This window comes from Hippopotamus amphibius, chromosome 13 (genome assembly GCF_030028045.1).
Source record: "Hippopotamus amphibius kiboko isolate mHipAmp2 chromosome 13, mHipAmp2.hap2, whole genome shotgun sequence".
Classification (NCBI taxonomy): Eukaryota; Metazoa; Chordata; class Mammalia; order Artiodactyla; family Hippopotamidae; genus Hippopotamus; species Hippopotamus amphibius.
The window spans coordinates 15,414,668-15,486,756 of NC_080198.1; positions in this window are offsets into that span (position 1 = coordinate 15,414,668).

Below are 72,089 nucleotides of genomic sequence, written 5' to 3' on the forward strand. Positions count from 1 at the left end.
GTCATCTCATTTTTTTAAAAGGTAAAGCTTCATTCAGATTATTCATTTATTCAACAAGCATTTACTGAGTGTCCAGCATGAAACTGAGGGCTCAAAAATGAATAAAAGTTGTCTCCTCTCAAGGTGCTGCATTCCTGAATCAATTTATTTTTAGCCTACTCTGCATTTTGATAAAATGGGATTCCTATACCATTATTTAAATGCATTTAAATTCTAAAACAAGTGCAACAATGTTACTAAAAAGAGATAGCATTATTTTTGAATTACACACATGCTTCTCAACATGAGAAAATTGAGCTCTGTGCTCGACCTCACCCCATCACAGCCTTTCTTAACATTTCTTGATATGGGACTGGGAATCCCATACATTTTTCAGATGTTATAAACTAAAAAGTTCAAAAGCCTCTAATAAAGTAAAATAATAACCTCTTAGGAACAGAAAACATAGATAAGAAGGATTGATTTTTTCAGTTTCTTTTCTTTTTTGTGTAAACATCTATATGAGAAGATGGATGTTAGGTGAAACTGTTATGGTAATCATTTTATAATCTATGTAAATCAAACCATTATGCTGTATGCCTTAAACCTACACAGTGACACGGGTTAATATTTTCACAATTAAAACTGGGAGAAAAAAGGATTGCTTTTAATTTGGCATTTACTATCAAAGATATTTTCAATAAGTTACACAAAACATGTAAAAATATATTCCATTACAAAAAACGCATCTTAACAGTGAATGGGAACTCATCCAAATTTTTATTTCATCTTTAACAGAAACTACACAAGGAGTAGATGACATTTTATGCCAAATAATTTATGCTAGAGTCTCATTTTTAACATATTATAAAAATAAATCTTTAGTATGTTTTGCCAAAATATTGCAAACTTAAAACCTTAACTTTTTTTCTGTATTCACCTAAATCAATGGACTTTTTATCACCTTTTCCCTTCTTCCTCTTCTCTCTTCTTTAGAACTTATTTAAAGACCATCAATGTTTAGTATCTGTAAGTCTTGCAAAGGTATTTAGACAAAAGCAATAAAGTTTTGACTTGAAATAATAACAAATAAGTTTGGGGGGTGTGTGTGTATTTCCCTCTGGATGTTCCCCTAAATAAAAGTACAGATACTATTGATAACGGGAGTGGACAGGGTTGTATTTGAGAATAAGAACCTCTTGGGGCCTCTGAGACCAAAACAGTATCATCTGAGTTTACAAGAAAAATACGGAATCTAATATTTATTAAACACGTCATATATGTCAATCATTTTATTAATTTTACCCTAAGTCCCATGTGCCCTTATTCTTTATAAGTTATCCCCTAGTGTGAGAAGATGCATATCTTCTTTGCTCCTTGTTGGTTTAAGGCAAAGGCAACTCATCAGCTAGTTTCTCTTGACAACCCACTGATGAGTAGTGGCTGCCTAGGACACAATGATGAAAAGGATTCTGAGGTTGAGGCTGGCTTCTACAGGAGCAAGTTGACTGGTGATGTCTTGCAGGAGCAGGCGACCTGAGTACATGCTTATTGTTTCTGACTTAGATACTGCAAACGAAGCAGGGTATATGCTTCTCATGTTTAATCCATAATGTAAGTCCAATTAGCAGAATATACCTCACAAACTTTGCAAACAATATAAGAACATCTTTACAAACATACAATTTGGTGTTTCTTTGTCTCCATGTGCCTACTCTTATCCATGTATTTAATAGTTTATTACAGCTTTCTCTATGCTATGTTTTAAAAATTGACATATAGAGTAATAAATAGAAAAAGGCAAAACTAAAATATTATTGAATAAGAAATGACAGATTTAAAATTAAAAATCAGTATTTAATCAACTTAATATATTAGTGACAGGTGAGGGTGAGTTTACTATTTCTGTATGCTTTTAGTATGAATAAAAAGAGGCTCATTTATCATAGGTCACAACAATCTCTAATCTGTTCCAGCTTTCATAGCCCCATTAACATAAGCACTTGTGAAACACCAGGTAATTTCTTGCAATGATGGTTAACTGAATCATATAGATATGAGAACTTACCAGGAGTTCACAACCTAAAAATCCAAGCTTAAGTTGGAAGCTATAAACAGCCAAAGAACAACAGGTCTTTAACATAAAACTGTTACTTCCATTGCCTCTCATGTTGAAAGAACTGAAAATTAAATTCAAACATCTTCCCATGGCCTTCCAGGTCCTACACGATCCAGTCTTGCCCACCTCCCACCACTTTCCTCATTTCTACTTTGCTCCTGAAGCTCTGAAGTTATCTCCAGTCTCCTGAGTCAGTGAAGCCTGCTGCAGCCTCAAGGCCTGTGCACTTCCTATTTCCCTTGTCTAAATGGCTCTTCCCCAAATTTTCATAAAATTGGCATATCTTGTCATCTAGGTCTCAGCTCAAATGACACATCCTCAAAAAGATCTGACCTGACCTTCCCTCATCTCTGATCACTTTTAATCTCATTATCTTGTTAACCTCTATCACTATTTTAAAATATCTTAGTCTTTCAAATATTTATGATTACTGTCTTCTTCCATCAGAAAGTAAGTTTCAGGCAGGCACGACTTATGTCAATACTGTTTAGTCCTACATCACCAGAGGTGAGACCAGTGCCTAGTCCAGGGGCTAGGAAAATACTTACTAAAAAACTGAGATAGTAAATAAAAGAAGGAACAACTGATTATGAATGCTTTTCCCATTTTATTCTAATGCCAGATTGTCATCTATTGTGAGAAAGTAATATATTAGACACCATTCCCAAGTCAAAAGTAACACCAAACTGTATAGGGCTGATTCTTTAATCATTTTATGGTGAATTTTCTTGTTCAGCCTCTCAGCTCTGTATCATTGACAGCTCTTGTTGGAAGGCAATTCTTAGACTGCTATTCCTCTTGACTTGGTTTGTGCTAACTTCCAGAAGTTTTCTTTTGTAATGCTGTATTACAATAAGCTCAATTAGTGAACAACAGTGTACACAACTATTAGAATGAAGACTTGTATAGTAATTGCTGATAGTTTCTTTACAATGATAACAGTTAAGACTGCTGTAATAAGATATGATGTTAATTCAGAAAGGGCACATTTTTATATGTAGTTTTTCCTTATTCTGTCAGCACTGGGGGTGTGCCCAACTATGTATAATAGCATTTTATATCAACTCTACCATGTGTTAATATGAAAGAAGTGACTAGAGTGCCTGCAAAATAAACATTAGCTTAATAAACAATCCAACTCTAAGAGTTTCAAATATACTACAGTTTCAAATTTATGTATAATAGACAGTATGATTTTCACAATTTTAGACCTTGAAGATATTTGGAAATGTATAATTATCATAAAGCAATCTGTTATTTATTGAGTATCTTTTAAATGTTAGGATTATCCATACTTGTATAAAAGACTCTGCCCTCTAAGAGTGTGTTAGGTAAGATTAGGTTGCATTTAAGGGACCAAAACCTCAGAATAACTGAGATATTAACACAATAGAAACTTATTTCTCCTAAGTAAAATAAGCCTGGAAAAGATTAGTTTAGTGCTGTTCAGTGTGGCACAGGGTCAAGGACCTATGGGTCTTCTGCAATGCTTCTCTACCATCCTTGGCATGTGGCTTCCTACCATATTTTGAGATGGCTAGTCCATTGCCAGCCCCCCACCTCACCCCACCCCACCCTGGTCCCCAATACAACTGCGAGAGTGAAGAAAGGATAAAAGGATGATAAATGTCTCTTTATTAAGAACTTACACTACATCTCATTAGACACACAATTCACATACATGCATAGGAAATTTAGGACATAGAGTCCTTATTCTTCATGACCTTGTGCCTAGCTAAATTTTAAAGATTCCAATTCTAAGGAAGAAAGAGAGAAAAGATATTTTGAAAAACAGAAGTCTCAGCTATAAAGACAAATCACAGAAAAAGTAAAAGTTAAACATCTGATATTTCAATTATTATTTTGGGTAGTAAATCAGGGTGGATAAGTGATTATAGCTTTGAAGTTAGGTCACCCGGATTTAAAGTTTGGATCCATCTTTTATTTGCATTTGTAAATTTGGTTAAGTATTTAAACTTTCCAAGCCTCAGTTTCTCACTCATAAGTAGAGAATAATAGTAACCTATATTTTACAGAGTGTTACTGAGATGATTAAATACAATGATGGATACAGAGTTTGTTCACCTTTAGCATTCAGTAAGTACTGATGAGGAAGAAGACAATGATGATGGTGATGTCAATGGGTAAGAGTAGAAATAGTGGTATCAGTAGTATTATTATAATTATAAAACATTATGATTACTATGATTAGTAGCGGAGAAGGTTGGAGGGCTTCATACAATAGGAAGTACTGGAGGCAGACCAGGATGGACAGGTTGAATTTACAAAGCTAGAAAGGAAAGAGACTTCCTAGATGAGCACATTAGTATATCATGACCAAGTACAAGATTTGAACCTGCCATGTTCAAATTCTCCATAACTTCATTGCAAAAGAATTTAAAGCAGCTGGGAGACTGAAGCTTATTGAACTTAGATGTAAACATTGTCTAATGATTTAATTATTAATACAATTATTCTATTGCAGAACATTATCTGAGCTGCTTCTTAGGAAAATACAAATTATAAGTGTATTTGTGAGGATCCAGCTAAGTAAAATCCTTACATAGCACCTCTGGATGGAAAACCAATAGCCTGCTTTTATTTTGATAATAGCAATCTTAATATTATTTAAAAAAAAATCTAAAAATCCTCACTTCTGATAAACCACTGAGTAAAAGTATGGTCACCATATCCATTTTTACCCCAGTATTTGGCAATATATATATAGCTATTATATATATCATATATATAAGGGATATATATATTATATTATATATTAATATATATTAGGGATATATATATATATATATATATATATATATATATACACACCTGATCTTTTCTTCAAAATGTGAGAATCTTTGGGTATATCTTCAATTGCAATACTTAATTTATTCTAGCCTGAAACACTAAAATGTTCACCTGGGTGTGAATGCTTCATCTTCCCACCATTGGAAATCACTTGAAAACTTCTACCCCCATTAGAAAGCCTAATTTAAAATTAATATGCATGCATTTTCTTTCATCTTTTAAATATGCAAAAATAAGCTGTTTCTCAGCGATGAAGAACTAAACAGTAGTTTGAAATGCCACTGATTTGAATTTCATAAGTCAATCTTCCCCTATATCTTTTTTTCTTTCTTTAACTGTCACTCAGAGAACTGCAGGCAAACAGTTGGGAACTAAGTAAAGCTCTCTACAAAGTCTGAGTCTTAATCATACAGTTTACTCAATTGATGTGATGTGATTACTATCAATTAAGGTTATTTTTATCCCTTACTATGCGCCAGGCATTCTTCTAATATCTTCACATTCCCTGTCTCATTTAATCCTCACCAGAAAGAGATGAGGTGAACACTATTATTGTACCAATTTCAGAGCCCAGATAACTGAGACACAGAGAGAATAAAGACTTTGGCCAATATCATGCAGGTGATAAATGGTGGAGATGGGATTACAACCCATCCAGCCTGCCTCTACATAGCACACACTTAACCCCTGCGTTACTTTGCCTATCCTGTACACAGATCCACTTTCACACCACTGGGTAGAAAGAAATCTTTCCTTCCTTTGTTGAAAATTGTTTTATAACACTTTATTTCCACAAAGATAATTGTTTTTCAAATGCTATATGTGGCTTCATTTCTCAATTCTACAAATTATGGGCTGAAAGCACTATACATGTAGTCTGGCTATAGAAAACATGCTGGTAAGCCCACATTTACACTTCAGAATTCAGTTATATCCAGAGACATGACACAGTAACATGTCTGATTTCCTCGCAAAAAAATCTGCTTCAATGCCTACACACCTGCCTCAGACATACTGAACTCTTTTTCTAGGGAAAAAAGGAAAAACACTGTGCACGGAAAAATATTGGCTGCTTTGTGTGTGTGTATGAAACTAGCTGGATCTTTACAAGATAAATGCTCCATCTGATAAAAAACTATGAGAGCCACACAAGCACCTAGCAGAGCACAGGCATAGCTTCTTAATAATTCCTTGCTGTTTTAACAAACATCATCATAGCCCATTTTGACAGCCAAATAATGCTACCACCACCAAGTCATGATAAAAAAAATAAACCCACCTGAATGTAAATGGGAAAAACCATTTAAAATATGTTAAAAGAATAAACATATACTAATCTAACCAAGATGGTAAACAGATTTTCAGTCACTAAAATCCTTTATGGAAAGAGGCCACAAAGATAAATTAAAGGAACAGATAGGCTTTTTTCATCATAGGATAAAAGAATTACATGTGCACACACACACATACAGACATTAGATAAAGAACACAGTGAGTTTATCATCTAGTTCCCAATGCAAATTGATTCCTCAGTTTATCCAAGTGAACTGCTTGAAATTGATTTTAAAGGAACGATGATGGGTATCTTCCAAAGGATGGAGTATTTCACAGTGAATAGAATAATCTTGTATATGCTTCATTAATGCCAAACCTCCCCCAAAATAAAGAGAAGGCAGGCTTCCTCAAAGAGCAATCAATCTGGGAAGGGCTTTAAAGTTTGCCTTCACGAGCACATCTTCTCCAAATAGGCACCCAAGGTAATTTTCGAAACATAACCCAACTATATCACCCCCTCCCCCACCTAACTCTCAATGGTTTCCCATTGCTTATAGGATGAAAATAATGCTTACAGGGCTCTGTATATCCCTTCTTCCACCAACCACTAGGTACCATTTCATAACTCCTCCACGCCACACTTCAAGCCCATCAATCTTCTTTCAGTTGCTAAAAAAACCCATGTGTTTCTTTCTACTTAGGGCTATTCTCCAAGTCTCATTGTGACTGTTACCGTGGTACCTAGTTGAATACATGATGACCCAATGCATGCTACCTCCTTTTCCTGCTCTGTTCTCTCCCCTTTCATTCTTCACTTAGGGAAACCTTCTCTTAGTCTAACAACATGAATTGGTACCACATCCCTCTCTTCCTGTCACTGATCAAATTTGTAATTCCACATTTATTTCTGTGATGGTTTGGTTACCCACTTCCTTTACTAAACTCTTACCTCCATGAGAAGAGTAGCCAAGCCTTTTTTTGCCTCATCATTGTTTCCCTAGTGACTGATATAGCAGCTCTCACATTTGGCAACTCATAAATGCTTGTTGAATATATGAGCGAGTGAGTAATAAGTGAGTAAATGAATGAATAAATGGAGGACAAAAGAAAAATCCTAGGAAGAGTAAAGTTCTCCAACATTCTTATAAACTAACCCAGGTATCACATTCACTCTGTCAATAAAGGAAGCAGACGGTAAGAACTCTAACCCACTGTCTAAGGGTAAAGTACTTGAAACGATGGTATTCAAAATCTGCTGTGAAATTTAAATAGTTTTAACTATTTCTCTACTAATAGTTTCAAGTAAAGTATATGCTTGCCACATCTTTGCCTTGAAGCATATGGGATCTTAGTTCCCAGACCAGGGATTGAACCCATGCCCCTTGCAGTGGAAGCACAGAGCCTTAATCACTGGACCGCCAGGGAAATCCCACATGGCTTAATAGTTTTATTTCTGATATTTCAACTTTGAGCTAAGGAATAAAATCCCATCCATTTCAAGGGAGTAGCAGTATAGCTTCTATACTATAACCATAGGGAATTAGTTTAAAATTATTGGGACTCTACCAAAATACATGAAAAATAATTGTTCCACTTTATTTTATTCTGAAAATACATAGGTGAATCTTTGAAATGGTGATTTATTTCTAACCATCATTTTAAAAAGTGTCCTCAACCAAATGTATTGGTAATGGCTTGCAGTAGTAGTAGCTAAATTAATTCCTTTACAAATTAATGAAGTCAATGAGTCAGAGACTTTAGAATTGTAAATGAATTTTGAAAAAAAAAAAAACCCTCAAGATAAAATCTCAAATGAATTATATAAGAACATCTTTGTTTTCCTTCTTTATTTTGCATACTTCTGTAGTATTTATCTCTCTGGGAGAAACAGAGATATTTGAAAAGGGCAGCCTTTATATTATTGTCTCTTAGGCAGCCAAATTCCAGTTACCTTGTAACAACAATACGGATGTTACAAAATACGAGGAAAAACCCCAGAGCTTGCAATTGCCATATGTTGTCAAATGAATCATTTTTATTTATTTCACAGTTTCTATGTCAGTTATTAATTAAAATAAGAGTGAGCTCGTTATAAGGGTTTGCACCCTAGAGCAAAATTCTTGCCTGAAGTGGGAATTTGACCTTTACAGAGTTCTTAACGACTCAACTCAAACAAAAACATGTTGATACCTCAAGTTATCAAGAATGGATGTTTGCTGAAATTCTTAAATATGTCAGTGATATCCATTTTAATGTCATAGGATATATTCGCTATGTTTAAAGGATTCTGAAGTTCATAGCCATTTAGGGGAAAGTAGAAAATAATTTAGGATTTTATAGTTTATAAAAAGAAAGAGTATCAGGAACACAGTATTGATTTCCTCTATTTGTCATTTCTTCTTTATTCAGTTTAAATTTCTACTCCTACCTCCTGTTTTCCAGTCTTTTCAAAATTCTATTCATTTCAACTCATAACTTTTTTCGTCAAATTTTCTCTGAAAATACACTGCCTTGAGAGTTTTCCCAGAGGTAAGAGAACAAATTTTTAAAAGAAAAAATTCTGAAATTTATGGCCTTTCAACTGGTGAGATTTTATTTCTATTTTATTTATTTATTTTTGGTAGTAATGATATTTGTTTGGCTATTCAAAGATAGGAAGAATACAGAACTTTCCTCCTAATCTAACTTAAAAAATAGAAAGTAGGTCACAAGTCACCATACTGCAACTGGCTCAAATAACTTCCGACATGTAATACAAGGATGATCATTAATCTGGCATGATTTTCGCACTTGCAGTTTCAATATTTTGTTTAGAATAAATGTTCAGCAATAAGGGTAGCCTCTGATAAACAGTAATTTCTGTGTTGTCTTGTAGGATCAGGAAATGAATTATCCTTTTTTTTTTTTAAGAACTTTTATTGAGATACAGTTAACAGACAATAAACAGCATATATTTAGAGTGTACAAGTTGGTATCCCAATCTCCCAATTCATCCCCCCCCCCAACCCTCCCCACTTTCCCCACTTGGTGTCCATGTGTTTGTTCTCTAGGTCTGCGTCTCTATTTCTGCCTTGCAGTTCCTCTTTCATAGTTGTTAGCATTTGCCTTATGTACTGAGGTGCTCCTATATTGGGTGCATATATATTTATAATTGTTATCTCCTCTTCTTGGATGGATCCCTTGATCTTTATATACTGTCCATTCTTGTCTCTTGTAACATTTTTTATTTTCAAGTCTATTTTATCTGATATGAGTATTGATACTCCAGCTTTCCTTTGATTTTCATTTGCATGGAATATCTTTTTCCATCCCCTCACTTGCAGTCTCTATGTGTCCCTAGGTCTGAAGTGGGTTTCTTGTAAACAGCATATATATGGGATTTGTTTTTGTATCCATTCAGCCAGTCTGTGTCTTTTCATTGGGGCATTTAGCCCATTTACACTCAAGGTAATTATCGATATATATGTTCCTATTGCCATTTTTTAATTGTTTTGTTTTTGTTTTTGTAGGTCCATTTCTTCTCTTATGTTTCCCACTTCGAGAAGTTCCTTTAGCATTTGTTGTAAGCCTGGTTTGGTGGTGCTGAATTCTCTTAGCTGTTGCTTGTCTGTAAGGCTTTGGATTTCTCCATCGAATCTGAATGAGATTCTTGCTGGGCAGAGTATTTTTGGTTGTAGGTTCTTCCATCACTTGAAATATATCATGCCACTCCCTTCTGGCTTGCAGAGTTTCTGCTGAGAAATCAGCTCTTAACCTTATGGGAGTTCCCTTGTGTGTTGTATTTTGTTTTTCCCTTGTTGCTTTTAATAACATTTCTCTGTCTTTAATTTTTGTCAATTTGACTACTATATGCCTTGGCGTGTTTCTCCTTGGGTTTATCCTGCCTGGGACTCTCTGCGCTTCCTGTACTTCGGTAGCTATTTCCTTTCCCATGTTAGGGAAGTTTTCAACTATAATCTCTTCCAATATTTTCTCGGGTCCTTTCTCTCTCTCGTCTCCTTCTGGGACCCCTATAATGCAAATGTTGGTGCATTTAACATTGTCCCAGAGGTCTCTTAGGCTGTCTTCAGTTCTTTTCATTCTTTTTTCCTTATTCTTTTCCGCATCAGTGATTTTCACCATTCTGTCTTCCTGGTCACTTATTCACCCTTCTGCCTCCGTTAATCTGCTATTGGTTTCTTCTAGTGTATTTTCCATTTCAGTTATTGTGTTGCATATCTCTGTTTGTTTGCTCTTTAATTCTTCTAGGTCTTTGGTAAACTTTTCAATCTTTGCATCCAGTCTTTTTTCAAAGTCCTGGATCATCTTCACCATCATTATTCTGAATTCTTTTTCTGGAAGGGTGCCTGTCTCTCTTCATTGAGTTGTTTTTCTGGGGTTTTAGCTTGTCCCTTCATCTGGTACAAAGTCCTCTGCTTTTTCATGTTCTCTATCTTTCTGTGGCTGTGGTTTTCAGTTCCATAAGATGAAATACTGCTGATACTGCTGTCTGCCCTCTTATGGAGGAAGCTGTCTAGGAGGCTTGTGGGTATTTCCTGATGGGAGGGACTGATGGTGGGTAGGGCTGGGTGGGCAGAGCTCAGTAAAACTTTAATCTGCTTGTCTGCTAATGGGTAGGGCTGTGTTCCCACCTTGTTGGTTGTTTGGTCTGAGGCTACCTAGCACTGGAGCTTACAGGCTCTTTGGTGAGGCTAATGGTGGATTCTGGGAGGGCTCACACCAATGTGCACTTCCCAGAACCCCTGCTGCCAGTGCCCCTGTCTCCTCAGTGAGCCACAGCCGCCCCCCACCTCTGCAGGCAACCCTCCAACACCAGCAGGTAGGTCTGGTTCAGTCTCCTATGGAGTCACTGCTCCTTCCCCCTGAGTCCTGGTGAGCACACTTTTTTGTGTGCCCTCCAAGAGTGTAGTCTCTGTTTCCCCCAGTCCTGTGGAGTTCCTGCAATCAAATCCCGCTGGCTTTCAAAGTCTGATTCTCCGGGGATTCCTCCTCCTGTTGCTGGACTCCCAGGTTGGGAAGTGTAACGTGGGGTTCAGAACCCTCACTTTAATGGGTGGACTTCTGCAGTATAACTGTTCTCCAGTTTGTGAGTCACCCACGCAGCATTTATGGGATTTGATTTTAACGTGATTGCGCCCCTCCTACCGTCTCATTGCAGCTTCTCCTTTGTCTCTGGGTGTGGGGTGTCTTTTTTGGTGAGTTCCAGTGTCTTTCTGTCAATGATTGTTCAGTAGTCAGTTGTAATTCCAGTGCTCTTGCAAGAGGGAGTGAGTGCATGTCCTCCTACTCTGCCATCTTAATCCTATCTCCCCTGAATTATCCTTTTTGTGCAAGCATTCAGTTTAATTAAACAATCAATTATTCATTAAGGCCCTATTTACGTTCAGCACTATGCTAGGTGCTTTGGGAAAAAAAAACAAGTACAAGATAGTGCCTGTGCTTAAAGTCTAAAAGTTATGACTAAGGCACTCATGCTAACTAAAGGGAGAAAAAATGGGATGTAAAGGTTTAACAAAGAATGAGAACTATAATAATTACCAAAGGCTCCAGGGAGGAGTTTGGATATGATGTGGATAGGAGGGAATGTACGAGAAATTATTTTGATGGGAACATATTTCAGTGAAGAAGAGTGATATTAGAGTTACTGGAAATCTAGGTTCCATAATCATACAATGAAAATACAACAAAAGTATGCTTACTGTTAAATGATCAAAGCCTGTTAGATAAGTTAATAGTCTACTACATCTTTACATACATAAACAAAAGTTATCAGCTTTGAAGTCTTTTAAAACTCTTCATATCTATGGAAGAATTAGTTTCTTCTCTATAATTTTAATAACAGCTTTTTAAAAGATTAGATTTACTTAAAGTCTGTTCTTACCAAATCTTTCAAAATGCATATATATTTCTGAAAACATATACTGGTTTTTCCTGGACATGATTCATCTCTATTCATAACTTTACTTAAAACATGAATGCTTCAGCCAAAAATAGTTACTTATGATGTTACTATTTTGGAATGCTCCTAAAACAAAGAGAGTCTAGGTCACATTCATTTTGTGAATAGCTTAAGCTCTTCTTCTAAGCATTATACCTATCCTATTTTTGCCATTATATGACTCATTTGTTTTTGCTTATTTAAAAAATGAACAGTTAATTGTTTCTAGCCTTGAACTCTTCAAAACTCGTGATTCTGAAAATTTTTTCTACCTACAGAAATATCACAGAGAGAGCACAGAAGACTTCCATATACCCTTCAACCAGCATCTCCCAATGTTAAGATCTTATTACCATGGAACATTTATCAACACTGAGAAATTAAGACTGGTACAATTTTATGAACTGAACTACACACATTATTTGAATTTCCCCACATTTTCCACTAACTTTTTTTTTTTTTTTTCCTGTTCCAGGACCCAGTCCAGGCTATCATGTTGCATTTAGTCATTACATTCCTTTGGTTTCCTCTAATTGGTGAAACTTTGTCTTTCCTTATTTTTTTCATAAATTTGACACTTTAAAAGAATACTGGTTAGATATTTTGTAGAACAGCCCTTAATTTGGATTTGTCTGATACTCTCTCATGATTAAACTGGAGTTATGTAATTTTGGAAACAGCACCATGACGTGCCCTTCTAATGACATTATGTCAGGGGGTACATAATATTAATATGTTTCCAAGTCCAAGCTCGCTCTGATCGCAGCACAACAGGCCAACTGGAGACAAGGTGTTGAGGCAAGGAATATGACTTTATTCGGAAAGCTGGCAGACCAAGAAGATGGCAGACTAGTGTCTCTGAGAAACCATCTTATTGGGGTCTGGATGCCAGTTTCTTTTATAGAATCAGAGAGGGAGAGGCGGTGAGGAAGTAAAGTAAAAAGGCAGAATAGAGAGGGAGGGGCAAAGGAAAGGAAAGTAAAAAGGGCTATCAGTCTTGCAAAAGATCTCCTGGAATGACTAGCCTAGGTGAGGGGATGTGTTAATTTCTTCTTTTCTGCAGCCATTCACAGGTAGGCAGGGTTCCCTGAGGCAGGCCATTATGTATGGTTATAACAACAAAAGCAACTAAAAGCAAAGGTTAAAGTCAAAGAAACAGATCCAACAAGGAGTCCAATTTAGCTCTTCCCTGTTACAAATATGCTTATGACTAGGAATGTTAAGCTTGATCACTTGCTTAAGATGGTTTCTGCCAGGGTTTTCAACATAAAGTTACTATTTTTCTTTTTCTATATTTTCATTTTTAGAAGTGATGCATTAAGTCTGCCTCATACGTAAGGGGAGGGAAATTAGGTAACATTTCACAAGGGAAGAGTTTCAACAAATTTGGAGACATATGTTAACACTATCACAGTGATTAATAAACATATTGAGTATAACACTTTAAGACTGTACAACTATCCTGACTGTCCTTCAAATTTTGCCCCCTAATTTTATCATTCACCAGTGGACCTGATACCGAGCAGGGCCCTGTGGGGCTCCTGGGCACAAAGCCTTTCTGTTTCCTCTATTTCTTTGATTATAGGAAACAGCCTTCATCAGCCTCCATGACCTTCCCTGAGTTCCAATGGGCAGATTCAAGCAGTTGTTAATTAGGGGAGGGGATGTGCAAGACCAGGGAGAAACAGTCAACAGCAGCCTTTGGGCAAGGACCTTTTTCCCCATCCACAATACACACAACAACATCTTTGAGCTATTCTGCAGATGTTGAAAGCCCCTCCAGGTGGGAGAAGTTAATGATTAACAATGGTATGCCGCCCACACGCATGCAGACCCCAGAACAGTTGGGCTTGCAGGTTGATGATGCTGACTCCTATTTATTTCACCACCCAGCCATTAGAAGAATGCAAGAGTGTTACTGCTTTGATCCTTATCGCCTACCCCTGACCATGAGCCCTGATTATAAAACCTCTCCCTGTTCCCCACGGAGGGAGGTACAGTTCTTGAGGCGCTAGCCTACTGTGTTCCCCCTTTGCCTGGCAAAGTAATAAAACTATTCCTTTCTACTCTTCCAAAGCTCTGTCTCCATATTTCTATTCTGCATCAATGAACAGAGGCTGGGTTTTTTTCTTCCAGCAACAGACCTTGCCTGCAGCAATGATTACTATCGTGATCTAAAACTAGTTTTCTTTTTCCCTCATTCTGTCTATATTCACTAATTAGGGAATGCTATAAGAAAGAATTGTCTCTTTTACCACATTTATTTATTTACTCAGTCAATCACTTATATCATTATAGATTTATAAATATTCATTTTATTCTTTGGGCTATATTTCAATACTATAATTACTTAATTGACTGCTTAAACTGCTCCAGCTTTGGCCATGGGAGAGTTTTCAAGTTGTTCCTGTGCCCATTTGACATGCTCCCACGCTCTTTTTTCTCCCTCTCCTCCTTCTTCCTCATTTTTAGCACCTCCTCCTTCTCTGGCATCACAACGTGCACCAAATTAATCTTATATTTTCCCTGCTTGAGCCCTAAAATCAACCATCTCTGCAAGGAACCCTGATTCCTTTTATTGGAAGATAATTTCTAGAGACCAAGATCTGATCCCTGGGTGTGTTCACTGCCACCGTGGGGTGTACTGCTGTGAAAATAAATGAAAATAAGACAAATGAGAACAAGCAAAGGTTATTTATTTAAAGCTTGCTATAGCAAGGGAGTCAGCCCCCATTACTTGTGTTTGACAGAGACTCAAAGGTAGGTAGCTTCTCCCTGAAGAGCAAACATTTGAACCCTACATCTAATGTTTCATCTTTTAAGACTCCCACTGGACAGACAGGCTCCCCCAAACACCTAGTTCTGAAAGCCTACAGGACTTGTGTCCACAAGACCCTCAAGACTATAGCAAATGAAGCATATCTTAACTGGCACACAGCATTCACTGCGGCTATTCCCCCAGAGCTTAGCCCAGGGACCAAAATCACCCATCTCCTCAAAGAGGTTTATATGCAAACGTTAAAGCTTCTGCCTTAGGGCCAGGTTTCTAACCTAGTAGATGTTAGGGGCCGGATGCAATCTTCCCACAGAGGAGGGAAAATAAGAGGACAAATCTCTTGCCTTCTTCCAACATGCTCCAAGTCACCAGTACCTCCGTGGAAGGAGCTTGTACATCTGCCTGTGTCCCAGCCTTCACAACTGCTGCCCCAGTGACAGTCCCTAGATCACCTGGCTGTGATAGCCAAAGGGGCTTCTATTCATAAATCCACAGGACTATTAGCAACAAAGAAGCAATTCTTAACCAGTTACTCCCTGAAGGCTCAGCACAGAGGGAGCATACAAAATCTCTTAGCTCTTGGTCTTTCTCTGAAAGAAGTTTATTTGCATACTTTAAAAGCTGCTGCCTGAGGGCCATGAGGCCCCCATAGGGAATCCCTTCTAAGATACAAGAAGATTTTTTGGCAGACACCTTGCAGGCCGGGAAGGGAGTGAAGTGATACATTGAAAGTGCTAAAAGAAAAAAACAACAAACTTCTAACTACCTCAGTAAAGCTGTCCTTCAGAATTGAAGAAGAGATAAAAGTCTTGAAGACAAACAAACTTTAAGGAATTCATCAGCACTAAACCAGCCTTACAATAAATGTTAAAGAGAGTTCTTCAAGCTGAAATGAACAGAGGCTAATTAGTAACAGGAAAACATATGAAAGTATGTTTTCCCTGGTAAAGGTACCTATGTAGTTAAATTCAGAATAATGTTATAATGCTGACAGGTGAATCACTTACAACTATAGTATGTAGCTAAAAATAACTAACTACAATAATTTGTTAATGGATACACATGTAAAAAGATAAAACTGTGACTAAAAAAACAAAATATGCAGGTGATAAGAGCTTTGTTATGCATTCACAGTTATCAATTTAAAATCAAATGTTATAAGATTTTATGTAAGACTCATAATAATCAAAGTAAAAGCCTATGGGAGACACACAAAAGATAAAGAGAAAATAATGCATATTACTAAAGAAAATCATCAAATCACAAAGGAATACAGGAAGAAAGGGACAAAAGAATTACAAAACAACCACAAAACACTTAAGAAAATAGCAGTAGTAAGTCTATATCTGTCAAAGAATACTTAAAATGGAAAAAAATTCAAATTGAAAGATACAGAATGAATGAATGGATTAAAAAAATGGGCAAAAGACCTAAATAAACATTTTTCCTAAGATATACAAATGGCCAACAGGTATATAAAAATGTGTTCAACACCATTAATCATCAGGGATATGAAAATCAAAACCACCATGAGATGTCACTTCACACCTATTAGGATGGTTATTACCTAAAAGGCAAGAAATAAATGCTGGCAAGGATGTGGAAAAAAGGGAACCCTTGTACATTGTTGGTGGGAATGTAAAATGGTGCAACCACTATGGAAAATAGTATGGAACTTCCTCAAAAAATTAAAAATAGAATTACCATATCATATAGTAATCCTGCTTATACAAAGATACCAACATCCTTTCATATCCATGAAGGACTTATTCCAGGACCCTCTCACAGATACCCCTCTCAAAGTTGACCCTCTGTATCCTTTGGTCCAGCATCTGCAGATTTAACCAACTGTGGAATGAAAATCTTTTCAGTCTGTAGTTGGTTGAATCTGAGAATGTAGAACCTGCAGATTCAGAGGGTGGATTGTACATACCCAGAGGAAACAAGATCGTTACTTCAAGAAACATCTACACCTCCATGTTAATTGCAGCTTTATTCACAATATTCAAGGTATGGAAGCAACCTAAAAGTCCACTGACCAATGAACAGATAAAGAAAATGTGTTTCATACATATAATGCAATATTATTCAGCCTTTAAAAAGAAGGAAATTCTGTCATTTGTGACAACATGGATGAACCTGGAGGGCATTAAGCTATGTGGGAAAAGCCAGACTGAGAAATACCATGTGATATCAATTACACATGTAATATATATATTAAAAGAAACAAACAAACCAGTTGAACTGAAAGAAACAGAGTAGAAAAGTAGTTTCCAGAGCCTAGGGGGTGGGGGAAATAGAGGTTATTAAAAGGGTACAAACTTTGTTAGAAGATGAGTAAGTTTTAAGGATTTAATATATAACACAGTGACTATAGTTGATTACACTGTATCATATAACAGAAATTTGCTAAGAGAGCAGAAGTGAAATGATTTTATCCTCCTGTCCCCCCTCAGTGTTAAGTATGTGAGGGGAACCTTTTCACAACAGATACATGCACCATAAAATCATGTTATACATTTTAAATATCTTATAATTGTGTTAGTTATATATCAATAAACCTGGGGAAAATTAAATCTTTTGTTGTATTAATTAATTTTGAGTTAACATTGCAAAATATTGGGGGATTTAACAGTAGATATGTGTTTTTTAGAGAAAACCAATATTCTGCGTCCTTAGAGTAATCGTCTAGACTTGACTCTGTTCTTATTCTTCCTGGCCTCTTGAGCACCAAGCTCATTACTATGAGAGAAGAAAGATCCTTTCTTCCTTTTATAAGTCTTATGTATGATTTTCTCTTTTAGTGAGCTCCTTTTGGAATGTCTGTAAATTTTGATTGTAGGAGTTACAGTGGTCTCTTCCTTGTGAATAAGGATATGGATGCAGGATCTGAATAAAAATTTCTGAAATCCCCCCATCCACTTTTAAATGTACAGCAAATTTTCTGTTTTCCACACCCATTTACCTTGATGTGACTATTATAAATTTTTATTACTTTCTTTTTCTTCAAATATTGGTTTGTCTTATAGTCTCTTAGAAACTGAAGTATTAATCTAATTTCACCAGGATATACCTCATTATTTCCCCTTAAGTTTATTATGATTCTCAACTTCATCCATAAATGAAGAGATCAAGTTTTCTGTATGTTATCTGATACTACCAACTTTAGTTTGGTTTTAATGCAGAAAGAGATCTCCAGAGTTTTTCAAAAAGAGTTTTCCCATCCAGACCACTAAGTTTTTATGACCAGAATACAAAGTAAAATTTTAATTATGTTGTAAGGGAAAAATAAAAATTTGGGGGAAAACAGCTAGATCTTGAACAACAAAACCAAATTCAATATTAACTGTGACATTTTAATTTTATTTGCTTCCTATGCTTTCACGTCATTATTAATTAAAAGTCAGCTATATTGATAAATCGAAATCTGTGTAAAAATTTATGGACACAAATCTAGTCATTTAAAAAAATTAATAATGCCTATTAGGAATTACAAAGATTTTAACTTTAGCAAGGCTAGAGCAGGGCTTTTTAAAAAGTTTTATTTCTTAAAAGAGTGATCAGCACATTGGAGGTGTTTAACAACCTTGAAAAGAATTTACAACTTTTGTCATTTCTGCTAAATTATGTAAATATTAAATATTCATGAAAACATTTAAAAATGAATACCCACAAATTATACCTCAAGTTATTATTAATATTTACTGCACTATTGTGAACAAGTGAATTCAATATTCACCTTATAATTCAACTGAAATATAAAGAAAAAGATTCTCTTAGAAAAGCAAAGCTAGTGAGGTCACAAAAATATTTTTTCTATTGGCACATTATCCATTTAGCTTGTTAATGTGGAAATGGAAAATTTACATCATTATTACTTTGTTTTAGTAAAATATGGAGACAATCTATTTACATAAACTATTTTAATTAAAACTACTTAAACAGATTTGTTGTGGCATTAACAAATTCTTTATGAAAGTAACTGTATGAATATAATACTCATGAGATTTTCTTTTACACCTCATTCATCCCCAACCACCCATTCAAATACAGATCTCCCTCAACTGACAACAGAGTTATGTCCTGATAAATCCATGTAAATTGAAAATATAGACATATCTCAGAAATAGTTCAGGTTCAGGTCTAGACCACCCCAGTAAAGCAAATATCTTAATAAAGTGAGTCACACAATTTTTTTGGTTTCCCAGTACGTATGAAAGTTAGGTTTACACTATACTGTAAGAGACCATAGTGTAGTCTATTAAGTGTGCAATAGCATTATGTTAAAAAAAATGTACATACATTAAATACTTTATTGCAAAAAAGAGGTTAACCATCATCTGAGCCTTCAGCAAGTCATATCTTTTTGCTGGTGGAAGGTCTTGCCTCCATGTTGATGGCTGCTAATTGATCAGGGTGGTGATTGCTGAAGGCTGCGGTGGCTGTGGCAATTTCTTAAAATCAGAAGACAATAAAGTTTGCCACATCAATTGACTCTTCCTTTCACTTGAACATTTAGAGGCCACTGTAGGATTATTAATTGGCCTATTTCAATATAGTTGTATCTCCAGGAATAGGGAGGTCCAAGGAGAAGGGAGAAATCGGGGGAACAGCTGGTCCATGAAGGAGTCAGAACACATGTAACATTTATGGATTAAGTTCACCATCTTGTATGGGTACAGCTCATGGTGCCCCAAAACAATTACAATAGTAACATCAAAGATCACTGATCATAGATCACCATACAAACACAGTAATAATGAAAATTTTCAAATATTGTGAGAATTACCAAAATGTGACACAGACACACGAAGTGAGCAAATGCTATTGGGAAAATGGCGCCAACAGACTTGCTGGGCGAAGGGTTGCCACAAACCATCAATTTGTTAAAAAAAAAAAAGAAAGCATGTGTTATCTGGGAAGTACAATAAATCAAAGTACAGTAAAACAAAAGTATGCTTGTATTGTAAGTCAAAATGCATTTAAGGGACTTCCTTCGTGGTGCAGGGGTTAAGAATCTGCCTGCTAATGCAGGGGACATGAGTTCGATCCGTGTTCCGGGAAGATCCCACACACAGCGGAGCAACTAAGCCTGTGCACCACAACTACTGAGCCTGCACTCCAGAGCCCATGCGCCACAGCTACTGAGCTCATGTGCCACAACTACTGAAGCCAGTGTGCCCAGAGCCCGTGCTCTCAACAAGGGAAGCCACCACAATAAGAAGCCCGTGCACCACAATGAAGAGCAGCCCCCACTCGCTGCAACTAGAGAAAGCCCTCATGCAGCAACAAAGGTCCAATGCAGCCAATAAATAAATTAATTTTTTAAATGCATTCAATACACCTAACTCATCGAATTTCATACTTTACCCTAGGCTACCTTACATGTGCTCGGAACACGTACCCTAGGCTACAGTTGGACAATATCGTCTAACACAAAGCCTATTTTATAATAAAGTATACAATATCTACTGTAATTTATTGAAGATTGTACTGAAGAGTAAAAAACAGAATGGCTGTCTGGGTCCAGAATGGGTGTAAGTGTGTATGTTGTTTACCCTGGTGACCACATGGCTGACTGGGAGCTGTGGCTCACCACGCAGCATCATAAGAGATACCATACTGTGTATGGTGAGCCTGGGAAAAGAGCCAAATTCAAAATTTGAAGTAGGGTTTCTATTGATTGCATATCACTTTCCCATCACCTGTAAAGTTGAAAAATCGTAAGTTGCAACATTGTAAGTCAAGGACTATTTGTAACTACAAATGTCATGTGTTTCAATGACATATAGGCTTTTATCACCCCAATTCTTGAAGATAGATACTATTTTTGATTGTCTAAATGACAAAGTCACTTCAGAAAAACTAAAATCCCTATTTAAAAATAGTTTCAAATCCATATTCCAGCTCTTTCTAACTGTGCTCCCTTAACTGGATTATCTAACCTCTCTGAATCTTCATTTAACTTCTCTCTATAAATAAGGATCCTCGTATTTACCTTACAGGTATATTGGGAGTGTATCATCAGCATAACCCGCATTATTTTGATGCTACTATGGGCATTCAATTCCGGTCTTAATTTTAAAAATCCTGTGGCTGCCACAAACATCAGGAACAGCAACCAATTAATAAAATATAGTTTAAATGTTATAATTCTGCCATAAAAGTTAATGGTGTCTTAATAACAATGGTAAAAAAAAGGTAAAGTTGGAACCATGATTAAGTGAAGTCCAATTGGATAGCCTATCAATGTTGTCCAAAGTAACAGATTGCTTCTCTGAAGGTTTACTGAAATACAGCAAATCAAGATGGATATTAAGTTTTTTTTATAAAAACCATGAAAGGATTATATGATTTCCAAATTATAAGACTATATTTTCAGTTAGTAAAATATATGTTTCTTGTTACTATTAAGAGCAAATATCATTAAGAATACTAATGAAAGATATTAAGAATACTAATGAAAGAGTATTGAGAGATTATTGTTCATTTTCTTATAAGGGAGACAGCTTGATATGGAAAATAATTAGGTTTTTAAATAAAAAGGAAGTATGTATAATTCAAGTTCAGATCTTCACTGATTAACAGAAAATAGCTACAGCTTTGAATCATTAATTCTCCTCATAATGAATATAGGATTAATAAAATTTCTCTTTCAGGGTTGTTGTGGTGTAAGAGATATATATGAAGAGGTTAGTGTGCAATTTGGTACCAAAAAAGCCCTCAGTCCATGATTATAATTCCTGTGATGACAATGTCTGCTGCTTTTACAAGCGTTCCTACCAAAAATGTAGACAGACATTTTGACATGTATCCATTATGCATTCAATAAATGTATTACTTAATTCATCACAATGTTTGAGGCAGGGGGCCCAATGACATGAAGGAAATCAACACATATGACCACAGTGCAAAGCAAGAGATCAATTATTGAAGGAGGAACAGTTCCAAGAATGTGAGAAAGGGAAAATGTGTTATGAAAAGTATCACCAAAAAGGTAGAATTTAAGACATCCCAGAAGATATATATGGTTCCTAAAATTTGAGAAGATTGTAGAGAGGACTTAGACTCTGAAACTAGAGTAAATTCTATGTACAACCTGAATAAAGTTCTGAGCCTCACGTGACCCAGTCTTCAAGCAAATAGACTCCAGTCACAATAATAAAGTAATTCCAATTTTCTAATTGTCTCTCAAAGAACATCAAAGGGACTCAATTTAAACCTATTTCTGCCATCCTTTTCATTCTTTATATTTTACCCCCTTCTGCTTCCCCTGAAACATTGCTTCATGTTTCTCCTCTATACAGCATCAAAATACACTTCATCCCAAGAGGTCTTTCCTTTTTCATCTCCTTTGCTATATTTCTCTTTATTCTTATCCATTGGAGAAGTTGCTCTTGACACAACTCAAATTCCCAATTCTGATTTTCCCTCCACTGATTAGCATGATCTGCATAAAAAGGTCCAAGAACTAGGGCAGGGGTTCTTTTCCAAGGGATTCAAGGAGAGGACTGCATTTTAACATAATTGGGTCTCTCATTACATCCTATGCATTTATTTTATGCATTTAGAAACATCATTCTGAGAAGTAATCCACAGATTTCTTCAGATTGCCAAAGAAGTCTGTGGCACAAAATAAGTTTAAAAACCCTTAAAACTAGGGGGGAGGAGGAGCAATGGCAGCAAATATTTATTCATTCGAATTTTTGTCCCTATTTCACCTGAAAGGGCCTGTAGTTCTGCGGGAAGCAGTGAGCAGTCTATGTGGCCAAAACTTACCATGAGGAAAGGAAGCAAAGCGAGATGAGACATTGATTTTGATGAGAACAGAAACAAAAATGACATACAAAACAGCCACTATCCTGTGCTTAAATAGAAGCAGCCTTCTCATAAAAATATAAATGGCGCAATCCTTCTATTTTCCTTTCTATCCTCTCTTAGATTACCCTGCTTCTTCTCTCATTAGTTTTCCCCAAATGATCCATAGTCCAAATCTAGCAAAGAAATATGCAAACTTACTAAAACTTCTGATTTCAAAGCAGGTTAGTTGCTATCCCAAATTAAACGGAAATCAGCTGTCACAGTTCAAATATTTCACAGCAGTTACCCAGCCATCTAATTCCCATCCTGTCTCCCCTTATATCCCCCACACCTCCCCTAATACCTTAACCAGAAATCTTCAAGGAAGTAGATTTCTGAAAGACATTATTGTCAGCTCTTAGTGTTGTTGAAAAATCAACCCACCTGCCACCAGCGATGTGACAGTTTCTATACTGTTGCCAGGTCCATAATGGCTCAGAGTATTTGTGAATATATTATTTTTGACAGGTTCCTCTCCCAATTAAGGACCACACAAAACTCTCCATTCACAGTCAAAATTCCCAGCAGTGTTATCCCTTGAGTAGCTAAGGAGTTTTACAGCTAGGAAAAAATAAAATCTGTAGGTTTTCAGGGGGATCCGGAATAGGATACAAATCAGCGGGCAGCTCATTCTTTTACATTAGTGGGTCAGTCTGCAGGGACAGTACTGGCTGCCAATTTGCAGGATGTTAAGTCACCTTCTGCCATCAGATCCGTGACAATGGCAAAACTATCGCATAATACCCAAACTTTTGCTTTTCTGAAAGCAGCAGAATCCCAATTATTCTCACAAATAGAAGACTCAGAACTGACCAAACCACATTTTAAGTTTTTCTCTTGAGGACAGGTTGAATATGGCAGCCCCTTTCAAGTACTGACCACTCAAGAGATCAAACCAGTGTGTGAAAATACAGAGATAACATACATTTAAACTGGTCCTCGTGGTTTACAGTCAATGGTCAATGAGAACTGATTTTCTTTTGCAATTTAACTCCCCTTAAAACTTCAAAATTTATGACTAATATTATTGGCAAGTGACGTTAGCTGACATGTATTCTATTACCATTAATAAAATTCAGAAAATTTACTGAGTGCTTTGTACATATTAAGCATTTCACATATATGAATCCAATTTCTACCCAAATCCTTTTATTTTGATATTAAGACTATCATTTTCAAGAGGAGAAAACTGAGAAAATAAGTGACTTGCTGAAGCTACTAGCACTAGGCAGAGCCTGGATTTCAGTCCAGGCAGTCTGAATCCAGAGGCCAATTGCAATTTTTACTGTTGGGCAGGGCTCTGAATGTAAAAGGGCCCCGAACTTAAGTTAATACTCTTTTCCCATTGTCTTGAAATTACGAAAAATTTTTGGACAAGAGGCCCTGCATTTTCTTGTTGCACCTGGCCCCGCAAATTATATAGCTGGTCCTGCGCACACACTTAACTGGATGCTACATTCCTCATATTTCACCACGTAGTTCATAGAAAGATCAGCAAACTCTGCTTTATCCTTATCCACTGCTCAGAGTTCTTATTTGTCCATATCTTAACTGAAATCTTGTTCTCAGTAGAAAACAGCACTCTTTTGGGAGGTCACCTCTCAAGTGACAGTCAGTGTTTTGCTTGCCAGCTACTCACTATATGCCTGAGGGTTTGGACGGTCTATTGTACTCCATGTTTCTCGTTGCCACTTCTAGACCATTTCTTTCAGCCTCTAGTAAAATAATTCCTATTTCTTTAAGTACCAAACCATTTGACTAGGCTATTCTTACCCCTTCTTATTTGTGATCATTTTTAAAGCCTTCTGTTCATTCTCCATCTATTGACCTGAATCTTTGGAACCAGAGAAAAGCCTTCAACATCCACACAGACAACATATCCTTTCATTACCTGGTCTTTCATTTCCTTGATCTCGAAGTCTCTGACATCACTGCAGCCACCTACCGCAGAGGTTATACCTGGGACTTTGATATTACCAGAAATGGAACCACTTCCTTAATCACAAACTCATATTTGTTACATTTCTGCTATTGCCTCATCCCTCCACTTGGATTATTTGCTCTCTTGACCTTAATCCTTCACCCTGCTGGAACTTTTCATCTTTTACCCTCTGATTTTTCCTTATGGTTTAACCTTTTCCTTTATTGATGTCCTCCCTTACTTATTAAGATACCATAGGCCACTACTTATATACTTATGTCAATACCCAAACTTCAATGCACTTTTGTCTATCTCTGGCAAAATGTCATCCTAAATTAATCTTGACCAATGCTTTCTCTATGCCTGCATTTTAAAATCCAATCTTTACTGGATATAGACCCACACTAGATAGCTTTGAACCAGATATACTTATGACCACCAGTTTCCAATAGGTCATTAGCCCTGCCAGGCAATTCAATTTGTCAAGATTTTTCCAGTATATTTGTTCTTAGGTCAAGTTCACTAGTGATATTGCTTGAGACAAGAATTCTAAACAAGTGATTTATAAAGGAGTGATGAAGCAGGATAGGACAGGGTGAGAAGTAAGGCAAAGGCCTGGGTTCTGCTGAGTTCCAGCCTCAATCTCAACCCATATGGAGCCTGGAACACAAATGGCACTACAGAGTTGGACTACCTGAGGCAGAGACAAGAAGTTCAGACTTTCGTATATGGCCCCTCGTCAACCCATCCATCAGCCTTCCAGCCCCTGAGGGTGGGGGATAACCTCCTAGGTTTTTCTGGGCAAGATGGCTACATTCAACCAAGGGCAATTCTCAGAAGAGTGCATCTATGAGTTGTTTGCAGCCGACCTTCACAGCAGCTGGTGATGAGTGCACTGAGAAGTACATGAATTTGAGTGGGAGTACCACATCATCTACTGCATTTACTTTTTCAATCTCCACTGTAATTATTCAAAAGTTTTTCTGTCTTCCTCCTACCTATCTCCCCCGCACTGAATCCCTGATACTAGCTAAGGCATTTTCCTTTATTACATACTCTCTTAGAATGATGTCACTCAACTTCAAAGATCTTATTTTATTTCATATGTGTGCTGAATATCTGTCTCCTCAACCAAACTGAAAGCTCCATGAGAACAAGGACCATTTTGATCACAAATATTATACCTCATGGATGTCAAAGAGTGGTACTCATACATTCCTAGATGAATGAATGAATGAAAATAGCTATCACTTCTATAGACTGTGTCACAGACTATTGCAAATGCTTTATGCATAACTTTATGTAATTTCCATAGTAACCAGCGAGCCATATACTAATACTACTCCCATTCCACAGAAGTGAGTTAAGGAAGTCACCCACGTTCACACAGCTAGTAGGAAGAAGATCTGAGATATTAATCCAAGCAGACCGTACTCTTGTCTGTTACATTATAGGACATTATATTACCTTTCAAATGATTGATGGAATGAATAAAGGACTGATGGAGTGAGAGAAAAGGAAGGGGAATGGAGGAAGGAAGGAAAGAAGGAAGGAAGGAAGGAAGGGATGTAGACCCACACATATACATGCTATATATGATGTAGTGAGGAGCTTTTGATGCTCACTGAGTGAACTGATGTTTGTTTAACCAGTTTTCTTAAATAGCAGTTATCACTCAGTTTTTAGCCACATTTCTGCATTTCTAACGTGTTGACTCATTATACTAGATTGTAAACACCAAATACATGGAGTTGATTATCCCAAATACTCAGAACTAAGATGCTCAGAAATTTTAACAAACACCACATAGTCTATGTATTAACTAGCAGATGCAGTTCTGAAACTGGGCCCTCCAGCAGGCAATGTCTACAGCAATAACAAAGCATTAAAGAAAAGGTACCAGATTCACTCAGTAGATGCATCATTTTAAACATAACTGGAAGCATAGAGCATCTCAATAATGGAAGGGAAGGTAATACCAACAGTTTGAAATAATTTGGTCTCCTGGGAATCCAGATGGGAAATTAATATTTGCTCAGGTTTGGAAGGGAACTTAAACATCATTCTGTCCAAACCTCTCAGTGGCATCTGTCCCACTCAGGGAATTTTATTACTTATTTGTTTTCTTTCTGATAAAGACTCTCATTAATGAGTTTATTATTACTTTTAAGGTTAAGATTAGAAATTGAGAGTTGGCTGCTTAAAAACGAAGCTGGATTAGAGGTCTGTTTTATCAGATCTTTTTAAACAAAATGATCCAAGATGTCTTTAGTCATCATCAGAATGTAGGTTGAGCCTTCTTGTGTGTGAGAACATTTTCCTCAATTTATTATAATTTCTGTGATTTATGCACAACAGTGATGGAAACAGCTTGGTGTAGGTTTCCAAGGCACAGTGTGGGAGGCACTGTGTGTGCACAAATCCCGTTATTTGTTAATAGGATTTGTCCACATACCTTCTGCCCAATCTGTCCAGCGCTTTGAAATATTGCAGCTGCTTTTCATTTCCTGTTAAATCCGACTGGCAGCAGTGTCAGTGCTACAGCTCAACCTGCAAACAGAAGCATGACTCCAAGCAAGAACACACAGGTGGCAAAACAGTCATTAATGCTACCAAAAAGCAAAAATTTTCCATAGCAGGATGCCATCTGGGGATTTTAGTTATAGTGCTAGGCCCAGTTCTAAAGTAGGATGTTCCATCTGTACTGGAAGCTGCTTTATAACATGGGTGACCAACATAGTGGTTCTTAACTGTAGGTGATTTTACTTCCCACAGGACATTCGACAATGTCTGGAGACACTTTTGATTGTCCCAACTGATGGGTGATACCCATCACGTGGGTAGAAGGCCAGGGATGCAGCTAAAAATCCCACAATGCACCTCAAAGTCCTCCATGACAAAGAATTATATTGTATATAATTTCAGCAGTGCTGAGGTTGAGAACCCTGTACAAAGTATTCCAAACCAACCTAAAAGCTATAAATGATGGTTTCCCTTCTTTATCACCACTTAGGATAGAAACAGCAATGCCTACTAGGGAACAAGCACTTTTAAGTGCATGGGAACTGATATGGTACAATATTTCTGTATTGCTGACATTTATGAATACATCTCTTGCTATGCATTTTGACCAGGATAAGAAGTACCAGTACCAACAACAAGGAGAAAAATCAAACGAAAATTTTTAGAAATGTTATAGCTGGAAGAGACTTTCCTAGTCCAGCCTTTACAAATTCTATTCCCTAAACATAGTTCAGTAAGACATATTCATGGCTTATAGGCATCCAGGTCAAATGACACAGTGAAATGTTGGTTTAAACAGAGTGAAATAAGCTTTGATTATGCATGACCATCCCAAGAGCCTTAAATTGCTCACAAGCACCACGGCTCTTCAAAGGTGACCACAGTAAAAAAAAAAAAATACTTAAACTCATTTGACCATGAAATCTTTTACTTCTGTAATAACTGTTAATATTGCCTTAAACAAGTGATCTAGTCCAACCAGCATGTTCATAAGTAAAGAAGTATGGTACAAAAGCTGGAGTTATTTGCCGAGGATTACTGACCAAGTAAGGGACAAAGCAAGGATCACAGCAAAGACCACCTCATCCAGTCCTTTCTTCCTTCCACTATGCAATGTGTCTTTTTACAGCTATATGTAGTTTTTAAAAGATGAGTTAATTACATTATTATGCCATAGTGTATAGTGCTTGGAGTAAACATTACTTTACACAGGGCATTTTGAAATTCATTATCCTGTTTAACCAGCACAACTCATATCAAGTTACTTTTTCTCTTCTCTTCTTCCCTCCTTCATCTTCATCATCATCTTTCCTCTCATCATCACTACTGCCACTTCCTGAATATGAAGTTAAGCACTAGAATTTACCATGAGATTAGGGTCTTTGCCACCCCAATGTTGAAAACAATCTGTGGCACACTGGAGCCACTTTATGTTTGCTGAATTAATGGATACGCCATTTTATAGATAAAGAAGAGGAAGAGGCTAACTTAAGGTAGAAGTACACATTTAAAAAAAAAACACATACTTTTCATGTGCTTATTGACCATCTGCATTTCCGCTTTGGAAAAATGTCTGTTCAGTTCTTCTGCCCATTTAAAAATTTTTTTTTAATGTTAAGCTGTATGAGCTATTTATATATGTTGGATATTAATCCCTTATTGGTCATATCATTTGCAAATATTTTCTTTCATTCAGTAGGCTGTCTTTTCTTTTTGTCAATGATTTCCTTTGCTGTGCAAAAACCTTTAATTTTAATTCTGTCCATTTATTTATTTTTGTTTCTATTTCCTTTGCTTTAGGAGATGAATCCAAAAAAAATATTGCTGCAATTTATGTCAAAGAGTGTTCTATGTTTTCCTCTATGTTTTATACAGTACCTGGTCTTACATTTAGGTCTCTAATCAATTTTGAGTTTATTTTTGTAAACGGTGTTAGAGAATGTTCTAATTTCATTCTTTTACATGTAGCTGTCCAGTTTTCCCAGCAGCACTTACTGAAGAGACTGTCTTCTCTTCACTGTATATTCTTGCCTCCTTTGTCATAGATTAACTGACCCTAAGTGTGTGGGTTTATTTCTGGGCTCTTTATCCTGTTCCATTGATCTATGTATCTGTTTTTGTGCCAGTACCATACTGTTTTGATTATTGTAGCTTTAGAGTATAGTCTAAAGCCAGGGCGCATGATTCCTCCAGCTCTGTTCTTTTTCTCAAGATTGTTTTGGCTATTTGGGGTGGGGTGGGGGGGTCTTTTGAGTTTCCACACAAATTTTTAAATTATTTGTTATAATTCTGTGAAAAATGCCATTGGTATTTTGATAGGGATTGCATGGAATGGGCAGACTGCCTTGGGTAGTATGATCATTTTCACAATATTGATTTTCCCAATCCAAGAACACAGTATATCTTTCTATCTGTTTGTGCTGTCTTCAATTTCTTTCATCAGTGTCTTGCAAATGAAAACCACAATGAGATATCACCTCACACTTGCCAGAATGGCAATCACCAAAAAGAATACAAATAATAAATGTTGGCGAGGATGTGGAGAAAAGGGAACACTTGTACACTGTTGGTGGGAATGTATATTGGTGCAGCCACTGTGGAAAATAGTATAGAGGTTTCTTAAAAAACTAAAACTACAACTACCATATGACCCAGCAATACCATTCCTCACTATATAACCAAAAAACTCCAAGACATTTATTCAAATAGATACATGCACCCTAATGTTCACTGCAGCATTATTTACATTCACCAAGATATGGAAGCAATGTAAGTGTCCATCAACAGATAAATGAATAAAGAAAATGTGATGTGTATATATATGTATATGCAATGGAATATTACTCAGCCATAAAAAAGAACAAAATTTTTCCATTTGCAGAAATGTGAATGGAATTGGAAGGCATTATGCTAAGTGAAAAAAGTCAGAAAAAGACAAATCCTGTATGATATCACTTATATGTGGAATCTAAAAAATACAACAAACTAGTGGATATAACAAAAAAGAGGCAGACTCAGAGATACAGAGAACAGTTGAGCAGTTGCCTGTGGGAAGGGGGAGGGGCAATATAAGGGTAGGGGAGTAAGAGGTACAAACTCTTATGTATAACATAAGCTACAAGGGTATATTGTACAACACAGGGAATACAGCCAATACTTCATAAGAACTATAACCTTCAAAATTTGTGAATCACTATATTGTACACCTATAACATATAATATTGTACAACTATATTTTAATTAAAAAGAAATAAAAGTAATAATAAAAATACTTAGTATGCTGAAAGCACTATGCTAGTCAATTTTTCATATATCATCTCTTAGAATTAGTGAGAAGTAGTAGCAACACAAAAGATAAAGCAAAACTGACAGAGGAAAGGAAATAAAAAGCACATTCTTCAAGAAAGTATCTAGTAGAAACCATAAAATAAGTGAAGGAAAATTACAGTACTCTTTTTTTTTTTCTTGCTTTTATGCTTTTTGAGAGTGTGTTGAGTGAGGTTGGACTTACTTTATACTTCAGTATATTGACTCACATTCATTTGCTTTTATGCAAAAGGCCAATGATTTTGCTGGAGAATATTTCTCAGTGGAGCTACAAGAAGGGACAAGATGATGAGCAATGAACTTTTCAGGACTATCTGGTTAAAATAGCTGGAATTAAACACTTCAGTAGTTTCATTTCAATTTTATTTTTATTTCTTATGGTCATGGAATCCAGTCAACTTGATGTTTAACTCATAATTCTCAAAAAACAAAACTAAAAAGAACTTACCCCAAAAGTAAAGTGATAAAAGATCATCTCTGATGATGAGTTCCCAAACCTGTGTCATTATCTAGTAGATTAGCTTACTGAGGACCCTTGTCAGTTCTTCTCCACCACGCAGAGTTCAGCAACACAGAGAATTATCCTAATGAAAGCAACTGTTACTAGGAAGCAACGCTTAACATTGGGATATGTTACTAATTTAAAGGTAGGCAAATCTAAAAGGGCATTATAACCAAAAAAAGATAAAATTAGCTTTGCATTAGCTCATTTTTAGACCTAAATTAATGTTTTTAATTTCCAGCAATGGTCACGTTTACAAAAATCTTAAGAGATCCTGAAGCACACAGCAAGCTAAACTAAAAGACTGCCACGAGATATTTGTTTATTAGAAAATCTATTGGTCCATCACTCATTCACATATCAATATGTACCAACTATGTGGAAAGCACCAGGCTCAGTGCTATGTAGGATTAAAGATAAAGACCATGATCTTAAAGAAGTCATGTGCTAATAAAGAGAATCAGGTATAAAATCAGGCATAATTTTGTGCATATATGCACAAAATTGGGTAAAAAATGCTCATTGCAGCTTTGCGAAAAACAAAATTGCAGGGAACATAAATGTTCATCAAGAGAGAAATGGCTAAAATAATATGAATTATTCACTATGTGTAATGGCATATCTGCAGCAAGTAGCTCACAAAACAAACCCAATATCCAGAGTTTGAGTGAATAAAGCAAATTCTGAATAAACATGGTCACATAAACATTATATATTATGGTCACATTCATTGGAATGGTTAGGGAAAAGTTCTGGAAAGACGTAAGTAAAACGAGAACTGTGGTTCCCTCTAGGTAAAATACTGGGACTGGGGGAGATGATCATAAAAAGTATAGTTTTGCCTGTAATGTTCAGATTTTAAAATGAGAATATATTTACGTATTGTTTACCAAATGTATATACACAGAGAGATATAGATATAGGTAAATATTAACATGATCAATACCATAGGGGAAAGCATATAAAGTTATAAAAAATTTTAAATGAGTAAAATGGTTTCTTCCAGGAGAAATTATGCAACATTTTGTGTAGGAGAAGCCAAACCTTCTTAGTTATAAAAATTCAGAGATGGATACAAAGTAGTGCCGTAATACACAAAGATTAACTAAAAATGGTTGCCATGGTTTTGAAGGGAGGGAAGGAGTGATGAAAAGGCGAAGCACAGGGGATTTTTCGGGCAGTGAAACTATTCTGTATGAATTGAGACAGTGGCACATGACATTATGCATTTGGCAAAATTCAAATAATTATACAACACAAAGAATGAACCCTAACTTTTCCAATGGACTTTAGGTAGTAATAATGCATCCATACTGGTACTTCAATTTTAACAAATTTACCACAACAATGCAAAATATTATTAACAGAGGAAACTGTGTGGAGATGTGGTGGGGAGGAGTAGGAAGTATATGGGAACTCTATATTTTACGTTCCATTTTTCTGTAACACTTAAAATACTCTAAGAAATAAAGCCTATTTTAATTTTAGAATGCTATAATAGAAGAATGCATAAACAAGAAGAACATAAATAAAAGAATAATTAATGTTTTGGGTGGAAGCCTTGGCCAGTGGTTATATTACATCCATGACATGAGTTAACACAAAGAAAGCACAGGGAGCTCTATTGTGGCTGATACACAAAACACTCAGCATTTTATCTATTTATTTACTTCTTTATTTATCTGATTTATCTGTTTGTTTTGTGTATAATTTTGATATGCCTTAAAGAAGAAGTAGAATTGTGCCAGCAAGGTAAAGATTAAAAAAACATTGCAAAGAAAGAAAAAAGTTACACTGATGGCAACCATATGTGAAAAAGGGCCATTGCTGGGACTGGAAAAGAATCTGGGGTGGCTGGAGTGCAGACTCATGTCAAACAGACTGGAGATGGAACCAGAACACTAGGATGAGATTAGACTGTGAGATTAGATTGTTAAGGTGTTTGGGTATGGAATCAAGATTTTTTTTTTTCTAAGGCCATGACCTACTCACTTCTGTGCTTCTGGAAGATTGTTGGGAATGAGAAGAGATGTAGAGAAGCCAGGAAGGGAACAGTGAACTTGTAATAAAGGTGATGGTTTGGGAATTAAAATGAGTGGGTTCAAATTTTGCTTCTTATACTTTCCAGCTGTGTATGTAAACCCAAGACACATCTTAAATAGTTTCAATCTCAATCTCCTCATAAATAATAATATTTGCAATTATAATTTTCTTAAATTGGTTTGTTGGTATTAGTTGAGATAATATATACTAAGACTGAGATAATATATACTAAAATGCCTAGTACAGAATCTTACACATAGTAAGGGTTCTAGAAATTTAGGAGTTTTGTTGTTGTGGTGGTGGTAGGGACCTAAGAATAAACAGAGACAAAAAAGAATGAATTCTGGGCAATGGAAAAAGAAAAGGTATGACAGTGACTCAGCTTGAGTTACTGGAAGGTTGGTGATGTTAACAACAGACATGGAAAACAAAGGGAGGAGAGAAGTTTGGGCAAAGAGTTTCATCACAGACACAAGACTTCAAGGTTTTCCAAAATATACACAGAGCTCATACAACTCAACAACAACAACAAAAAACAAACAACACAATTGAAAAATAGGGAGAAGACCTAAATAGACATTCCTCCAAAGAAGAAAAACAGATGGCCAATAGGCACACAAATGTTGCTCAACAACACTAATTATTACAGAAATGCAAACCAAAATGACAATAAGGTACCACCTCATGCTGGTAAGAATGATTATTATTAAAAAGTCTACAAATAATAAATGCTGAAGAGGGTGTGGAGAAACAGGAACTCTTGTACACTCTCTGTGGAAATGCAAGTTGGTGAAGCCACTATGTAAAACAGTATGGACGTTCCTCAAAAAACTAAAAATAGATTGCCATATGATCCAGCAATCCCACTCCTGGGCATATATCTGGACAAAACTATAATTTAAAAAGATAAATGCATCCCTATATTCATAGCACCACTGTTTACAATAGCCAAGATATGGAAGCAACCAAAATGTCCATTGACAGATGAATGAATAAAGAAGACCTGGTACGTATATACAACAGAAGATTATTCAGCCATGAAAAAGAATGAAATAATGCCATTTGCAGCAACATGGATGCACCTAGAGGTTACCATACTAAGTGAAATAAGTCAGAAAGAGATAGAAAAATACCATATGATGTCACTTATATGTGGAATCTAAAATATGACACAAATGAACCTATCTACAAAACAGAAAGAGACTCACAGACACAGAGAACAGACCTGTGATTGCCAAGGGGGAGGAAAGAGGGGGGAGGGTGGGAGTGAGAGTTCAAGGTTAGCAGATGCAAACTAATATATATAGAATGGATAAACAACAAGGTTCTACTGCATAGCACAGGGAACTATATTCAATATCCTGTGATAAACCATAATGGAAAACAATATAAAAAAGAATGTATTTGCATATATACAACTGAATCACTTTGCTGTACAGCAGAAATTAAGAAAACACTGTAAATCAACCATACTTCAATTTTAAAAAAGATATTCATTGAAAATCCAACTGAAGTCAGAGAGTAGTAAGCAATGTGAGGGAGTAAAACAAGCAAACAAACAAACAGAAACCTTCAGAGCTTGGGGCAGGGACTATATGTGAAACTGAGATATTTTTAACTGATTCACAGGAAATAGGCACCATAGGTGCAGGGAAACCATGCAGAATAATGCCTGTGATGAAGGTGGAAGGCTGTGGAGGAGCTACGTAGAAATCATTCACAATTTGCAACCAGTGGGAAAGGAGCAGGAAGGTAAGAGTGTATTCCACGAAGGCTTTGAAGAATTCTCTCTGAAAACCAGTATGCGTCTACTGGCCTACTTATCTCATTATATTTCATCTCATACAGGGCCTCGACACAAATGCCTTAAAGGCACACCTCAGTCTGCATGGGCTGCTATAACAGAATACCATTGATTGAGTGGCTTAAGCAACATTTATCATCATATTTCTGGAAGCTGGAACTCTAAGATTAAGGGGCCAACAACATAGGTTTTGCTCTGAGGCCTTCTCTCAGCTTGTGGGTGGCCACCAATATACCCTGTACTTATATAATCTCCTCTTTAGCTGCCCATGGAGGGAGAGAGGGGCAGAGAGAGAGAGAGAGAGAGAGAGAGAGAGGGAGGGAGGGAGGGAGAGGGAGAGGGAGAGCGACCTAGCTCTCTGATGTCTCTTCTTAAAATGGCATTAATCCTATCATAAGGGCTTGACCCTCATGACCTAATTACTCAGAAAGACCGACATCCAAATACCACACACTAGGGGTTAGGGCTTCAGCATGAATTTTGAGGGGGACACAGTCCACAGGAAGGTACTACTACTTCCTGCAACTACATCATAGTTAGCACTCATAAGTTTCTGAATAATAACTTTCTAACTACCTCTTAAATTTTAGTATTTTCTGCTACTAAGAGAAAATGAAAGGTCATTGCAAAATATCTAAACTATTGTATTAAATCCATTATATATTTACACACAAACACATGCACATACAGACACAAAGCTACAGTTTATAAACAACTGTTCTAAAAATAGTTTGTAGTGAAAATTTCCCTTGTTTCAGATACATTATTCTTATGACTTTAAAACTTAGTCCTTTATGAGATATCCTTAAAAGAACATTATTCTCCAAAGTCAACACATTTGTTAGAAAATGTGCTTTATTTTACAGGCAGGAGTAATCTCATATATTAGAAATAAAAGTGTATATTTTAATATGCTATATTAAAAATATTTTGAAGAGTTATAAGACTGATGTAATGATATACTGCGGGAATTATAAAAGTGATGTTGAAAAATAAATACACCTATATTTTTATACTTTTCCTCTCTCATCATAAAAAATTGACCTTTGTCATGTTCATTACTATTTTTTCTCTACATTCTTTCATTTACTAAACCAGTGGACTATCGCCTATTTTTTTTCAGTGCCTCTTTTCAACCTTGCTTTTCAATGTGTAAGACAGATACCATTTTTTCCGCAAATAGGATGATAACACACAAATCGGCTTTATAACCTACTTTCTTTTAATTTCAAGTACATATATTTTCTAAGCTCTTTATTGGAATATAATTGCTTTACACTCTTGTGCCAGTTTTTGTTGTACGAAAAAGAGAATCAGCTATGTTTATACATATATCTCCATATCCCCTCCCTCTCGAGACTCCTTCCCATCATCCCTATTCCAGCCCTCTAAGTCATCACCCATCACCGAGTTAATCTCCCTGTGTTATGCAGCAGCTTCCCACTAGCTATCTATTCTACATTTGGTAGTGTATATGTGGCAATGCTACTCTCTCACTTCGTCCCAGCATCCCCTTTGCCCCCCCACCCCATGTCCTCAAGTCCATTCTCTACAGCTGCATCTTTACTCTTGCCCTGTTACTGGGTTCATCAGTACCATTTTTTTAGACTGCATATATGTGAGTTAGCATATGGTATTTCTTTTTCTCTTTCTGGCTTACTTTGCTCTGCATGGCAGACTCTATGTCCATCCACCTCATGACAGATAACTCAATTTCATTCCTTTTTATAGCTAATATTCCATTGTATATATGTGCCACATCTTCTTTATCCATTCATCTGTTGATGGGCATTTAGGTTGCTTCCATGTCCTGGCTATTGTAAATAGTGCTGCAGTGAACATCGTGGTACATGTTTCTTTTTGGATTATGGTTTTCACAGGGTATATGACCAGTAGTGGGATTGCTGGGTCATATGATAGTTCTATTTTTAGTTTTTTAAGGAACCTCCATACTGTTCTCCACAGTGGCTGTACCAATTTACATTCCTACCAACAGTGCAGGAGGGTTCCTTTTTCTCTGCACCCTCTCTAGCATTTATTGTTTCTAGATTTTTCAATGATGCCCATTCTGACCAGTGAGAGGTGATACCTCATTGTGGCTTTGACTTGCATTTCTCTAATGATTAGTGACGCTGAGCATCTTTTCATGTGTTTGTTAGCCATCTGCATGACAGTATGGTACTAGCACAAAAACAGAAATATAGATCAATGGAACACAATAGAGAGCCCAGAGATAAAGATATGGGCACCTTATCTTTGACAAAGGAGGCAAGAATATACAATGGAGAAAAGAGAGCCTTTTCAATAAGCGGTGCTGGGAAATTTGGACAGCTATATGTAAAAGAATGAAATCAGAACAATTCCTAATACCATACACAAAAATAAACTCAAAATGGCTTAAAGAGCTAAATGTAAGGCCAGACACTATAAAACTCTTACAGGAAAACAAAGGCAGAACACTCTATGACATAAATTGAAAAGCAAGATCTTTTTTGACCCACCTCCTAGAATAATGGAAATAAAAAATAAACAAATGACTTAAAAGCTTTACACAGCGAAAGAAACCATAAACAAGACAAGAATACAACCCTCAGAATGGGAGAAAATATTTGCCAAGGAAGCAACACACAAAGGATTAATCTCCAAAATATACAAGCAGGTCATGTAGCTCAATATTAAAAAAGCAAATAACCCAATCCAAAAATGGGTGGAAGACGTAAACAGACATTTCTCCAAAGAAGACATGCAGATGGCTAATTTTCTGTAATAGTCTTAAAAGTCACTTCTACATTAATTCTGCTCACTGGCATACTGTACCACTAATTATTTTATTCAATGAATAATATTTTACCACTGTTATAGAGGGACCAAATTGAATTACAGATGTATAAACTCTATCCTGTATTGTTCACTTATCAGATATTTTATTATTCTACTAATTACAGCATCTATCATGTACAGGGTAGAGCTGAGGGTTACTAAGGCATTAATATTAGTTTCTAGGAACTTCAAAGTTAAGTGATTCACTCTTTTCCCTAAAGCAATCTCATTGTTTCTCCATCAGACTCAAATTGCAACTTATGGTTTTATTCAGTGACTAATTAATGTCATTTTCCAGAACAAATCTCTGACAGGGTTAAGAATAAAAGTCTAATTTACAATACAAAAACAATGGACCATGTGGTCATGGACAGTGACTTTTACTCAAAAGTCAATGCCAGCTAATTACAATGCTTGGAAAATTGCACAAGGGATCAATGGCAACTTATTTTGTTCAAGTTCTTCCCATTAACAATCCAAATGTCCAACAGTATGACTGTCATCCTCCTAAGAAAGGACTTAAAAAGGCAACAAACAAGATGAAAGCAATAATGACCATAAAGTGCTTACCACGGTGCTGGGCACAAAATAATTGTTCAATAAATGCTACCTAATGACAGTAAGAGTGCTATACTACCAGATTTAGTAAGGATCTTGGTTAAAGTCCAGAGAACAAATAATATCAAAAATTAAAAGGACTACAACATATAATATACTTGATATGTAAACTTCTAAGTATGTCACAGAAGAATCCTTAGCTCAGTTCCTGGAAAACGGTATGTTTCTCTCATTCATTTACTGAATGAAGGCATGAATTAATGCTTTTCAAACGGTGTATGTGAGCAAAGGAGGAGACATGAGAAGTTACTGTAGGAACTGTCCCTTTCATAGTCCTTTGTATAATGACCATGCTACGCTGCTCTAACTTAGGTAAGCTAAATCTCAATAGCTGTCATAGGGATTAAACAAAATCTGCACCTTGCCAGGTTTGCAAGTCTGACAGAATCAGGGCAGCTCCTTAATTAAGAGTCAAAACATAATAATTATTAAATTAAAATATGGAAAAATGTCAAAGTAGGACTTACTTTTACTCTGTCTTTCCCTACAAGATATATTAAGCCAAAGTTGAGGGGAGGAGAATGTCATATTTTTTATGGTAAATCCTGAGATTCTGTATTAGATGCCTCTAACATAATAAATATTACTTCTTTAATTTGAATAGTATTTAAACTCCAAAGATTATTCCACATTTATGTGATTTTAGAGTCAGTCTTGGCAGCATCATAATTAGAGGGGAAAGCACATTTTAAAAAATTACATTTCTGGGGGGAGTGAAAGATGGCGGCGAAGTAGAAGGACGTGGAATGCATCCCTCTCCACAGATGCATCAGGAATACACTAAAAGACGCAATAATTCCCTCAGAGAACCAGCTGAACAACAGCAAACAACCTCGGATACCAGAAAGGACTGCAAAGATCCCAACATAACTGGGTAGGACAGAGAGGGGGGAGAAAAAGGAGAAAGAGGAGGAGAAGAAAGGAAAGGGACAGGTCCCACACCCTAGGGCAGGGGGATCTGAAACACAGGGGAGATTGCCGAATTAGGGGAAACGTCCCTTATCTGACGGGGAAACCCCTTCTCCAACGGGGAATTTCCCTGGATCAGAAGGGAGGCATTTAGGACAGCTCAAAGAGGGTGAAGTGGCTGAGCTGTGGCAGACGGGAAAGAGAGAGAAACACAAGGAGGGCCTGTACCGGGCTCAGCATGCCCGGACTGAGACGTTGGCTCACAGCTGAAAAGGGGGTCTGGGGGCTGGAGCGTGGGAACTGCAGAACTGGTTCAGGGTGAGAGACATTGTTGGCAGCAGGGAGTCAGACTAAGAGGACAGGAGGGAAGAAATCTGCAGCAGAGAGTACCTACCACAGAAAGCTGTGAGGCCATAGTGGCGGCTGGATACTGGTGACTCACAAGCAGGGTGGAGGAGCTGCGGGCATAGGCCCTCTCTCTGGGTGTCTGCTACGGACAGAGGAAGGATCCCTGTGGGCCTAGCTAACACACTCAGGGATAACAAAGGCTGCCGGGCGGGGCTGGCCTAGAGTGCCTGCAGCCAAGAGCCAAAAGCCCACAAAGTGGCTCACTGTGGAGACATTCTGTTTACACCTCAGCCACTGGTGTCCCTCTGCAACAGGCACCGCCATGGCCGACTGAACCATCGTGACCCAGGCAGGGCGCCCGGCGGAGTCATAGCAGGGAGCAGGAGCCACAGTTGGAGTTGCGCTCTCGGCCCCAGATGCCAAAGCTGCCATGACCCAGGCAGGGCGCCCTGAGGAGTCATAGCAGGGGGCAGGAGTCGCGGTTGGAGTCACACTCTCAGCCTGAGCCGCCCAAGCTGCCGTGACCCAGGCAGGGCGCCTAGCAGAGTTGTAGCAGGGGGCAGAAGCCGCGGATGGAGTCCTGCTCCTGGCCTGAGCTGCCCAGACACGGGCAGGGCGCCACTGCTCACTCATTCCCAGGGGAAGGAGCCACTATTGTATCCTCTCCCTCCCCACACGCCAGTGCTTACAGACAAACAATAAAGGAAGCTCTGCTGGTCGCAGAATAATACAAAAAGCCCAAGGCGGGTAGAACACTTTCAGCTGAGACCCCAAGGAAACAGAAATATTAGTATTAATTCTATTGATCTGGTTCATTCTGGGGTCACTTCTAGTTTTTTATTTTTTATTTTTTATGATCTTAGTCCTAAGGGATCTACACATTTTATAACATTTTTTTATTCTACTTTTATTCTATTTTTCTTTTTAGCCTTTTTATATTTTTCTATTTCTAACTAAGTTTTTTGGTAGTGCTGACTATCTCTCCTACCTTCTTTTCATCTCTATCTTTTATACATATCTATTTCTTTTTCTTTTCATATTTCCAGCCACACTACACTCTTCTGTTGCCCTGTCTTCTATCCTTTTTTAGTTTATTTTGTCTTAATATGCTTATAAGCAATATTATCGGTCTGCTCTGTTTCCTTGCATTATTCTCCAGATGACACACTGCTTTGGTATATACTACTAGGTTTTTGTCTTTATCTTAGTTCTAAGTATAATTGTGTGATTTCATTCTGAGAATCTTCAGTCCGTCTGGTGGCACTCTAGCTCTTTATTATATTTGATCCTAGCTTTAAATATCACCCTGGATTTGTGTTTGTGTGTGTGGTGTTATTTGTTTGTTTGTTTTTGCTTTTGTTTTTATTTTGTTCTGTTTTGGTTTTGAATTTCTGTTGGTTTTCTCTTTGAATGTCTGATAGCATACTGGGGTTCTTCTATCAGGTCTTTCTAGTGCCTTATTTTCTACTGGATTCAGTATGTGTGTGTCTTATACATGTATGTGTTTCCTTGACTTAGTATTTGACACAACACTCTGGCATTAGTCGGGGGCTTGGACAGTCTTCTTTAAACCTCTCCATTGCAGGGACAAGTAACTTCTGAAGTTTGGACTACTATGAGAAAACAAAGAAACACCATGCAGGCAAAGGAGCAGGAAAAAAACCCACAAGACCAAATAAATCAAGAGGAAAAAGGAAAATTGCCTGAAAAAGAATTCAGAGAAATGATAGTAAAAATGATACAAAATATTGACAACAAAATAGAGAAAATACAAGAAACAGTTAATAAGGACTCAGAAGAACTAAAGAGCAAACAAACAATAATGGACAACAAAATAACTGAAATTAAAAATACTCTAGATGGTATGAACAGCAGAATAACTGAGGCAGAAGAATGAATAAGTGAGTTGGAAGATAGAATGGGGGAAATAAACGCCACAGAGCAGGAAAGAGAAAAGAGAATAAAAAGAACGGAAGACAATCTCAGAGATCTTGGTGATGACATTAAGCACACCAACATTTGAATCATAGGCATTCCAGAAGAAGAAAAAAAGAAGGGGTCTGAGAAAATATTTGAAGGGGTTATAGTGGAAAACTTCCCCAACATGGGAAAGGAAATAATGAACCAAGTCCAAGAAGTGCAGAGAATCCCATACAGAATAAATTCAAGGAGAAATACACCAAGGCACATATGAATCAAACTAATGACAATTAAACACAAAGAAAAAATATTAAAAGCAGCAAGAGAAAAGCAACAAATAACATATAAGGGAAAACCCATAAAGATAACAGCTGACCTTGCTGAAGAAACTCTGCAGGCCAGAAGGGAATGGCAGGATATACTCAAAGTTCTGAAAGAGAAAAACCTACAGCCAAGAATACTCTACCTGGCAAGAATCTCATTCAGATTTGAGGGAGAAATCAAAAGCTTTCCAGACAAGCAAAAGTTCAGAGAATTCAGCACCACCAAACCAGCCTTACAACAATGGCTAAAGGAACTTTTCTAAGTAGGAAAAACAAGAGAAGGAAAACACCTACAAAAACTAACCCAAAACAATTAAGAAAATGGTAATAGAAACACACATGTCAATAATCACTTTAAATGTCAATGGATTAAATGCTCCAACCAAAAGACACAGACTGGCTGAATGGATACAAAAACAAGACCCTTCTATATGCTGCCTACAAGAAACCCACTTCACACCAAGGGATACATATAGACTGAAAGTCAAGGGATGGAAAAAGATATTCCATGCAAATGGAAGTCAAAAGAAAGCTGGAGTAGCAATACTTATATCAGACAAATTAGACTTCAAAGTAGAGACTATTACAAGAGACAAGGAAGGACACTACATAATGATCAAGGGCTCAATCCAAGAAGAACATATAACAATTGTAAATATCTATGCACCCAACAAAGGAGCACCTCAATACATAAGGCAAATGCTAACAGCCATAAAAGGGGACATCAATAGTAACACAATAATAGTAGGAGACTTTAACACCCCACTTACATCAATGGACAGATCATCCAAACAGAAAATAAATAAGGACACACAAGCTTTAAATGACACAGACCATCTCCACGTAATTGTTATTTATAGGACATTCCATCCAAAAACAACAGACTACACTTTCTTCTCAAGTGCTCACAGAACATTTTCCAGGATAGATCACATCCTGGGGCACAAATCAAGCCTCGGTAAATTCAAGAAAATTGAAATCATATCAAGCATCTTCTCAGACCATAACGCCATGAGACTAGATATCAATTACAAGAAAAAAAGTGTAAAAAATACAAACACGTGGAGGCTAAACAATACGCTATTAAACAACCAAGAAATCACTAAAGAAATCAAAGAGGAAATCAAAAAATATCTAGAAACAAATGACAATGAAAACACAACAACCCGGAAACCTATGGGATGCAGCAAAAGCAGTTTTAAGAGGGAAGTTTATAGCAATACAGTCCTACCTTAAGAAACAAGAAAAATATCAAATAAACAACCTAACCTTACACCTAAAACAATTAGAGAAAAAAGAACAAAGAAACCCCAAAGGGAGCAGAAGGAAAGAAATCATAAAGATCAGAGCAGAAATAAACGAAAAAGAAAGGAAGGAAACAATAGCAAACATCAATGAAAGTAAAAGCTGGTTCTTTGAGAAGATAAACAAAATAGATAAACCGTTAGCCAGACTAATCAAGAGAAAAAGGGAGAAGACACAAATCAACAGAAGCAGACATGAAAAAGGAGAAGTAACAACGTACACCTCAGAAATACAAAAGATCATGAGAGACTACTACAAGCAACTATATGCCAATCAATTGGATAACCTGGAAGAAATGGATAAATTCTTAGAAAAGTACAACCTTTCAAGACAGAACCAGGAAGAAATAGGACACATGAACAGACCAATCACAAGTACAGAAATTGAGGCAGTGATTAAAAATCTCCCAACACACAAAAGCCCAGGGCCAGGTGGCTTCACAGGCGAATTCTATCAAACATTTAGAGAAGAGCTAACACCTATCCTTCTCAAACTCTTCCAAAATATAGCAGAAGGAGGAACACTCCCAAACTGATTCTACAAGGCCACCATCACCCTGATACCAAAACCAGGCAAAGATTGTCACTAATAAAGAAAATTACAGGCCAATATCCCTGATGAATATAGATGCAAAAATCCTCAACACAATACTAGCCAACAGAATCCAACAACACATTAAAAGGATGATCACCATGATCAAGTGGGGTTTATCCCTGGGATACAAGGATTCTTCAATATATGCAAATCAATCAATATGAAACATCATATCAAAACATTAAAGGATTAAAAACCTTATGATAATCTCAATAGATGCAGAAAAAGTTTCTGACAAAATTCAACATCCATTTATGATAAAAACTCTCCAGAAAATGGGCACAGAAGGAAGTTACCTCAACATGAGAAAAGCCATATGTGACAAACCAAAAGCCAACATCTTTCTAAATGGTGAAAAACTGAAAGAATTCCCTCTTAGGACAGGAACAAGACAAGGGTGTCCACTCTCACAATTATTATTCAACATAGTTTTGGAAGTTTTAGCCACAGCAATCAGAGAAGAAAAAGAAATCAAAGGAATCCAAATTGGAAAAGAAGAAGTAAAATTGTCACTCTTTGCAGATGACATATTATACATAGAAAACCCTAAAGACTCTACCAGAAAACTGCTAGCCCTAATTGATGAATTTAGTAAAGTAGCAGGATACAAAATTAATGCACAGAAATCTCTTGCATTCCTATACACTAACGATGGAAGAGCAGAAAGAGAAATGAAGGAAACTCTCCCATTTACCACTGCAACAAAAAGAATAAAATACCTAGGAATAAACCTGCCTACGGAGGCAAAAGACCTGTATGCAGAAAACTTTAAGACATTGATGAAAGAAATCAAAGACGATACAAACAGATGGAGGGACATCCCATGTTCTTGGATTGGAAGAACCAACATTGTGAAAATAACTACATTACCCAAAGCAATTCACAGATTCAACACAATCCCTATCAAATTACCAATGGCATTTTTCATAGAAGTAGAACAAGAAATCTTACGATTTGTATGGAAACGCAAAAGACCTCGAATACCCAAAGCAATCTTGAGAAGGAAAGACAGAGTTGGTGGAATTAGGCTTTCTGACTTCAAACTATATGAGAAGGCCTCACTGATCAAGACAATATGGTACTGGCACAAAAATAGAAAGGAAGATCAATGGAACAGAATAGAGAACTCAGAGGTAAGCCCAAGCACATATGGGCACCTTATCTTTGACAAAGGAGGCACGAATATACAATGGAAAAAAGACAGCCTCTTCAATAAGTGATGCTGGGAAAATTGGACAGCTACATGTAAAAGAATGAAATTAGAACACTTACTAACATCATACACAAAAATAAACTCCAAATGCATTAAAGACCTACATGTAAGGCCAGACACTGTAAAACTCCTAGAGGAAACAATAGGCAGAACACTCTATGACATACATCAAAGCAAGATGCTTTTTGACCCATGTCCTAGAATAATGGAAATAAAATCTAATAAACAAATGGGACCTAATGCAACTTAAAAGCTTTTTGCACAGCGAAACAAACCATAAACAAGACAAGAAGGCAACCCTCAGACTGGTAGAAAATACTTGCTGATGAAGCAACAGATAAAGGATTAATCTCCAAAATACACTAGCAGCTCATGCATCTTAATACCAGAAAAGCAAATAACCCAATTCACAAATGGGCAGAAGACCTAAATAGACATTTCTCCAAAGAATACATACAGATGGACAACAAACACATGAAAAGATGCTCAATATCACTCATTATCAGAGAAATGCAAGTCAAAGCCACAATGAGGTATCACCTCACACTGCTCAGAATGGCCATCATCAAAAAATGTTGAAACAATAAATGTTGGAGAGGGTGTGGAGAAAAGGGAATTCTCCTGCACTGTTGGTGAGAATGTAAGTTGGTACAGTCACTATGGAAAACAGTTTGGAGGTTCCTTAAAAAACTAAAACTAGAACTACCATATGATCCAGTAATCCCACTACTGGGCGTATACCCAGAGAAAACCATAATCCAAAAAGAAACATGTACCGTAAGGTTTACTGCAGCACTATTTACAATAGCCAGGACATGGAAGCAACCTAAATGCCCATCAACAAATGAATGGAGAGGGCTTCCTAGGTGGCACAGTGGTTGAGAATCCGCCTGCCAATGCAGGGGACACAGGTTCAATCCCTGCTCCAGGAAGATCTCACATGCCGCCGAGCAACTAAACCCGTGAGCCACAACTATTGAGCCTCCGCTTTAGAGCCCATGAGCCACAGTTATTGAGCCCATGTGCTGCAACTATTGACGCCCATGTTCCTAGAGCTCATGCTCCGCAATAAGAGAAGCCATGGCAATGAGGAGCCTGAGCATCACAACAAAGAGTAGCCCCCACTCATTGCAACTAAAAAGAAAGCCTGCGCACATCAAAAAAGACCCAACACAGCCAATAAAATAAATAAATAAATGAATTTATTAAAAAAAACCACAAAAAAACAAAAAAATGAATGGATAAAGAAGTGGCCTATATATACAATGGAATATTATCCAGCTATAAAAAGGAATGAAATGGAGCCACATGTAATGAGGTGGATAGACCTAGAGTCTGTCATACAGAGTGAAGTAAGCCAGAAAGACAAAAACAAATATTGTATGCTAACTCATATATACGGAATCTAAAAAAAATAAAAATGGTACTGATGAATCCAGTGACAAGACAAGAATAAGAATGCAGATGCAGATAATGGACCGGAGGACACGGGATTGGGGGGCGGGGGGCGAAGGGGAGGCTGGGATGAAGTGAGAGAGTAGCATAGATATATATATACTACCAACTGTAAAACAGATAGCCAGTGGGAAGTTGTTGTATAACACAGGGAGATCAACTTGATGATGGGTGATGCACTAAAGGGCTGGGATGGGGAGGGTAGTGGGGAGTCACGGGAGGGAGGGGATATGGGGATATGTGTATAAATACAGCTGATTGACTTTGATGTACCTCATAAGCTGGTACAAGAGTGTAAAGCAATTCTATTCCAATAAAGAGCTTAAAAAAATTACATCTCTATAAGACTATTTTCCTTGTCATCCCTTCACTAGATTTGCATTGGCTAAAGTTTTACCCTTCTGTATATATAACTATTTTAAGTTTCTGTTTTTCAAGCATTCTTAAAAGTGTACTTCTGCAATATCCTGAGGGAAATGTTGTTCTAATTGCATTTTTAAATTATTACACATGTGTATGCTGAGTAGGACTTTTAGTTAATGTCTCTACCTATTAGGTAATTTTACCTTGAAGTCTGAAATAATTTGTTATTAAACATTGTTTAAATAATCCCACAACAACAGTGTAGCCTTTCATATGTCTAGCTGTGATTATTTATTCATACATAATGTCTATCAGGCATGAGTTAATGTTACAATAAGCTAGTCACTAATTCAATGTTAAATCTTGATCTAATTCTGTTGCTGCTGACCACCTTCCCTTTAAAATCACTTTTTGAAATTTCTAATTCAGCATTATGTGAATAAAACCTAGTTGAGATTATATACAAAATTATGTTAACTCTAATGGGAATTATAGGCTTTCAGTCTTGTTATATGTTATTAAGCTGCAAGTATAAAACTTCATAGGTATCAAGGCCTATAATTTTCTAGACTCTTTAGCCACAGAGCCTTCTCTTCCCCCTATTTTAAAAATATAACGTGATGGGGGAGGAATGGAAAGGGAGGTTGCAGTTAGCAGATGTAAGCTATTATATATAGGATGGATAAATAATGTCTTGTTGTATAGCACAAAGAACTATATTCAATAGCCTGTGATAAACCGTAATGGAAAAGCATATGAAAAAAGAATGTATATATATATGTATGTATAACTGAATTACTTTGCTGTATAGCAGAAACTAACACAACATTGTAAATCAACTGTGCTTTGATTTAAAAAATTAAAAAAATTATATAACACAACACAACATAATACGTTACACATAGTTTTAATACATAAAGCAGATAAGACTAGGCCTTCTTTGGTCGAAGCCGTTGAACAGACCCCCTTCTAACCATCCCTTTTGAGCTGTTCCTAGGGTACCCCCTAAATCTATTCTGTGGAATCGTGGGCTTCACAGAAAACTGCTAAAATAACATGTCTTTTTCTAGATTCAAACATGAGAAAACTACAACAATATTGGAGAATCTCTGGTGCAACACCTGTTGAATTCAGTAAGTATATCTGGATAGGCAGTACAAGAGAAAACTCCTAAGTGCTCTTGAATCATTTTTATTGGAAATGATGACAAAAGTGGATTACCATAAGAGTTCATTTATCAGGCCCTCTGTTCCAGAATACAACTGGATTAATAGGAGATTCTAAGAAATCATAAAAAAAATAACATATCTGTGATACTAATTTTGATCAATTCAAATGATCAAATATCTCCTTCACTGTAATCTATGCCACTTTTGAAAATCAAATATAATAGATTTTTTTTCTATTTCTTAGCATCCCACTGCTTTTTAAAAATAATGTGACATTCAGCTGAAGAAGAAGTAAAGGCAGGGACTCTCTTACTTTGTGATCAATTTCTCTGTCAGGAATTCCTTTCTCTCCCTCTGCTCTGCTCCCCTCCCTCTCTGTCTCTCTCTCTCCATCTTGGTCCCTTCACCCCTATTCTGGAAGAGGCAGTGAAGTTAGAGGGAATGTGCATCTAACTATAAGCAACAGACACCTTAGATTTTTCAAGAGTTTCTCTCTACATATCTGTGAAGTAAAACACACCAGTCCAAAGCCTTCCTCACTTCTGTACATATAGTATTCTTTATATCCTGGAACATGATAAGTAATCCAATTTTAAGATTCTGGACGTTTTCCATGGAAGCTCTTATTACACATGTTAATCTTCCTTCTTCCTAAGGAGACTCAACTTTTATAAATTCTTTTTCCTTCTATTTCAAATTAACAAAGACCAAAGCTTTCTTAACGCAATATCTTAGATTCAGTTCAGTGATTCTAAAACTAAAACTGTCTGAGATAAATCTAGCATAAAGAATATTTTATTTGGTTTAATATTTTTGCTAAAATATTTTTTCATTGCATTGTACCTTTGCTAAAAATTAAATGACTATATTTGCATGAATTTATTTCTGGTATTTCAATTATTTTCCCATGAATTTCTGTGTCTGTTCTTTTAGCACTACCATGCAATCATTAATACCACAGCTCTATAAGTTAGGAAATTGTCTATTATAACATACATCACCACTGAATGCCCACAAATTCCCATTACAGTTAAAACAATTCTATGTATTTCTGAGAAAATAAGACAGATTTGATTTCACATAATTTGTGAAATCATTTTGGCTATTCTAGTCTCTTTTTCCATAGAATTGTCTTGGAAATATCTATCAACAGCAAAAAAAAAAAAAAGCCTGCTGGGATTCTGATTGAGATTGTATTGAATCTAGAGATCAAATTAGGCAGAACTGACATCTTAATGATACTGAGTCCTCCAATTCATGAATATGGTATAACTCTGCATTTATCTAGGTCTTTTTAGGAAATTTCTTCAATCAATGTTTTGTGGTTTTAATAGAGATTCTGTACCTATTCTATTAGATGTATATCTATTATTTCATTTTCTGGTGCTCTTAAGGAATATACTGATTTTTAAATTTTTTAGTTTTTGTAGCGCATTGCTGGTATACAGAAGTACATATTTTTGTTACCCACAAATTTATAAAACTCACTTGTTCACTTTGGGTTTTTTTTTTAGATCTTTGGGATGTCTGACATAGATAATCATACAAACTGCAAATAGAGATGATTTTATTTATTATTTCTCAAAATGTATGTATGCTTTTTGTTTATTTTGTAATGGCTAAAACTTTTTTAAAAATAATTTTGAATAAGAATGATGAGACAAAATGCCCTTGAGTTTTGTCTTACCTTAAACAGAAAAAATTCAATCTTTCAGCATGGAGTATGATGTTAGCTTAGGTTTTCTGATGCCCTGATAAGTTTAAACTGAATATTTGACGGAGTTATCTTCTATTCGTAGTTTGTGGAAATTATTCATTTTGTTGAATTTACTTATTATGATAAATTACAGTGACTGACTTTCTAATGTTGAGCCAGGTTTACATACTCAGTATAAAATTCTCTTGGGCATGATATATTGTTCTTTTTATATATTGCTAATTTGATTTTCAAATATTGGGTGGACAATCTTTGCAGCTATATTCATGTGAGATATTGATATGTAGTTTTCTTTTCTGGTAATATCTTTGACTGGTAATGATTCTGGTATTATTTAAATGCTAGTCTCACAAAATGAATAGGGAAGTTTTTCCTTCCCCTTCCATTTTTGAAATAAATTGTGCAGAGTTCATATTATATATTCCTGAATTGTTTGGTAGAATCCACCATTCAAAACATCTGGGCCTATTTTCCTTTTTTTGAGGTTTATTATTAAGAATCCAATATCTTTATAGCTATAAGACCATTCACAGTCTTTTCTTCTTGAGTTGTTTTAATAGTGTTTTTCAAAAAATGTGTTCAATTCATCTAGGTATTCAAACTTATGGATATGGAGTTGCTCAGTATTCTTTTATTATCCTTTTGATGTTTGTGAAGTCATGGTGATGTGTCTGTTCTCTTTTGTGACATTGGTAATTTGTGTTTCCATGTTTCTTCTTGGTCATTCTGACTAGATGTCCATCAACTATAGTCACACTTGCAAAGAATCAGCTTTTGGTTTCATTTTCATTGATATTCTTGATTGCTTTCTGTGTTCAATTTCATTGATTTTTGCTACCTTCTGATTGCTTTGGGTTTAGTATTCTTTCCTTTTTAATTTCCTATAAGTGGAAACACAGATAATTGGTTTGAGATCTGTATTACTTTCTAAGTTAAGTTTTTGATGATACGACTGTCCCTCTAGGCACTGCTTTAGTTATATCCCACACATTTTGATATGTTGTTTTTAAATATCTTTCATCTCAAAATATTTAAAATTTTCTCTTTAAACTTTCTCTTTGAATTGTGTTAAATTTCCACATAGTTGTAAACTTTACAGATATCTTTCTGTTATTGATTTCTAGTTTAATATCATTATGGTCCAAGAACATTCTTGTTATGATTTCTATTCCTTAAAATTGGTTGTGGGTTTTTGTTTTGTTTTGTATTTTTGGTCCAGATTATGGTCTATGTTGGTGAATTTTTCACATCCCCTTAAGAGAACAATATACTATGTTTCATCTCCTAGGTCTACCTCACAATAAACTCTGAGGGCTCTTTCCCATCTTTTGTATATAAGCGTGGAGGGGATTATGAAGAAAGATCTTGTAAGCAAACAAGGCACAAATTCAGCCAATTTCAAGTGCTTCATACCGTCCTTTCGCAAGAATTTCCCATACTTTGCCTTCATTAATTTGTGAGCTACTCTTCCTGAACTCTTCTAAGCAGTTTGGTGGTGTCTGCTCAGGTAAGCAAGTGCTCAATGTCCTCCCTGTACTCACTTCTCTCTCCTTAGACTTTTGCTTAGGTTGGGTGCTCTGCCGACTGATTCAAAATAAGTCATGAATTTAAAGTTAGTCTTTTTTTTTTAAATTTTAAGAGTGAGAACAATACTCCTTCCAATTCTCTACATATCTGGGCAGAAATTCTTGTGATTCATTCACTCCTACTGTCTAAAATGGGCACTTTTTATTTTACTTTAAAAGTAAGTTTACTGCCCATCATATAAGATAATTAGCTACTGAATATCTTTTACAAAATAAAATCCACTTGATTCCTAATGATTATGAATCCTTGAAATATTCCCAGTTTGTTTATAGCTGAAAACTATATTTGTTTACAGCTCCTATAAAATAAGACACAATTATAACCCTAAGAGAAACAATAAGAACAGGGTACAAAAAATGCATACCTCATTAATAATTAAAGCCAATCTATGCTTTGTTATTTTATTTATTTTTTTATTGGCTGCATTGGGTCTTTGTTGCTGCACTCAGGCTTTCTATAGTTGCAGCGAGCGGGGCCTACTCTACATTGTGGTGCGTGGGCTGCTCATTGAGATGGCTTCTCTTGCTGTGGAGCATGGGCTCTAGGCACACAGGCTCAATAGTTGTGGCTCACGGGCTCTAGAGTGCAGGTTCAGTAGTTGCGGCGCATGGGCTTAGCTGCTCTGCGGCATGTGGGATCTTCCTGGAGATGGGATCGAACCTGTGTCCCCTGTATTGGCAGGTAGATTCTTAACCACTGTGCCACAAGTCCCTGCTTTATTATATTTTTGCTTAAATGCATCACCAAACTTCCATAAACCACATGAAAGAAATCATAAAATAAATGAACACACCCTGAAATAAAATGTAGTTACTGAATCATGAAGAAATAAAGCTATGGATACTGCACCTAAGTAGAAAACAGAACAAAGAATTGCCTGTTTTCATCTATCATTTCTCATTTGGAAGTAGAAAGCCTAATAGAGAATCCCACACCACAGTTTAATACAGTAACCCTTGATACTGGGCTTCGTATTTCACATATTTAACTAGAAGGCATTATAATCTGGAGATGAGAAGAGATTTTGAAATCAGACAGATTTGGCTCCATCTTAAATTCAATTCCATCAGTTAACCATAAATTACTTCAGGGATAACAAAAGAGATTCCCCAAGAAAAGAGACTTATGTTAAAATATTTCAAGATTATTTCCAGATAGCATGGAAGCTAATGGCTATTCAAACTGTTCAAACTGACCACGGATACCAAGAGGAACATCCACTGTTATCATGTATTTGCAATTATTTTGGTGAAATTTGGAAGCCAAATTACATATTCTTTGGCATGATATCCTTGTTTCGTGAACAGAAAGCACTGACTTTTTGAATTAAAGACAACTGGGATCTAATTTCAGCCATGCCTTTATTAGGGCAGCAAACTTTTGTAAATCACTAAGCTGTTTTAGGACCCATAGTTTCTTCACCTACAAAACGAGAGTTAAAAATATCTTTCTCTAAGGACTGTCAGAAACAATCCATGCAAATGCCTAAATCTCTGTTACTTCTATCATCACCATCATCATCCCCTTCCTCTTCTTCTTCACTTTTGAAATCAGGGGTCTTAAGAATACCAAGTTCAAGAGTCAATCCCAAATCTAGCTGCAAATCCTTGCATCAACCAAGATAAGAAACATTACCACTCTGTAACATAGTTTCTGTGTTTATACTTAACAATTAAAATAAAGAATGCATGAAATAAAAGCTTTGCAATTGTGATAACACAATCGTGCCCTGAGGTTTTTAAAAAAATGACTTTTAAACTCAATTTAATTATCAATTTCAGTTTTCTAAAATAACTAGGTGACCAGGAATAACTTAGATTTGAGGTATACTACGGTTGCTATCATCAAAAATCAAATTAAAAAATGACATAACAGACTGGATGTCATACGATATTCCATATTTAGAGATCTTTTTAGTTCTTTATACTATTGGAAATCTTTGATGTTTTTAATGTTTCATTATCTGCTGCTATCTTCTTTATTTGCCTTACAGTGACTCTGTGAAAAGCTTACAAACTTCTCTAAAAAACTAAATAGTACATTTCCATAATAAGACAAACCACCCAGGTTTAAATTCATTCTAACATATTTTCAACAGCTTTATTGAGGTATAGTTGATATAAATTGCATATTTAATGTACACAAACTGATGAATTCGGATGTATGCATACATCTGTGATTCTATCACCACAACCAAGATAATTCCCATATCCATCATCTCCAAAAGTTTCCTCATGTTCCTTTGTTAATTCTAAGTTTAAAAGTAAATACCATATACCCCAGTCACTATGACTTTAATAAAGAACATAATGAACATAAGGAACATGTACTGGGAAGACATGCTGCTTGAATAGATATGTTAGTTTCTGCCAATGATGCTTTCTTTCCAACCTATAGTCAACTGATAAGTTACTCTGAGGTAATTAAAAAAAAAAAAACTGTTACTGGGGAGGGGACAAAAAAATGTCTGTTTTTTCAAATCCCTCTATTACCAAATAGGATTTTTTAAAAAATACCAGATGTTGATTAAATGCAAATACAGTAACCTTTAGAAAAACATCTTAGACTTATTAAGATTACACCTAAGGTCAAAATAAATTATCAGCAAATATCCTCAGCAGACATCTCTTCACCTTCAGTTTCCAGCACTGGCTTGGGCCAATATGATCTTCCATTTCCCATTCGGTTTTGTAATAATCACAAAATACATTTCTAATTCCATCTGCCACTGGCCACTGAATGGACTCCTTTTCCAGGCCTCTTGGTTCCTGTGGACAGGCTCTCTATATATCCTACAAATTAAATATCAAAGAATTCTGGAAAAGCATTAGAGAAAACTTGCTAGATTACATGTGAATTCTGGCCTCTAGCTTTCATGAAGTCAGTCTCATTCTCCAGAGAATCTCTTGTCTTTCAAACTTACTGTTTCATCTTTTCTATACTTGATGAGGTTTGTTTTTTCCATGCAGTTTACTGTTATATCTGGCAAGCAATGTAAACCCAGTGAGTTGTGAGTCCCTTCACTATGAAGAGACTCTTCTTTCTTTCTTCTTTTAAAACAGTACGTAGATATGTTTTCCATATTGTCACTGTAATTTTAGGAAACATGGAGCATTTCACATTTGTTTCTTAAACTAATTTCTCTCAAAATATTGAAACATAACCATGAGAAATTATAGTTTAAGAAAAGATATTCTTATTAATGTAAGTCAAAGCCAGAATTCTGATTCCAGTTCTAATAACTTTACTTCAGCCAAGACGTCGGTCATCCATATATTGTTATACATGAATTTGATCAGAAGCTTTCTTTCCAATGCTATTTATTTATGAACTATTAGAACAATAGCAAAGTTAGATGTTTCTCAAGTCAACAAACTTTTTGCAAAGATAATTAATACATAAAAATAAATATTTCATGGAATCTTAAATCATTATATGAAAAAGGATATCATTTGAGCCTTGGTTGAACTACAAACAGGAAATCAAGAAAAATATCACAAAGAAAGAACAAAGGGTCATGTGAAACTCAGACTGATATGCCATAATGTTAAATGATTATAAATTATCTTTCCAATAAAATTATCCTTCATCTGTCATTTTTATAGTTTTAAGTGTCATTCCACCTAATGTTTCCTAGCCAGCTAAACACAATCACTGATCACTTCATCCAGACAACTGACAATCTATCCATCCCTCCATCCTCCTATCCATCAATCCATCCTTTCATCTTTACTGATTATCTGCTTATATAAGTCCCTGTGTTAATGCTGAGAGAGACTCAAAGATGGTTGGTGTAGAATTGATTGTTTACTGGCCAGTTTAGTAAAGGGATCTACTTTACTGTTTAAGTGTAAAAACTTTGAGTCACAAAGATCTAAATTCAAATCCTATCTCTGCTATTAGTTATGGCTTATTTGCACTTTGCTTAACCATCCCCTTACCTAAATTTACTTATTTGTAAAATGGAGGTTATAAAAATCTACATTTCATGGTAGTAGGATATTTAAATGAGATTATCATACAACCTGTTGACTAATAATGATAGTTACTATCATTATTATTCCAGAGATGGGAAGAAAAACATAACACGAATAGGAGCTAAGAATCATCAAATATTACTGATAGAAAGAAGCACTCAGAGACATAAGCAGACCACAATGACATAAAAAGAAAGCAAAGAAAGAGGTTTAAATTTTTATTTAAAGGTAGTGTCAAATGCTAGAGAAAAAAATGAGGAAAATGAGTGTTTCCATCCATTGGTTCTTCCTGGGAATATGTGAGAAAGTATGATAGGTTAAGTTGGGTTTTTTTTTTTTTTTTTTGGTTTTGGTTGGTGTTGTTTCTTTCTTTCTTTTTTTTTTTTAAATTTAACGGCACTCATACCTGGAAGCAATGGCATTTCATAAATAAGGAAAAACAAAACAAAACAAAACCCCACAAACATATAGGTTTGTGCATGTATACGGATATGTATACAGACACGTATACTCATATAGTCATACACCCACACAAAAATTTGACTTGAGTGATTATATATTTGAATATTAATTTATAAATATTCAAATATACAAAGCTTGAAGTAAGGAACTGTTGTAAAGCTTTTGCTGGTGTTCTTCTTTCTGATAAAAATAAAATCTACAATTACTTCTTTACTTTCTGGGTAGTGAATTATAGTACTTATTTCTCTAGATTCCTCATATTATATATAAAAGAACAAGAAAATAAAATAAGAACAAAAATATAAAGGAAGTAGAGCAATCAGTTGGGATGCCACCTTAGAGGGCAACCATCAGAGGTCTGAGTACAATCTAATTAAAGCTATATGCTACACCATATAAGCTTCAGTGAAGCTATATCCTTAGAGTTTATTAGATAATTTTTTTGAGCCATTGTTTAAAAGTGGAAAATACAAAAATAAAGAAGACATTTGGTTCAGGTGGTCTCTAACTAATGGAAAGTGTATAGAATTTATAGTCAGAGAAATTTGGAGATTCAAATTACAGTTGACTTTAGTCCCCGTGGATAATTTACTTTATCACTTTTAGTCTGTAAGAGGCAAGACTTTCTGTCTGATAAAAGCATCGGTTTACTGGATTCATATCTGACTCTACTGTTTATTAGTGAGTGGCCTTGGATATGTAATTTAATCTTTCTCAGTGACAGTTTCCTAATGAAATGTGAAAAACAGTACTAGATTCATCACTACAATGCTAGCAGCTGTAACAAATAAATCTCAACATTTCAACATCTTCATGCAAGAGAATCTTTTATGTTACAGTCCAGGCAGGTGCTCCTGGAGGGCAGGCAGCTTTCCTATATTGTGGCAGTTCATGAATCTAGGGTCCTGCAATCTGGTGGCTCCACCAACACCCAGGGTCTTTGTAGCTAGTCACTGGGAGGGGAAAGAAATCCTGAAGTAAGCATCAATTCTGAAAAGCTTTGACCCAAAGCAGCACGTGCCATTTCCACTTCGGTTCTGTTTACAACACATTACCATGTGATCACACCTAGAAGCAAGGAAACCTGAGGATGGTCCTTGCCTGGGCATTCACTTTACAGTCATGACCCTGCAAAGGACTCAAGCACATGAAGAGTGGCAGACAGCTAGCCACCTTCCAGTCCCTCCCTTTTATGGCTGATGAGAGGTTGAGATCACATGCAAGGCACCAGCTGAATATATGCTATAATGGAAGTGATCAATGAATGATAACTGCTAATCACTCACTCTTCAAAGTTCGCCTGAGATTTTCCTGGCTGTAGCACTGAGGACTCTATGTTCCAGGAACCCTTAGCTCCAGGCAACCTGGGATGGTTTGCGTAGGACTGTCCTGGTTTTAAAACTAAATATTCCACATCACAAATACCCCCTCAGTTACAGACAAAGCAGGATGGTTGGCTTTCCTACTACTAATACTAACATTATTATGATTATAGCCTTGAATAAAAGAGAGTACTTTTTGTGTGCTGATTATGTGCAAGTGTATATATTAATAATTGCTTTGTTGTTATGAGTAAAATGTAATACTGTTACACAAATTCCTATTTTGAAAATGATTTGCTGGGAATGATGCAAAGATACATTTGAGAGTGTGCAAGAGTGAGAGCAGTCTTCAATGCAAAAGTATAAGCATGTTTAAGTGTTTAGATGTATTTTGAATGGTTCCAGAAGGTGGAACTGAGATTTATAGGTGAGAGATATGAGAGGTAAATGACAGCTCCATATAAATTATTTAAAAAAAGAACTGTTCAACTAGGAAACAGACTAATGTAGCATCCTCCAAGGTAGATTTGAAAAGCAAAGCACTAACTGTAGCCACACCTCAAAAGGCTTACATTATCACTTAACATGCTTTAAATGCAACATCCTTCTGACCCCTTTGCATGGAGGAGTCAGCCTTTTAAACTGATCTTCCTTCTTAGGCCAAGAGATAACGAGGATACATTTTAGCAATAAATATAGAATAGGAATACATTTCCCCTTACTTTTCCAATCTTTATAAAGTCTATGTGTTAATCTTAATTCTCTGTTATCACCAGTTTTTGTTTCTAATGTCAAACAAAGTTGCTGTCTGGGAGCAGAGCTAATTCAGAAACTCCCTGTGGCTTAAACCCATCAATGGAGGTGATTTCCCTATTTTCTTTATATCTACTATGAGCTAGAAGAGCAATAAAATTATATAGTTGGGCTAAAAAATGAATACTGGCCAGAGCCCTTGGAGGTAGTGATTTTCAGGTTCTATAGATCTATAAAACTGGCCACCCCAAAAGAAGTTGGTTGAGATATCACCTGACCAACATTATCTCTGAGTTCCCTTTCCTGACTACATATTTTTCCTGGATGCCTGCATACACTGTGATGACAACTAAAGAGAAGGTTCTCTGTGAGATCCCCAAACTCACTGAAGCTGGACCTTGTCTTTCTTTGACAGGACTAGCATGCTGATTAACAAATACTATCTTTCCTTTTAAGTGACCAGTGATTGAAACTGTTACTTTCCCTTTTGGCAAACCCAAAGAGGAAGAGAGGACCACAAGATCTGGAAAGGAGAGTCAAACTCAAAGACTATTAGTAATTCTGTGTAATCGGGATGTAGGGACCTGTGCTTTTGAAATAAGGCCCCTTTTAGGGACCAACAAGGAACACATGTGCCTTGTGAAGTGGCAAATTTCCATCATTTATATATGGAGCATCCACTATTTGACAAAGCAATGTGCTTTTTATACTAGGCTTAATCAATCAGAAATCAAGGAGGACTGTCAGAAGATAGTTCAGGAGGTTCTTTCACGGGACAACACACCCTCCGAGTCTAAGGTCTTATGACTTTCTATATAAATGTGTTTTTTTTTCCCTCTTGCTATTGCTATCCCATTGCAGCAAATGTCATCCCATCAACACATTAAATGGCATTCCCACAGTCCCCAAAAGAAAGTACTCAATGCACTTTTTGTTAAACAAAGGAACACTGCCTGGGGAATACTGCCTGGATGAATGATATGACTTCTAAAGAAGAAAGATAAAGAATTAGTAACAAAATAGACTAAATTTTGGTAATTGTGCAAATCACTTTCAAACAATAAGTGAGCCATTAAATTCTACTTGTCTCACAAATCTTAATTCGACTTAATTCAAACACCAGGGTTTTCACTTCCTAGTTAACAGTTCATCGTTTTTACTGCCCCATATGACTTTTCCAAGCACAAAGCACAGTATTATTCCTTTAGACTTTTCAATTTGGGTCTTGGTGAAAATTGGAAGAGAGGACTATTTTTAGAAGGACAGAATGATATTTTGCAATAAGGTAAAGGCCATTTTATTGGGAAAATAGGGTAGATCCATGAAAGGATGTGAAAGCTCTGCCACTTGTCACAGCATCTTAAACTTCCTGGGCCTCAGAATTTTGAATAATAAAATGGGATAAAGATTATGGCCCAGTTCTTTACACCCATTTATATTAGATTCTTTTATTTGTATGTTTTCCCCCTACCAGACTCTGAGCTTCAGGCAAGTTACAGTCATGTCTTATTCATCTGTTCATAATCATAATATTAAAATTAAAGAGAGAATTTTTCGGTATAGAATGCAAAGTCTGGAGAAGTACTAACTTCAGGCACAGCTGCATCCAGAAGATCAAACAATGTTCCAACGTTCTATTTCTTTCTCTTCTCTGAATTTTTGGGTTTACTTTTTGGCTGTCTTTCTTCACATGTTGACCTCTGACAGCTTTAGGCTTGTCCTATCTTTTCAGTTAGCAATTCTATTGAACAGAACATTTTTCTTTAACTAGTACCACCAAAACTCCTGTAATGAGTTTCATTACCTTGGCTTGGGTCACAGACACATGTCTTAAGCAGTTCCTATGGCTCCTGAAGCTGAATATGCTAACCGGCCAGACATTTTTATTCACTCGCCCCAGGGATTAAGAGTCCGGGCAGGGTAAGATTTAGCCCCATCAAAACTGGTCAGAACCATCTGGACTAAGTGTGGCAGAGGAATATTTCCCAAAAAATAAACAGAGAAGAAGAAGTGAATTCCAGAAAGATATTGACTACATTCTGCCCCCCACCCCTGCCTTTCTCTCCCTCCCTCTCTCTGTCTCTCTGTCTCTGTCTCACACACACACACACACACACACAATGTATGTGCTACAATAATCTGACCTGCATGTTTGAGACTAATTGTATTTTAGAAGCAGTTTACAAAATTAACATCAGACAAGACCTTTGGGTTATTACAGATCCAAAAGTGTTTGTTTTTTAAACTATCATCATCAGTAGCATAATGGCAAGGGTACTTGTCAGAAAATATTTAAACTACACAAATGTAATATAACTAGATGAATTCAAAAAATGAAAGCAATGATAGCCAACATTCTGTGTAATTATGTTTCTCCTGCTGAAATTCACATTCTATTGAATTTTTCCTCTTGAAGATCTTTATGCTTCAAATATTAGATTAACATAGGTTTCATGCAATTCATGTCTAGCCCAAGAGTCTACGCATTTTCTTCAAATAAAAACACTTTAAAAAACCTGTTTTCTGCTAAATTATTAATTCTACTAAATTATAACTCAAACTAAACAGGTTTTATCAAATCCAAACATGATATATTTTTTCAATCTTTTGAAAATTATGCTAAAATACTATTAATAAAAATGCAATATAAAGAGTACAAAATAATGAATTACCCTGCAAAACTTAAAATATGAGTGAAAGTGTTTCATAATTCTCTACCCAGGGTCCCCCAGTTAATACATTTCCCTTACAATTAAGTGTATTTGAAGAAAAAAAGAATATAGGTACACCTGACATTTAAAAGTATTATTTCAAAAAAAAAAGTATTATTTCAATTAATAACTACTTTTAAAAGAGCCATACATTACTTTGACACATACGAAACATCCATCATTGTAGGTAAAAAGCCACCAAATGTTAGACATTTCATATAAAACTACAGTTTGATAAAACAGTTGCTATTTTAATATCACTATCATTGATATGGAGACATTCAGAAGACAGCTCAACACATTAAATATAACATTCATTTTAAAGATACTTTGCTGCAGCCTAAACACCACTTTGAGAAAGGGTATTTTCTGCTACATCTTTTCTTGAGGTGCTTACTGTCAGTCAATAGCACTAAGAGCAAATTTAGTAATTTGGTTTTTCTTTAGAGTATTCAAGCAGGGGAAAGATGGGGAGGGTGCCTTAACTTATTTTACTGCATTTTCATTTCTCCCCTATGTTAGTCTTGTCTTATTGGCAGAACTGAGACAAATCCTCATTCGTAATTACCAGTATTCATTCATAATTCAATGAAGATCTTTCTTCTACATCCTTTTCTTACTCTTTTATTCTACTTTGTGCCTTTTGACAAAATCCAGATATCTCTGAGACCGCAGTACTTTGAATACTTCATGTATGTTATTAGCAATGTTGCCATCACAATATAATGACTGTACACCTTGGGGCATAGGAATGGCCTATTTTTCATCTTTGTATGCAGTATCAGAAACGTGCATGTTAATTATATACCTTAAAGCAAACTCAAAGACAAAGGCAACATCAAAATATTAAGTATTTTAAACATATTAAATTCTGTCACAAATGGAAATTTTTGAATGCCTATGTTTCTGGTAGGAGAAATGTTTTTATAAGAACATGACTATATTTACCTAAAAATAAAGGAAAATTATATAAAATATCACTCACTAAAATTAATTTGTAGTGAATGATATATTCAGATATATTCAGTAAGGATTTAAATTTCTTTGGTTCGAAACATACATGAAAAAAAGATTTATTTCTAACAAATCTATGAATGCAGAGGGCTAAAAATTTCCAACAATGAAGAAGGGCTTATAATGAAAACAGTCTCCTGCCATATTTCTCCCACTGTACAGCCTGCTCCACTAGAATAAAATTCGTAACTTGACTCTTTTCGGTTTTAGATTCTTCCTATGGTTGCCTACAAAATTCTTACATAACTATACAAGATTTACAAGGTATCATTTATAGTCTTTCTGCTGTGATAGTTGAAAGTTAGCCCAAATATTCCAACAGCATCTCCATCTTCCCTCTCAATATATTTACACATCACTTTTTAGTTCCTGCCTGGAACTTTAAACAAAATACTTAAAACTCAATTTTTCATTCCATCAGCTTACACAGAGTATCCTTTGGCTTCATCACTTTACAACGTGAGGACATAAGCAATCTTACCCTAGCCTTAACAATCCCCACTCACCTCTGCTCACCATCTTTGGTCTCTCAGCTCTCATCTGTATTTTTAGTTTTATGTTACCTGGATTTTAATTTCATATTCTTTTCTGAAACTGTAGCCACATATTTCTTATTTTAGCCATAACCATTGATTCTGGAAGATGTAAATTATTAAAACTGCTTACATCACTATGAGCAGGAAAATAATAAACATAATCAAGCCAATTAGGATGCTCAGGGCACATTTTCTTCCCTCTTCTTATAATGTCCTAATTTTTAAATCACTGAATAGAGTGCAGTTCAAATGTATTCAAAGTTTTTATACTCCACCAATTCCTAATTATCTCCTCAAGGATTTTTAAGTTCTCCATCATACTATCAATTCCTTCGATTCTCATGGGGGTCTCTGTCTTGGATGTCTTTGTGCTTCTGCTCTACTGGTGACTGTTTCTACACAGTGGTATAGTTTGCTTCAAGCAAAATCCCCTTGCGGCTTTTCTGTGCTTTCTCGATTCCAAAGTTTCCTGATCCTTTCTTTGCATATTTGAAATATCTTTTTTTTTTGTCCTCACATTTGAATGACGAGTTTGTCTAGGTATAGAATTCAAGTTTGAAAATAACTCCCTCAATGTTTTGAAGGAGTGCACCTGTTGACTTTTAGCATATAGTGATGTTGGTGGGAATCTCATGCTACTACTCATTGTTTTCATTGTGGTCTCATTTTTCTCTTGAAGCTTTTAATAGTTCTCTCTCTCTTCCTTTTTAGTTTCTGAAAGCTCCTACTTTTATTCAGTGTGACTAGGCACTCTGTGGGCCATTTTAACTTAAAATCTGTTCTTCAAAGTGTTTATCATTCTTTCTTATTTCATCAGCCCTTGCTAATTCTGTATAATTCTGTTCTCCCTCTGGAAATCCAAGTAATCAGATGTGGTATTTTATTTTCTGGTTCCATCCTCTATTGTTTGTTTTTATTTATTTGTTCCTTTGTTCTAATTTTTAGGTTATTAATTTTATATTCCAATCCATGTTAAGACTTTTAAAATCATGTTTTTTAAATTCTAAGAGCTATTTTTTTGTTTTCTTATTATTTCTATTTCATTCTGCTTGGCCTTTTTTAGATGAAATATATCTCACAACCTATCTGGTAATAACAACTAGGAGTAATTTGGGGGTTTTGTTTATTTTATATGTGTATTGTATTATGTGCCTTAATTATTTCTGTTTAATCCTTGGTTAGGTTTTCTGTTTGAGTTCTTAGATTTTTTTTTCTTGTTATTGTATTTGTTGCTGTTTGTTTTTTGGTTTGTTTTTGTGTGGCCATATATAAGAATGAAAGCAAAAAAGAAAAAAGAGAAACAAACTTGAAAGAATTAGCATTTAGTTAATAAATGATCCTGGAGGCAACAGAGAAACCATACTGGGAAGTTATACCACCTAGAAATTCAGAGTATAAGCTATAGAACCAGAATGCTAAAGTTCAAATAGGAGCTCCAGCACTTAGCAGTTGTGTGATACTGGAAAATTTGTTTTTCTTCTCTGAGCCTTGGTTTCCTCATCTCTAAAATATGGGTAATAATGATAATACTTATAGGATTTTTGTGAGCATTAATTTATATATGTGAGTGACACTATAAGATAATGCAACTGCTATGAGTGTCTGGCACTGTGAGAAAATACTCTGAACAAAATCCAAAACTGTTCATAGTTTTTTATAGCTCTAAAATAATTAATTACTACCACAAAAAGTGACATTGATTTTCTGTGGTAAGATTTTTCTAATAAACTTCTTATCTATATTAAATAGGAAGACGTGAATGTTATGGATCTAAGTTACTAAAATTATGCTACTGATTTTTTTCAAGTAGACATTAATATTACATCTGTTAATTGCATCTAGAAACTCCTTTTTATTTCCTTTGTTTCTTTGTTTTGGTATGAATTTTTAAAAAGGTTATAGTCTCAAAATATCTAGAGACATTATACTTTCCAAAAATATAAATTAGAAATAAGTCAACATTAAGAGTACTTAGAGCAGCATACAGGGAAAAAATAAATAAGTAAATAAATTAAATCTAGAGACGATATGGGAGGTGTGGTAGAAAGCAGCCAGGAACACATATTCAGAACCTGGACCCAATTCCCCTCTTCCTCTGTTGCTCCCAAGTATCTAAGTCACACTCACAACCTGAGTGTTACTTCCTCATTTATAAGTTCAAATGCCCCAACAACTTAAAGATTCTAGAATCATTTATCCGTAAGTTAAAATCCCTTTTGTAGCATCTTGGATAAAATATGGAAATCAGAAATCTATTTTGATATCTTAAAAACCTCATCCAGTGTGATTCTAAGTGAGATTTCTTAATATAACTTCATATATATATATATATATATATATATATATTCTATCTAGTACTTTCTTCTTTATCAGGTTTGATCCCTGGTTCAGGAAGATCCAACATGCCACAGAGCAACAAAGCCTGTGCACCACAACTATTGAGCCTGCACTCTAGAGCTCATGAGCCACAACTATTGAGCCCATGTGTCACAACTACTGAGGCCCCACACACCTAGAGCCTGGGGTCTGCAATAAGAGAAGCCACTGCAATGAGGAGCCCGTGCACCAAAATGAAGAGTAGCCCCTGCTCGCCACAACTAGAGAAAGCCCGTGTGCAGCAACAAAGACACAATGCAGCCAATAAATAAATAAATTTATATAAAAATTTTCCACAAAGCATTTAAATAATCAATGATTATCTTTCTTTTTTCTCAACAGTCTCTCCCCAAAACAGAGTGCCAGTTCCACAAATTAGGGAACTTCGTATTATTTTCTAGCTTATCCCCAGCATTTAGCACAATGCTTAGTGCATAGTACAAACTTAATACATATTTTAAATAAATAAAGGAAGACCAGGTCACACATTTAACATTTTTGGAAGCTATTTTCATACTCTGACCTAAAGAAGACATTTCTGTCAATTTCTGTGTGTAATTTCTGTTATAACAGAGATTACATTAGTTAAGGGAATATTATCCCAGAACTTCAGGATTCTTCCTGTGGCTCTACCATCTTTAATACTTGGCTTCCAAGGTCATCCCCAGAAGAGGAAAGAGGAAGAAGAATGGTACACAGCAGGTCCAGAGCACGACAGTCCATAGCATGGCAGATGACCTTTCCTTGGCCAGAATTCTGTCACATACCTACGTGTAAATATAGGGAGGCAGGGAAATGTAGCCCATCTGTGTGCCCAGGACGAAAAAAAATGAATGGGTGGACATATAGCCAGGTTCTGCCACAGGGATTAAATTAATATATATCGATCATCTTTTTTTTTTAAACTTGGGCTTTACTCATATATATCTAACAGTAACTGAAATATACTTAGCCTATAATCAATATTTATTCAATTATGTTGAGGTAGATACATTAGATTTATATTTTAAGGACATCTTACAAACTCATAATTGTATGTCAAATCTACAGTGTTACAGTATTTTTCTCTTATAGCATCAAGTATAAACATAATACTTCTTCGGATTAAGGAAAATGAAAATGCAGTCACTGATATTGATAATTCATCAATTCCACACATAGTTTAAACCCCTTTGAATGTTATTTGGTTACAAATACTTGACAAAGTTGGATCTGGCGTAAGTGCTCTACCTTTCCATGCTTGCTTAGATTTTATAATTTATCGACTCCACAAGATTATTATTAATCACATCTGACAGATAAGAATGTTAACTTAATATCAAAATCAGATAAGGATATTCTTTCTAGATCTCAAAACTTTAGTCATTAGTTTTCACTGTTCCCCTGTGCTAACTTTCAGAGCTGGCTTTACAAAGTCAGGTAAACAACTGAGTATATCAAAATACATGCAGACCTTGTTGTCAGAGTGTTAGCACTTAAATCTCAGCTGTGACACTAAAAAATTGTATAACCTGTCTGAGTTTCAGTTTTCTCACCTGTGAAATGGTGATCATACAACCTGTTCAAAGAAGCCAGGCTGTGTGAAAACACTGTGGAAATACAAATCATTGTACTGAAGTTAGGTGTTATTATTCTTGGTGTGCTTGTTGATGCTTCACCTCCTTTTTTCCCCCATGTCAACACCTTCACAATAAAGCTGTAGGGAAGACCTTTAATCAGCTAAATGTCATTCTTCATACATATAATGCAGATTATCAAGAGATCATATTTCTGAGTTTCAAAAACAGGATCTTTCATTGGGCTTATTTGCATAACCACCTCAAAATTTCACCAAGGGAAGGTAAATATTGTTAAGGATGAAGATGTGAAAACTTAAAAAAACAATAGGAATATTATGGAATCACGGGTACAAAAGGTCTTATACTAAGAGTTTCAAGATGCAACAAGAGATGGGAATCAAATTAAAATCAAGATTAAAATGATTCCCTGTAAATCAGTTAAAGTGACTTCTATGTTTATCAAGGTATTTGTAACAAGAAAGAAACAACAGGAATTTCTAAATAGGGCAGATTTTGAGATTAGACATCCTGTTTCAATCTCTGCTCTGTCACTTGTTAGCTAAGAGTATGTACCTAGTCTGTTCAGACTTCAACTTTCTCATCCACCAAAACTGATTGATAATCATAATTTACAGCTCAACAGCTAGAAAAGATGATGTGTTTACAGTGCCCAACACAGTGCCCCAATACATGATAATTGTCAAAAATTATAACATTGACAGATGGCATCAGGAAGATAACCACCGCCCCCCCCCCCCCCCCAGTCTCTCTCTACAAACACCACATTTCAGTCTCTCCATTTTCTCTTGTTACTTTTTTTTTTAAGCCTATCTGTTCAGTCTGGACTTCCAATGATCAGGGTTGTCTTAGGAGAATTTAGCACCTGAATTTAACATTATCACTATCTTGCCAATTTTACATCCTGGATAATCACTGTTACTGAATTCACCAGTCTCATCATGGAAATTGTTGCCTGAGAATATCACATCCATTCTCATACCCACCAAAGGTCACAGTGCTTTCACTAATAGTCAAGAGATCTCTTTCTACTCCCAACATACACACAGCTGTTGTTGTTGGTTTTAGTTTTACTGAAGACTTTTGTCATTTCTCAACAATATTGTTTGTTTTGTTTTCCCCAAACCTAAAGTGCATTCTTCCTAGTCTCCAAACACATCTTTCAGACTAACAAAGGCACTTCCTCAAACTTTCCCTGATTCCCTGAGACAGATATAACCTCAATCTCTCCCTTTTTGCTTGTTTTTCATTGTATGTGTGCATGAATGCATCCACACATGGTTGATGTTGACACTCTTATTATGTATTTGTGTGTTTATTTTAAAAGCTTGTGTGATACTTTTCCTGTGTGTTCTTTTATCTCCCCTACCATTCAAACAGCCCCCAAAAAGAACCCTTGCTTTTCTTATTCTTTCTATGTAACCCCACTGTAATGCAAATTTTATGGGTTTTCAGTAAATATTAGAATAAACAATGAAATTTTCTATCCATTAAGCATACTCTATATTTTTCCTTACCACAGAAATCCCAATACCTAAATACATTGGTAGAAATGATCATGTTGGATTGAATATTTTAATATGCCGTTCTTTAGATGGAATTGGAATAACAGACTCTGAAATTCACTGTATCATTTACATATTTTTGAACCTCATTAATCCAGGCCAGAAACACTGAGACTATTTTATTTTTCCTAACTTGTGAATTAGAGCATGAATACACGGTCCAAATGTATTTTTCAAAATAATAAAAAGAGTTCATGATACATATTGCTGGTTTATTAAATACACTGTCATTCTTTATATATAAAAGGACTATCACAATTTCTAAAATAAAAGGAGTTTTTCTATTAGCAATACTACTTTCTAATAGCATGATTAAGCATTAACAGTAAGACTGCCAACACCTTTTGGAGAGAACAGAAATATCTGTAAATTGATCCAGTGATAATTACTTGAACTCTGTTTCTTAGGGATGGTTGACAATTTAAAAAAAATTATACTTAAAACCTGCTTTATAAATGTAATGCCTTTATAGAGATATAAATCATATATCACATAATTTTTCCATTTAAAGTATACAATTAAGTGTGGGGTTTTTTACCATATTCAAAGAATTACGCAAACATCACCACAAGCTCATTTAAAATATTTTCATTACCCCCTAAAGAAATACTGTACCCATTACCCCAAAAAGAAACCTTGTACCTATGTCTTCGCACTTCTACCCTCCAGCCCTGCAAAAACCACATATTCTACTTTCTGTCTTATATAGGATTGCCTGTTCTATGGAATTGGTAGCCTGATCCCTGAGAAAGTCATCAACCACCTTGGTGGTATATACTGTCACCTCCATTACTACTTCCTATATAACCCATCCAGAAGACCCTATGGTGAAGATGGAAGCTGAGAGAAGGATAAGAGTGCATGTATTTCATTTTCCTCTAGAATTTAAGAAATTTGGGGAAATATGCAATTACCAGGCACAGCCATGAAATAACAGAAGCAATAGAAACCAAAATAACTCTGGTAGTCAGACGCTGTCCTCAGATTCCAGTAAACACCCGAAAAGCTGAAGAAAGTTGGAATGTTTCAATACAACAGCATTACTTTTCTCTTTTTCTACATATTCACAGTAGAATGGCCTCATTTCATCAGCTTCTAGAGCTTTTATTTTTAGTCTACTCTGCATTATACTGCCTGTTCATTGGGTACAGGAATAGATGCTGGCATTCAAGGGCAAACAAGGGTATAGCAAGAGGACAGATTCAAAATTGTCAAGCTAATCTACATCCAATGAGGATAACAGAGCACACGGTTATTTCTTATTTGATCACTTTATAACTAGAGATTTCACATTTGGAGTGGGCCTATTTGTGACAGTGTATCTCCTCGAATTTCATAGTTGGGCACGAGATGACACAAAACACCAAGAAAAAAATGATAAAAAATATATAGTCAAAAAAAGTAGGGTATACTTTATTTCTTTCATATAATGGACATATGCCATTTCCTGTCTGATAAAAGGAGATGGGTATAAGAAGAGGCTGATATCAGCTTTATTTATCACCCCAATATTAACTGAAGAAAAATCATCAGACAGAGGTTATCCTCTGATCAGTGTGAACAGTCAACCTACACACAGAAAGAGAATAACACTTACATTTGACATCTTCCCCAAAGGACTTCAGTACTAGCTCAGAGGAAGCAGAGCTGAGGCAGGTCACCCTGAGGACGAACTGTAATACAGGTTCAAACTGCAAAATGGAGGATAAGCACAGTTTACGCAACCCTGTAGCATGAGGAAGTCTGAATAGCTACCAAGACAAATACAGGGGAAGGAAAACAGGAACATACTCTGTTATCAAACAAGTTTTTAAACTGTCTTTATAATTTTGATTTAAATTATCTCATCTACACTAATTTTTTATAAGAAATCACAGATTTATTAATTGTACTGGTGATTTCCACAGAGCTTAATTGAAAATAGGTTTCTTGTCAAATGGCTTTAAAAAACCCCACTTTGTTGATTATCGATAATGCTAAAACAAAACAGATAGTAATTATAGCAGCTGAAATTTTTCATATACTAGAAATGCACCAAATGTATTTTTTGGCCAAATTACTTAGGGCAAAACTTTTAAATCAATATTTGGATCAAATTCAGGTCAAAACTGAACAGTTCTGACATAGAATAAACTTCTAGAATAAACATGGCTTTTTAAAAAATCAGTTACTATTTAATCATTTACTACTACTACCATTTTGTTATTTAACATTATTTAAACTTCCAAACATTTGCCCTTTCATTGGAGTGGCCCCTTCTCATCACTGGTCTAGACTGCTGCTATAGTTACTACAATGCACAGCTGCAATACTAACTACTTGCTTGTTTGAAACCTAGGACTGTGCACGAATGAGGTTATTTCTGACCAGCTCTACCAGTAAAGGGTATTGCTAAATGCACTGACATTGTTTTCATTCCCTTAATAATTGTAACTGATTAATGTAGAGCCATCTTTATTTTCTGAACTTCAGTATCATTGGAGAAGATGCAATTTTACTGAAGCAACTTATAAATTTAACTTTCACATGCTTCCTCAAGAAGATGCTTCCTGAAGCAGATTAAGATATTTTGCCCTCACTTTTAAAAAATTCTCTAAAATTTTTGTAAATACTTGCTGTTCACACAATCACTTGCGGGGGGGGGGGGGGATGACATACTTAAACCTTGAAACTAGAAATATGGCATTATGCCAATGTAAATAAACAGCTTTAAAGACATGCAGATTGTTTCAAAATTTTCGTGGGCATCTAAGATTTCATGGCATGTGTACTAATTTCAGCATCTTCACTGGAAAAGAATGTTAGAAGATTCTTGACAAATAAATACTATCTCCTCCCTGCCCACCCCAAATACCTATACTTTCTAACCACATAAGTTTGATTCTACCAAATAAACTAACATTTGTCTCCAGCAAATCTGATTGGTCGTGAATCTTTTATCTTGCCCAAAGCTAAATTTGGCCCCTCTCTGTAATATTTAAAATATTATGGTGACAATTAAGCATTAAATTCTTCAGAACAGGTGATCTAAAAGCCTTTCAGGATTTGAATGTTCTTTTTCAATATGAAAAAGCTACAAATCCACAGTTATCTAAAATTATTAACTGAACATATACCATTTGCCAGGCACTGTTCTAGGCACTGGGGATACCCCAACAAACAAAACCAACAAAATATCTACCCTTGGGGGCTCACAGTCTAGCAAGGAGGGAGAGAGAAAAATAAAAATCGCTGATAAGTGCTTTGGGGATAATAAAGTGGTGAAGATGAACAGAGGGTACTGACAAGAAAGTTCTTTCCTGTAAATCAAATAAATCATCATCATTTCTCTATGCTTCTGGGAGACTTTCTTCAGAAAGATTCTTTTCCAAACTGTGATTTTGTTTGGACTACTATTCAAAATGCCAAGTAGATGTATTTTGGTCATTCTCTTGCTGCAAAAATTGTGCAGAACAAATCAAGTACTATAATGTCTCTAACGCTTGAGCCAATATTTTCTTTTGAAAACATTATAACCTGTGACATAAAGACTATCTGTTTTAGCATTAGATAATATGCTAAGAAAATTATATGAAATAACTTTGGGAACATCCACTCAAAGCCATCATACTTTGAATACCTAATAATGCTCTGTAAGAACATTACACTCTTCAAAAAATACTTTACATGTAACCTAACATTTACATGATAATTTAATTGAAAAATTAATATTTATGTCACCAAATCAATATGTGACAACATATGTTGAAAATCAAGAATCATGAATAAGAAACCTGTAGAATTTTATCAAAGTACAGATGCCAATAATAACAAATTTCCAAACAAGCAAAACAAGTTTTAGCATCATTTTTCTATCAGTTTGTATCAAGGTCAAAACATTCTAACCTAAATGGTATGTATATTAATCAATTTTAGCCAATAAAGACCTTCATTTATTTTAAAAAACAGCTATTGTTTCTTTCAAACCCTTTAAAACAATAGATCAAAATATTTCACTTTTATTTAGATGGAATTTCTATTTCTCCTGCTGAAATCTTTCACTTGTTCAATTTTAAGGTTGAAAGTATGGTAAGTAATCATGATAGTGTTTAGTTTTTAAATATTATCTTGGCTTCCTCTATTTTGAATTAGAACTATTTTTTGTTAAATATTCTAAGGGCAACTAGAAACGAATTGTGAAATGTCATATTTTAAAGTGGTACCTGAAAAGAACCTCAAATTAAATCATCATTCTAAGAATCATATCTAAAAGCAGATGGTCTGGAACATGACTTTTCTCTTTCTCAAGTCCATCTTTGGCTAAATTCTATTTTGCTTTGCCACACCAAGTCTTAAAGAAGGAAAATCTTAAAATATAATGAGAAACCTGAACAGTAGACAAACGGAAACCACCATCATTTAAAGCAACTTCAGGTGAAATTCACATCACATACAATGTGAAAGGCAACATAAATACTCAGGTTTTTACTACAAAAGCTTGTTTACAAGCATCATTGTAACTGTTGAAAACTTTGCTATTTTGTTCATACACTTTGTGTCTGGGTTGCAAATGTATGAATGAAAACTAATATGCATAT